The sequence below is a fragment of the Sus scrofa genome, unplaced genomic scaffold (assembly GCF_000003025.6).
Source record: "Sus scrofa isolate TJ Tabasco breed Duroc unplaced genomic scaffold, Sscrofa11.1 Contig2448, whole genome shotgun sequence".
In the NCBI taxonomy this organism is placed as follows: Eukaryota; Metazoa; Chordata; class Mammalia; order Artiodactyla; family Suidae; genus Sus; species Sus scrofa.
In genome coordinates, this window is record NW_018085091.1 from 1 (window position 1) to 50,759 (window position 50,759).

The following is a 50,759-nucleotide window of genomic DNA, read 5'->3' on the forward strand; positions in this document are numbered from 1 at the left end:
TCACCCAAAATAAGACGAAGAATTTGATATCTTCCATTTTGTGGTTCACTGCAACTTTATAGAAAGAATATAACTACTGCAAATAACAAGAATCAGCTCTATCTCAATTTAAAAATGAGAAATATGACAAGTTCCCATCCCAGCTCAGCGAAAACAAATATGACTAGCATCCATGAGGACGCAAGTTCGATCCCTGTCCTCGCTCAGTGGGTTAAGGATGTGGTGTTGCCATGAGCTGTGGTAGGTCACAGATGCAGCTGGATCCCGAGTTGCTGTGGCTTGCGTACGGCCAGCAGCTGACAGCCCGTTCGACCCTAGCCTGGGAACCTCCATATGCCACTGGTAGCGGCCCTAAAATAAAAAGAGAGACAAAAAAAGAGAGAAATGTGAGCCTCAGGAAAATGAAATGACTTGTACAGAGATTTAAACTAGGTCAGTCATATAACCAAGATCAAACCCTGACCAGTTCACTGCTCCTCTGCTATATATTCAGTTCCTAGGATGTAATAAGAAAAAAGAAACACACAAGGGAAAAGAGGAGGAGGAAAAGGCATCAGACAGGTTTTTGCAGACCTTCCAGTTTCAAAACAGTTTGGTCCTAAAGCAGGTCTCCAGTTAGTGACTTGAAAGGATTATCTTCAAAGTGAAAAAAAAAATAGCATATTCATTGTGAATGATAGTTGTCCAGACTTGATGGGACTCTTCTTCTGTCACAAACTCTGTGCTGGGAGAACTTCCTCAAGACCACATTAGTGAACTCAGGAAAATTGCTGCTATCTTTCCTGTGTCTTACCTAACTCTCTTTACACCCACGGAAGAAGGCCTTCCTTAAAGTCTGGAAAAAAAAAAAATTCTGTGCTCAACATCAGCTGACGTGGGCACTGGTTACAATTCCTATTACTAATGGTCATTAGTGACTGAACCGGCCCCTGTGTGGGGACTGACCTTCTTCAGTGGCTGTAGATTGACAAATATGACATTTTAAGGACTTCTAGAACCCAAAGCCTCGGAGCTGACATTTCAGAGAGCAAGAGAGTAAACTTGGCCCCCACCAGCCTGCTCCCTACATCAGGTGGGCAGATGGTCCCTGTACAGAGAACTGCCTGCTCTAGCAGGGCTTTTTTTTTTTTTTTTTTTTTTTTTTGTCTTTTTGCTATTTCTTGGGCCGCTCCTGCGGCATATGGAGGTTCCCAGGCTAGGGGTCGAATCGGAGCTGTAGCCTCCGGCCTATACCAGAGCCACAGCAACGCGGGATCCGAGCCGCATCTGCAACCTACACCACAGCTCATGGCAACGCCGGATCGTTAACCCACTGAACGAGGGCAGGGACGAACCCGCAACGTCATGGTTCCTAGTCGGATTCGTTAACCACTGCGCCACGACGGGAACTCCTGGCAGGGCTTTTTGACCCTAAGGGAACAGTGTGGCTGCTGCGCTCCTGACACCAATCATCTCTGTGAGTCACCTCTATGGGCCTGGGTCTTAGGGACTTCAGTTCCCCAAGGGGAAGAGACTCATACCAACAACATTTCCCTTCCCAGGGCAACCACCTCAGAGCCCAGAGGCTCAAAATCTGAAAAATAAACTGAGGGATGCTTCTGAAGATCCCTTGGTCTCCTAGAGACCCTGACACCCTAGGGAAGATATGCTTCTGAAAAGGAGGGTAAGAAGACATGAGGAGCCCCTCTTCAAAACCATCTTCCTCCATTGGGCTTTCTTATTGTTTTTCCTAAGACAAAAGCTACACCCTTCCTCTTTATCCCACAGTGCCAACTGATGCATCATTCTGGTCCTCTTTCCCATCACTGGTGAGTGCCATCTACTTCTGCCCTGATGCCTAAGGTAATGAGAGTCTTTGATCATGTAAAAAAAGATCAGGAATGGAAAGGTGGAGTGTAATTAATGATAATGAGCCAGACTTGCCCTTTTATAGGTCTGGATTGAGTTGCAGTATCCCTATTTTGAAAAGAAAGAAAAGGTGTGGGGGAAGGGAAGGAAGGGAGGGAGGGAGAGTGGGAGAGATCTAAACTCAGGAAAGTCAGGATAGAATATACCAAAAGTAACCTGAAGCTTCACAAAACAGAAGAATCTCCCCACCCCTCTAGAATCAGAGAATAAATGCCTGGAGTGATGGATGAGGAAAAGAATCTCTATCAGCTGCTGACATAGGGAGAGAAATGGAGAAGGAGGAGTGAGTACCTCGAGCTGTTCATTTCTGAATTATGCTCCACAGCTTCTCAGAGAAAGCTGTCTTTACCTGAAATTTTTAAGGACTGACTCAACTTTGTCCACAACTCCACAAAGGGAAATGACACAATAAATGGCTCTATCTCAGTGATATCTTAAAATTTATTTTCAATAAAATTAAACTTTTGCCTGCTTTAAAACTAAATAATAAATGAAGGTAGAAAATGAAAAGTACTTATACTAGTTTGACATTTTTCAAGAGTCCTTATAGTTAGGATTAGAGATGATTTGTCCAAAGTTTCAGAAGGAAATTTGGCTCAGAAAATTAAGTGAATTCTGTAAAATGAGCAAATGAGAGATGATGAATGTCATTTCTTAATTACTAGCCCAAATTCTAGGCCAAAGTATTGTGATGCAAGCAGCTATAAGCATAGCCTCGTGTTGGAGAATGGACAAAGTGAGAGAAAGGGAACCACTGCTTATTTGACAGCAAGATTTATGGAAGCATAGAGAGTCTAGTTTACTCTCTCTACAGTGTCTCACTCACCTCTATCCTGGAAAACAAAATAAAATGAAGAATATCATGGATTTATACAGGGAAAATAAAAAAAAATATTTCAAACCCCAATTCCAGGGTACAAAAGTAAAATATAAGCATGCCCCCATCAGTTCTGTTGTTCAGAATCCAGCATAGATGAGAAGAGATGAGATTGTTCCTTGCAGAAAAGAGAATGCCAAGAACTTGCTAACCTGAGCTCCTCCAGAAAGCTGTATAAATGCCCTGAAATAGCAACTGGAGGAAATGGGGTTGGAGGCAGATAAAGTTCATGGAACAAAAGCTGGTGGTCAAGAAATGAGAAAGTCGCAGTACAGATTTTCAAGTTTATTATTATCAGCCACCTATACTTTTTTATTTACTCAAAGTGAAAGAGGAATGGACGATATAAATGCTTACAGTTCTACAAGAGCAATGCCACCAACCAGCAGGCTTGTAGACCTGGAAACTAAAAAATAAAGCTTCCCTGTTACCAACACACAACAGCTGCACCCTCCTCCCTGGCGGCTGGCAGTGCACCTCCTGGTAGATGAGGTTACTTGGATAAGAATTTTCAGGTTCAACTGCCATTCTGCTGAACTACGGCTCTCTCAGCAATAGGAACTCAGGACTCAGTTCACCAGTCACTGGACTAGAACATTTGGCTAAGGCTTCATAAATAAAAATGAATATGGTTCTATTTTACGAAACACAGAGGAGGATGCCAGGTGTGAGCAAAGGCATGAGGCAGGAAGGAACCTAGGATTTCAGAGCAAAATAAGGAAAGCGAGTTCCCATCGTGGCTCAGTGGTTAATGAATCCGACTAAGAACAATGAGGTTGCAGGTTCGATCCCTGGCCTTGCTCGGTGGGTTAGGATCCGACGCTGTCGTAAGCTGTGGTGTAGGTCACAGACTGGGCTCGGATCTGGCGTTGCTGTGACTCTGGCATAGGCCGGCAGCACAGCTCTGATTCGACCCTAGCTGGGAACTCCATGTGCTTCGGGTGTAGCCCTAGAAAAGACAAAAAGACAGGGAAAAAAAAAAAAAAAAGGAAAGCTGCCTAAAACAGCCCCCAAACCACCCAGCATAGTCCTCTAAATGTTAAATGTGTATCAGTGACTGATGATATACCTATACATAACACATACATACACAGTTTATGAAGAGTCTTAAAGTATGGATTGCAATGTGCAATGTTTTATTTTATGGTTACTGCTGTAAACTGTACTTGCTCACTCGCCTTTCCGTGGGTAGCCAACCTCCTAATAACTTTGAGTCGGATTCCTTAATTTGTCAGTCATGTTTAGTTTTCAGTGTTCTCTGGTTATTAAGACTGGTTATTTTTCCTTTGCCTCTATTAAGGTAAAGTTTTGCACACAAAGTTCTGTTTATTTTTATTTCAATCACATTTTTATATCAACACTACTTTTTAAAATAACCCCAGCCAACAGCCAGTCCTGCATTTTGTCAAGTAGCTTGGAATAAAAGGGAAAGTCTAGTCTGCCCACAAGACCCCCAATCTCCCCTGCCACTATTTTTTCTGGGATCAGGGAGGTGATGAAAAAGAGGAACAATATGCTGGTAATGTTGCATCCTCTTCTTGGTTGGAAGTAACTTCTGCTCTAGCTCTTTGTGTGATAATTTAAACAGGGGTGAGTAGCCTTGGCCACCCACTCAGCTTCATCTTGCAAGGTGACTCTCAGCTGGTGGCCTCATACTAAATTCCCGATGCCCAAAACTCTTCGCCCAGTGATCCAGTATGACCCCAATCATCTGCCCTGTTCTGGAGCCTGTACCCACATCTTCCTACCACTGAGAAATCACTAATTCAAGCAAGATGGGTCTGTCTCTTCTCTGGTTGAGCCCTCAGCCCAAGCCTCCTTCCCTAACTCTGTGGGTAGCATCTGCTGGTCTGTGAGCATCCAGCTAGGAAATCAGAAGTCAGTCTTCCTTTCTCTACAGGCATCCCTTTTCCTTCAGGGAAGAAGACTATTAGAAGTCAGAGATGGGGATATACCCTGTCTGTCCAAGCAGGCCCCGTCTCCCCTGCTACAGTGACCCAGCCCTTCCTCCTAGCCCTCCCCTTACTGGTGGCTGTAGGGAACTCCTCACAGTTTTCATTTCATACCTCCTGCTCTTTGTGGTTTCAAGTGTGCATTTTTCTGTGTATGTGTGTGTGTGTGTGCATCTGTGTGTATAAATACATGAATGAAAATAAAATAGTCATGCTCGCTTGGGCAGCACGTACACTAAAACTGGAACAAATACAGAAAGGATTAGCATGGCCCTGCACAAGGATGACATGCAAATTCAGAGGCATTCCATATTTTTTGGTAGATGCAAACTATTACATTTAGAATTGATAAGCAATAAAGTCCTTCTGTATAGCACAGGAAACTATATCCAATACTTGTGATAGAACATTATAGAAGATAATGAGAAAAAGAATGTATATATATATATATATATATATATATATATATGCATAACTGGGTCACTTTGCTATACAGCAGAAATTGACATAACATTGTAAATCAACCATAATAAAAAATTAATAAATAAAAATTTCTTAAAAGAAAATAATCTGTGCTGTTTAAAGACAAAACACACACACATACACACACAAAACTTACCATCATGGCGCAGCAGAAATGAATCTAACTAGGAACCATGAGGTTTCGGGTTTGATCCCTGGCCTTGCTCAGTGGGTTAAGGATCTGGCATTGCTGTGAGCTGTGGTGTGGGTCGCAGACACGGCTCAGATGTGGCATTGCTGTGGCTCTGGCGTAAGCCGGCAGCAACAGCTTCGGGATTAGACCCCTAGCCTGGGAATCTCCATATGCCACGGACGCAGCCCTAGAAAAGATAAATACATACATACATACAAAAATAGTTCATAAGTAACACTCCAATATAAATAATGTTTATCACTGAATGGAAAATATACATACGACTTTTATTTTCTAATACCTGTCAATTTTTGCTACTTTTTCTCTACTAACAATGTATTTCTAACATGAAGATAAATATTTTAATAGCAAAACAAGACCACCTCATGACATTAAAATGTATTTATTATAAGAGCTTGGTGACACAAAAGTCAGAGTTTCCGTTGTGGCTCAATGGGTTAAGAACCTGACACAGTGTCTGTGGGGATGCAGGTTTAATCTCTGGCCTTGCTCATTGGTTAAGGATCGAGCGTTGCCCCAAGCTGCAGCATACAGATGTGGCTAGGATCCAGTTTTGCTATGGCTGCAGCCTAGGCCAGCATACTCTGATTCGACCCCTAGACTGGGAACTTCCATGTGCCACAGGTATAGCTGTAAAAAGAAAAAAAACAAAAAATAACAGTCACTGGTGGAGTTCCCTATGGCTCAGCAGGTTAGGGATCAAGGATTGTCACTGCGTGGCTCTGGTTACAGCTGTGGCCCAGGAACTTCCAAGTGCCACGGGTGCAGACAAAAAAAAAAAAAAATCACAGGTAATCTGATATCTTGGGAATATATAGCAGATCATACTGAATATTAGACTTTGCATCATACCTTTATATTGTGTCAAAACAATTTCTCATGTATTTTAATGTATAGTGTATTAACCTTACTCCTAATGATGTCTATATTTGACATTTCTATTTTTAGAGCACTTCAAAGGAAAAGAAACCTACAAGATCTGGAAAAATATGTAAAACTCATGTCTCAATAACATCAATGCCATCACCTTCATCCATCCCAATGTTAACTCTTAACTGTGCAAACCTTACTATCCTCTGAGCCTTGCTTTTGTGATCAGTTTCAGTTTAAGCACATATCATTAACTGTTGTCTCCTTTCAAGGATTCTAACCCATTCCAATTCCCACCTGGGGATCCAAACCTGCATTCACTTTTCACATTAAACTGCATTCCCGGAGTTCCCGTCGTGGCGCAGTGGTTAACGAATCCGACTAGGAACCATGAGGTTGCGGGTTCGGTCCCTGCCCTTGCTCAGTGGGTTAACGATCCGGCGTTGCCGTGAGCTGTGCTGTAGGTTGCAGACGCGGCTCAGATCCCGAGTTGCTGTGGCTCTGGCGTAGGCCGGTGGCTACAGCTCCGATTCAACCCCTAGCCTGGGAACCTCCATATGCCGCGGGAGCGGCCCAAGAAATAGCAACAACAACAACAACAAAAGACAAAAGACAAAAAATAAAATAAAAAAATAAACTGCTTCCCATCCTTACACTCCACTGAGCACGATCTCTCCTACTCTGCCTTTGATACTCAGAATCAAGAAGTCTCCATGGAGTGCCTCTTTCCAGTCTTGGGTTGGAATCTGCATAAAGGGAAACATGTCCGCTACTCCACACCTTCTGAGATCTGATGGCATAAGACAGAGCTACTGTCCAGAACAGAAGGAGAAAAGTAAGATCCCATATCCTCTGCAAACCTGAAGGTTAAGGAATCTTAGGGTCGGAAAGCTCAAGGGTACACAATAACCAATCCTTAGAAATATTAGGTTTTGAATCACTTCACTGAACAGCAGAAATTGACACAGCATTGTAAACTGACTGTACTTCTTTTTTCATAAAAGAAATATTGTTAAATAATATAAAATTGCTATTTGGAGGTCAAAAAAGTTGATATCAACAATAATACAGGGTTCAACCCATACCTGGGGACAGGGTGTGCTACATGTTCACTCTAACTGGAGCCCCTGAAGCTGAGTCCTCTCCTCTACTCAATCTAAAAAGAATTCCTGAGAAATTGTGGCATTTTAGGACCTAACTAAATGAGGAGAAAGAGAGAGAGAGTCTTGAATATTCAGGAAGCCTACTTTTAAAGTAGTCTCTGCTTTGGAGAAGTTGAGAAGCAGCCAAAGAGTGCATTAAAAGGAATACGGGGAGGGTGTGCAAGTCCAAATGGTGGAGTAAAGCTGGAGAGGAAACCACATAACTGAGGACATCTCAAGATCTCCATGTGTCTTCTCCTTGCCTGGCTGATCCCCCAGGCTGAATGGAGAGAGCAACAGCACGTTGGTCACTCAATTTGTCTTCGTGAGATTTTCCAACTCCCCACGTCTCCAGCTGCTCTTTTTCCACCTCTTCCTCCTGGTCTACTCTTATCTCTGGTGGGCAATGCACTCATTGTGCTCATTGTGGCCCTGGATGGGCACCTCCATACTCCCATGTACTTCTTTATCTGCAATCTCTCCTCGGTAGAGCTCTGGTACACCACAGTCACCGTGCCCAAAATGCTGGCCAATTTTCTCAGTTCCCCAGGGGTCATCTCAGTTCCAACTGCATCACCCAGTACTACTACTTCTTCTCTTTGGCTGCCACGGAGCTCTTCATTCTCACCACCATGGCCTTTGACCGCTATGCTGCCATCTGCCGACCACTCCACTACCCACTACTGCTCAGCCCTCAAACTTGTGGTATCCTGGCTGGGGTCTGCTGGTTTATGGATTCCTCTGCCCCATGTTCCCCTCATTCCTCCTTGCAAAAACCTCCTTCTGTACCCCAACCAGATCAACCACTTCTTCTGTGATGCCGATCAGATTTTCCGCCTTTCCTGCACAGACACATATGCTATCCAGGCTGTGGGCTATGCTTTTAGCACTGTCATATCCTAGGGACGCTGGTCTTTACCATGGCTTCCTATGCCCAAATCCTGGCCACAATTCTTGGCATGGCCTCAGCTGCTGCCCGACGCAAGACCTTTTCCACGTGCACAGCCCACCTTTCTGTGGTCACCATCTACTTCGGCACACTCATATTCATGTATGTCCGCCCAGCAGTAAAATATGAGTCAAATATCAACAAGATTGTGGCTATCTTCTACTCAGTCATCACCCCACTTCTCAATCCTCTCATCTATACACTACGTAACAAGGATGTCAAGGAAGCCCTAAAGGTGTTGGTGTCCCGGATGCAAAAATTCTGCTGCCCAAGCAAGGAGACAAAGTGATAGAGCCACATGAGAAGCCAGAGAAAGCAAAGCTGGTGGAATATCCAACAGAAAATAATTCCTAACCACTGATTTTCACCTGTGCAATGTAGCTTTTTTAATCATTAGGTTTATAATTGTGCTTTGGGGAAATCATCTGTGTCACATTTTAAATGAAAAAGCTGCTCTTCCTGCCACCCAGTATGTCCTTTTGCTGCCTTCACTTTTTCAGCTTCTCCAGAGGAATGGATAATCTCATGTAAACATAAGCGCAGGGAAATGGCACAGGCTTTGTAGCCATGCATCTGGGTTATAAATCCAGCTCCTCCATTCACTATCATCACTTAAGCCTAAACTAGTAGGAGTTCTGCATGGGTAACAAAAAAACAAAGAATCAAACCCTTTTACTTCCCTTAGAGAAGTTCTGATGTTCAATTGACCTAGTAACATGTTAAGCAATGAACAAATGTTGGCTTATATAATTATATTGGTCTGTAGTTTTCTTGCCTTGTAGTGCTCTAATGAGCTATACTGTGCACCACCACGCCTAAAAATTCATATGTTGAAGCTTTAGGGTCCAGCGCTTCAGACTGTGACTGTATTTGGAGAAAGGGTCTTTAAAGAGATGATTAAGGTTAAATGAGGCCATTTGGATGGATTCAATCCAACATAATTAGTATCCTTTTAAGATGAGATTACTTAGTGATCACAATCAGTGTCTTAAATTTATAACAAAGTACTTTAAATAATCTTATTTTCCTTTTATTAAATTATAGTTGATGTATGATATAAGTTGCAGGTGTACAATATAATGATTCACAATTTTTTAAGTTTATACTCCATTTATAAAATGGAGTATCATATTATAAAATATTGACTATATTCCCTATGTTGTATAATATGTCCTTGTAGCTTATTTTATACCAAATAGTTTGTACCTCTTACTCCCCTACAACGCTACTGTCCCTCCCTCCTTCCCTCTCCCCACTGATGACCGACCACTAGTTTGTTCTCTATATCTGTGAGTCTGTTTCTTCTTTGTTATATTCACTAGTTTGTTAATTTTTTTTAGATTCCACATATAAGTGATATACAGTACTTGTCTTTCTCTGTCTGACTTATTTCAATTATTATAATGCCCTCCAAGTCCATCCATATTGACGAAAAGGGCAAAATTTCATTCTTATTATGACTGAGTAGTATTCCATTGTGTATATACGCCACATCTCCTTTATCCATTCATCTCTTGATGGTCACTTACATTGCTTCCATACCTTGACAATTGTAAATAATGCTGCTATGAACACTGGGGAATGTGTATCTTATCAAATTAGTGTTTTGAGGTGTTAGGGAACATAGACCCAGAAGCGGAACTGCTCTTAGTTTTATTTTTAGTTTTTTGAGAAACAAGCATGACTATTCTTCACGCTGTCTACACCAATTTACATTCCTACCAATAGTGTACAAGGGTTCCTTTTTCTCCAAATCCATACCAATATTTGTTATTTGTGTTTTTTTTAATGATAGCCATTCTGACAGGTATGAAGTGATAGGTCATTCTGACAGGTATGAAGTGATAGGTCCCCAAAAATAAGTCCAGGACAAGTAGGTTCACAGGAGAATCCTACCAAAAACTTAAAGAAGAATCACTACTAATCTTTCTCAAACTCCAAAAAATTAGAAGAGGAGAAAACACTTTCAAACTCATTTTATGAGGCCAGCATTACTCTAATACCAAAACTGGATAAGAACACCACAAGAAAAGAAAATTATAAGCCAGTATCTTTGATAAAGAGAGATGCAAAAATCCTGAAGAAAATATTAGCAAACTGAATTCAACAATTAATTTAAAGGATCATACACTATGATCTCGTGGGATTCATTGCAGGGATACAAGAATCATTCGACATCCACAAATCAAACAATGTAATATACCACATTAACCAAAAGAAGGATAAAAAACATATGACCATCTCAATAGACACATGAAAAACACTGGACAAAATTCAATATCCACTTATGATAAAAACTCTCAATGAAGTGGGCAGAGATGGAACATACCTGAACATAATGTTAACATACATATGACAAGCCCACAGCTAACATCACACTCAACTATGATAAAAGCTTTTCCTCTAAGATTAGTAAAAAAAAAAAACATAGATGCCCATCCTTGCCACTTTATTCAACATAGTATTGGAAGTCGTAAATAGAGCATAAGGCAAGAAAGAAAAGCAAAAGACATCCAAATGGAAAGGAAGAAATAAAACTGTCACTATTTGGGAGTTCCCATTGTGATGCAGAGGAAATTAATCCGACTAGTATCCCTGAGGATGTGAGTTCGATCCCTGGCCTCGCTCAGTGGGTCGGGGATCCAGTGTTGCCATGAGCTGTGGTGTATGTTACATACATGCCTGGGATCTCGCATTGAAGTGGCTGTGGCATAGGCCGGCAGCTGTAGCTCCAATTCAACCCCTAGCCTGGGAACTTCCATATGCCATGGTGTGGCCCTAAAAATCAAAAACCAAAAGAAAAAAAAACTGTAGGTATTTGCAGATGACATACTATATATAGAAAACCCAAAGACTGCACCAAAAAAGATGTTAGAATGAATAAATGAATTCTGAAAAGTCACAGGATACAAAGTTAATATACAAAAAGTTGTATTTTTATGCACTACTAATGAACTATCAGAAAGAAAAATTAAGAAAGCAATCCCATTTACGATTGCCTCACAAAAAAATAAGATTCATAGGAATTAAATTTAACTAAAGAAGTAAAAGACCTGTACATTGGAAATTATGACCTTGATGAATGAAGCTGAAGAAGACACAACTGAAAGATATTCTATGCTTATCTTGTAATTATTTACACATGCTAGGAAAACATCTGATACACAAGCTTTATCATATCTAGGAAACTGTACAAGAACATAATAAAAACAAAACAAAACAAAATCCAAATGATAATAGTGCAGAGAAACTTCTCAAGAAATAAATGAAGGAGTTCCCATCGTGGCGCAGTGGTTAACGAATCCGACTAGGAACCATGAGGTTGCAGGTTCGATCCCTGCCCTTGCTCAGTGGATTAACGATCCGGCGTTGCTGTGAGCTGTGGTGTAGGTTGCAGATGCGGCTTGGATCCCGCGTTGCTGTGGCTCTGGTGTAGGCCGGTGGCTACAGCTCCAATTAGACCCCTAGCCTGGGAACCTCCATATGCTGCGGGAGCGGCCCAAGAAATGGCAAAAAGACAAAAAAAAAAAAAAAAAAAAAAAGAAAAAAAAAGAAAAGAAGAAAAAGAAAGAAATGAAAAGATCAAAGCATGAGAAATTATGGACAAGTTTTCCAAGAAAATGACATTTACCTGAATGACATTTACCTGCTCATCAAGATCAAGAATATGTTTATTTCTGTTTTATATCACACTTCTCTGTAGAATAACTGATACATATAAAGGACTCTATGAATGGTTATCAAATAAGTTGATTACTGAATGAAGTCAACAGCAATTAGATAAATAAAAATTGCATTATTACCTTCATAAGAATATTAGAACATCTACAGTAATAGAAAGAAGAAATTCATGAGAAAGGAGAAGAAAATTAAAATGGCTGAACCAGAGATATTACAGGAGAGCTAAGAGAAGCAATTGCTCTGGACGTTTTCTCTGACATGTTTTTGAAAGGTCACCCCAGACTTTTTGCAACCTTAGAAACAGAGTTCAAAACAACAGATTGATTACTTATGTGAAAAGCTCTCTCCACTGGAAAGCCAAATTTGCTTGGAGACTCAAGTCCTCAGAGACATTAAAGAGACACCAAATCAAAGAGCACCTTCCTCAGGAGGGATACACCATGTAGAGAAAGGAGAAAATAAGTCATCAAAGACCATCTGCCTTTATCACTGGTTATTGCTCCAAATAAAAAGACATTATTCAGATAACATCTCTAGGAAACATTGAAAGAACCACTAAGGTGGAACTAACCAAGGACTCTACAGCTGCAAAAGAATTCCAGTGTGTGAGCTTGTATTTAGAAGAGGGATTATTGAATATGATTATATTTTTGACAGAATTTGGATTTTTTATATACTGGGTGTATTTATATTTTTATGTTCAATGTGTTTTCACATTCTAGTTTGGTTTTTTAATTTTTTAAGGTATAGTTGATTTACAATATTTCTTCAATTTCTGCTGTATAGTGAAGTGACCCAGCCATACATATACACACACATATATATACATACATTCTTTTCATACTATCTTCAATGTTTCAAGAGACTGTACCCAATTCCCTGTGCTGTACAGTAGGACCTGATTACTTATCCATTCTAAATGTAACAGTTTGCATCTACCAACCCCAATCTCCCCATCTCTCCCACTGCCCCCTGGCAAACACAAGCCTGCTCTCCATGACATCATCTGCTTCTGTTTTGTAGATAAAATCATTTGTGCCATATTTTAGATTCCACATATAAGTGATATCGTATTGTATTTGTCTTTCTGACTTATGTCACTTAGGATGAGAATCTCTCGCTCCATCTCTGTTGCTGCAAGTGGCATTATTTTGTCCTTTCTATGGGTGAGTAGCATTCCATTGTGTGTATATATACATCTTTTTAACCCATTCATCTGCCAATGGACATTTGGGTTGTTTCCAGGTCTTGGCTATTGCGAATAGTGCTTCAATAGTATTTTTCGAATGAAAGTTTTGTCCAGATATATGCCCAGGAGTTGGTTTGCTGGATCATATGGTAGTTTTATATTTAGTATTCTGAGGAACCTCCATACTATTTTCCATAGTGGTTGTACCAATTTACATTCCCACTAATGGTGAAGGAGGGTTCCCTTTTCTCCACATCCTCTCCAGCACTTGGTATTTGTTGACTTGCTAATGATACCCATTCTGACCAGTGTAAGGTGGTACCTCACTGTAGTTTTGATTTGCATTTCTCTAATAATTAGTGATGTTGAGTATTTTTTCATGTGCCTACTGGCCATATCTATATCTTCTTTGGAGAATGTCTATTTTTCACCTGGGTTTCTTTGTTTTTTTTAACTGTTGTTGAGTTGTATGAGTTGTTTGTATATTTTGGAGATTAAGCCCTTGTTGGTTACACAGGTTTGCAAAGATTTCCTCCCATTCTGTAGCCTATCTTTCATCTTTTTAATAGTTTCCTTTACTATGCAAAAGCTTTAGAGTTTATATATGTCCTGTTATTTTTGTCTTTATTGTCATTATTCTAGGAGGTGAATCAGACAAGATGTTGCTGTGATTTATGTCAAAGAGTGTTCTGCTTATGTTTTCCTCTAGGAGTTTTATAGTATCTGGCCTTACATTTATGTCTTTAATCCATTTTGAGTTTCTTTTTGTGTATGGTATTAGAGAAGGTCTAATTTCATTCTTTTACATGCAGCTGTCCATTTCCAGCACCACTTATTGAAGAGACTGTCTTTCCCCCACTGTATGCTCTTGCCTTCTTTGTCATAGATTAGTTGACCATAGTTTCTTGGGTTTATTTCTGTGCTTTCTATCCTGTTTCATTGATCTATGTTTCTGGTTTTGTGCCAGTACCATACTGTCTTGATGACTGTAGCTTTGTAGTATAGCGTAGCATAGTAATTCCCTTTGAATTCAGGGAGCCCCATTCCTCCAGTTCCATTTTTTCTTTTCAATGTTGCTTTGGCTATTCGGGGTCTTTTGTGTTTCCATACAAATTTTAAAATATTTTGTTCTAGTTCTGTGAAGAATATAATTGGTAATTTGAAGGGGTGTATACTGAATCTGTAGATTGCCTTGGGTAGTATAGTCATTTTGTGATTCTTCTAATCCAAGAGCATGGTATATCTTTCCATCTGTTTGTGCCGTCTTTGATTTCTTTTATCAGCATCCTATAGTTTTCAGAGTACAGGTCTTTTGTCTCTTTAGGTAGGTTAATTCCTTGGTATTTTATTCTTTTTGATGTGATGCTAAATAGGATGGTTTCCCTAATTTCTCTTTCTGTACTTTCATTGTTAGTATATAGAAATGCAATTGATTTCTGTGTATCAATTTTATATCTTGAAACTTTATCAAAGTCATTGATGAGCTCTAACAGTTTTCTTATAGTGTTTTCAAGATTTTCTAGGTATAGTATCATGTCATCACATTCATTGTTATCTGTAATGATATTCGTATGTGTATAAATACATGATTTATTTGTGACCTTAGATGAATCTAGAATCTGAGGATATTGGCCTATTTTTCTGCGCTTCTGATTAGAAATGCAATATGTTAGTGTGTGGCTTTGTAGAGTTTATGTATGTGGTTTGGGGTTTTGCAGATGTGTTATGGTAAAAGGGGATAAAGTTTGTGAGGCTGTAAAATGCAGAAATGAGCAACCAAGAAAGATCTTATCTCCTTTCTGATTACCTTTACAAACTAGAGAGAGCCTCACTCCTTTGGATAATTAAACTGCTTAACTCCCTACAGGAGGTTGAAAGAGATGATCTTTCCAATTTTTTCACTCCCCTTTGAAAACCATGAAAATGATCTAATGGCAAAATGATAGGAAAAAAATAAGAAAGGTTGAGTGGATTTGGTAACCAAAGAAAGCTCTGGGAAAGGGGGAAAGGGGTAAAAATTGTGTCACAGAGGAGAAAAGTTGAGAGAAAAGGAAAGAGAACATATGTGAAAGAAGGAAAGAAAGAAGTAGAAGGCCTCAAGAGGGAAAACAACAGGACAGAAAATTCCCTCAAATAGGAATAGGATTTTTCATGCCCTGGACATGGAACATATCTGCCTTGAGCAGGAAAACATCTCCTGGGAGAGAAAATTCGGTCCCCAGCCCTGTGGGAAGGATGTAAAAGGGAGAAAAGAGTGAAAATCAGGCTAGAATGATCCAACTCTCATCCCTGGAGAAACGGAAAACAACATTCAATGTGTTCTTATGAAAGGCAGGACTATCAGGTGAGGAAATTAGGCTCAGAGAGCAATATTCACCCAAGAGTGAGCCAGGGTCTAATATGGACTCAAGGCTGTGCTGCCTCAAAGGCCATGAGATTCTAAAAGAAAGCAAGTTCCAAGTCTTGAATAGATGCCATAAGAGGTCACCTTTGCCCCCTTCACATTTCCACAGTTGCAACTGTCCCTAGCTATTGCTTTTTTTTAATTTTGTATTTTCTTTTTATGGCCAAACCCATGGCATATGGAAGTTCCCAGGCCAGGGGTGAAATGAGAGCTGCCAGCTGTAGGCATACACCACAGCCACAGCAACTCGGATCTGAGCTGCATCTGCAACCTGCACTGCAGATTTTGGTGACGCTGGATCTTTAACTCACTGAGTGAGGCCAGAAGATTGGACTCACATCTTCATGGATACTAGTCAAGTTCTTAACCCACTGAGCCACAGAAGGAACTCCCTTTGCCATTTCTCTTATCCTTCAGTCAGAAGGGATGTGAGCAGGATGACCACAAACACCTCCAAGATGCCTGAATTCATCCTCATCAGTCTCTCCCACCTGGCCAACCTCCAGGGCTTGCTTTTTTCTCTCTTTCTCACCATTTACCTGCTCACTATGGCCAGCAACCTCCTCATCATGGTACTGTTCTCAGCTGACACCACCCTCCAGTCCCCCATGTACTTCTTCCTTCCAGTCCTGTCAGCCCTGGGGATTGGCTACACATCTATCACAGTGTCCCTACTGTTTCACTATCCTCAATGGTCAGAACCACATCGCTCGCTCTGGCTGTGCTCTCCAGATGTTCTTCTTTCTCTTCTTTGGTGCCACAGAGGTTACCTCCTGGCAGCCATGGCCTATGACCACTATACCACCATATGCTCAGCCACCAGATGTGCCAGTGTCCAGCTGGGTCGGCCTGGGCCTGTGGAGCAATGGAAGGAAGGCTGAAGAAAAGCATAAGGGCGGGGGGAGAAACAGAAATGAGGGAGTTCTTATTGTGGCTCAGCAATAAGAAACCTGACTAGTAGCCATGAGGATGCAGGTTCAATCCCTGGCCTCATTCAGCGGGTTAAGGATCCAGCCTTGCTGTGAGCTGTGGTACAGGTAACAGACGTGGCTTAGATCTGGCATTGCCGGCAGCTACGGCTGTGATTTGACCCCTGCTCTGGGAACTTCCATATACCAAAGGTACAGCCCTAAAAAGAAAAAAAACAGAAATTATATGAATAATGGACATTTAAAAAGTGTGAGGAGATATTGCCTTACAAAGGCCCAAAAGAAGCCTGGGAAAGAGGATGAAGAGGATGGATAGTTCTGAAGCCAATAAAAGACAACAAGGCTGACTACGAAGGTTACATGTTTTCCTTATAGATTAGTAAAGTACTTTAGAGAAGGAGTGTACAGATGACTTTGGTTTCTTTTTACTATAAAAAAAAACTGACAACTGTGTGCTCTGCTTTGTTTTTTATGAGCCCAAGTCCCTGCGAAATAGTCTTCTCATAGCTCCTTTCACATCTTTATTCCTCAGTGTGTAGATGAGAGGGTTGAGGGTTGGAGTCAGCACCGTGTAGATGAGGGAGATGAATTTCCCAGAAGTATGGGCGTAAGAGCTGTTGGGCTGGATGTACACAGCGGTGATGGTCCCATAGAAGAGGGACACTACCATCACGTGGGATCCACATGTCCCCAGGGCTTTGCGCCAGGCCTGGACTGACTTGATCCTAGTAACTGCCTTGACGATGTGTCCATAGGACGTCAGTATCAGTGCTAAGGGCAAGAGGAGCAAGACCAGGGATGCAATGAATAGCTGGACCTCATTGGTGTGGATGTCCACACATGCAAGCTTAATCATGGAAGGCACCTCACAGAAGAAATGATGGAGCCGCCGGTGTCCACAGCGAGGCAGCCAGAGGGTGACAGTGCTCTGGATGAGAGCGTTTCCTACTCCACTCAGCCATGCAACCCCTGCCAGGGCCTGGCACAGCCGTGGGTTCATCACAGCTGCATAGTGGAGAGGTTTGCAAATGGCAGCATGGCGGTCAAAAGCCATGACAGCCAGGAGAACACACTCAGTGGAGCCCAAAGCCAGGGAGACATAGAGCTGGACAGCACAGCCCAGGGCGGTTATGGTCTTGGCTGGTCCCCTGAGGTTCCACAGCAGCTGGGGGACAATACTGGTGGTAAAGCAGATATCAACTAGGGAGAGGTGGGTGAGGAAAAAGTACATGGGTGTTTTGAGATTAGGGTCAATGGAAGCGATCAGAATGATGACTGTGTTTCCCACCAGAGTCAGGAGATACGTTACCAAAACAACCACTAAGAGTATCCCACACACGTATACACACAATACTTCAACAGAAATGTGAAAGATCAATTCTCAGTCATGAGCTGGTTCCTTATTTATAAGATAATTATAAGAATATGTTCACTTTAGGCTTTCAGAACGACTCTATTCCACTATGATGCAAAATTTATCATCATATATGTACCACATGAACTCTTCTCACCCAGATGAACATCATTTAAAGCCAGAATCTCAATTTACTTCTAAAAGTTAAGAGTCATAGGCATGGTGCCGATATAAAATCAAGGCATCAATAGAAGTGAATAAGTTAAAAGAGAGGAAGTTTTCCAGTTTTGCAGACTGAGATTTTCATGGTAGTATGAAAAAGAACGTTAAGCCATAGAGTTCAAATTATTATTACCTTGAAATACCAACTCGATGCCTAAGGCCCTCGTACTGGTTGTAGGGACTGTTATATCTGAAGATCAGTAAGGCAGGAGAGGCTAGGAGAGGACCCAAGACAATGAATCTGGAAAGATCCCAAGGACACAGATCTCCCAGTATGGCAATGAATATCAGGCTCTGTAGTATCCAGAGAAGAACTGTCCCAGGAGATGATTCCGAAAGATACTTTCATCCGTGATTGTTTACTTTTGTTTCAATCTAGGTCAAACAACATCACCAACCAGCACTGAGTTGTTTTCTCATTTCTGTCATATTCATGCTTTTTCCGATCATATAATCTATACATGTAAGTGTATATATATATTTAATATGTCCTATTGGCTCATTTCTTCATATTTTCTGTCTTTTTAATTTTTGCCAGTTTAGTGGTATATATCATGATTTCAATTTGTACTCCCCTGATAACTGATGAAGTTAACTAGATTACTTCACATTTCCAATTGCCTAATAATTACCTAAAAATACATAAATGTGAGAAACTGAAGAAAGCAGTCTTTGGCTACAGAGTCAAGTAAACTTTACTGACCAAATTCTCCTTTTCTCTCTGCAGTTTAACCCTGGCAGGTCCAGAAACTGTACTTATCAAGCTAGAGGCACAGAGGAAGATGCAAAAGATGGAAAGTAGAGACTCTTACAACACTCAGATTCCCAGACCACTGCAGGGTCTTAGACAGGTACAGGCTCAAGCTGGGGGAACAGAATCTTTAAATGTAAATTGTGTTGGCTGACAGTGGGTATTTTAATTACTTATATGAGAATACTTTATTAATAAAGGTGGACATTTTTTACCATTTGAAAATGACCCAAAATATTATGACACACTCTAAAGACATAATCCAGAAGCAGGGAAAGAACTGCTACATGGTATGGTAAGAATGAATAAAGGGATAAAATTATTGTTCTTCTGTCTTAGTCATGCCCCATGAGAAGTCTCATTTTATCAGTAGGTAAATATGAACTGAGTTTTACTAGGTGCCAGACAGTTTGCCAAGCATGCTGCTGGCATTACTTACTGCTCGCCACCCTGTGAGGTTGGGAATGTCATAGGTTTGGAAATGCTACCTTCTAGAAGTTAATTTGCCCTGGGAATTAGAACCTAGGTTGCCCCAACTCTAAAGTCCATGCCTTTATATAATGCAAAATATTCTCCCAAAGATCATAGGTACAACCTATGTCCAACCTCCTTAGCATAATATGTATGTCCCTTTGTGACCTGGTCCTTTTTTAGTCTTCCAACTGTATCTCCTTTCATTTCCTAATATATTCTCTCTCCTCTGGCTATAATAGACTCCTTAAATTCCTCAAAAGATCCTTTTTTTCTTTATGTTTATATTAGTACACAAAAGATGACCTGGCAACACAGAGGAAGAGAATACAACCGGGCAACTAAGACACATTTGTGAAAGATGAGATTTAAGCTGGACTTTGAGAAAGAGATATGGTATAAATTGCGTAACTTTAAAAAAAGGAAAAATATTCAGAAACTGTTAGGTGTTTAAGAGGTTCTTTGGTGTTTTGTTTTGTCTTGTTTTGCTTTTAAGGGCTGACATAGTGGTCAGTAAAGTGCAAACGATTATATACAGCTAATGAGTACAAAAGCAAAATTTCAGAGTAAGGCAGTCTGGCTTCAGAGTCCATGTGTAAATCACAAAGACACCAGGGGAAGAAATACGGCATCAAATAAGTTGGAATATAAGATTTTGCCTAATAGACCCTGGGTCCATATGAAACTAGATTATATGACCTTCAGGTATTTCATTAAATTATTAAGTAATTCTGTATAAAATATATGTAAAAACCAACAGTTTTCTTTTTTCAATTTTAATTAGATTCATAGATCTGTTCCTTTACTATTTTTTCCTTTTTTAAATTAATATTTATTTTATTACAGTATAGTTGATTTACAATGTTGTGCCAATTTTTGCTAATCAACAAAGTAACACAGTTTTATATGTGTGTACACACACACACACACACACACACACTTTGGTATTATTTTCCATCATGGTCTATCCCAGGAAATTGGCTATAGTCCCCTGTGCTATACAGTAGGACCTTGCTGTCTATCCATTCTAAATGTAAGTTTGCATCTACTGATCTCAAACTCATTTTACTATTTTAAAAAAAAGCCCACATTTTTAAGCTTTGATGTATTTATTTCTTGAAATAATTGGAATACTGTGTACAAAATGTTTTAAATAATATCATAGCAGGGCTCCTTAACAAAGAAAATACTACTGTAATTTCCTCACACTAGCATATACTTCTCAATTTTCTATTTATATATCAAACACTATTTAATTCCCTAGTCGGACATGTAAGCACATATATGTTGGGTAGATTACAGAATCTCCCGATCTGAACCTGTACTGCAGCCCTTCAAAGACGTTTAATAAAAGGAAGCGTGAGTATGTGTATACCACACATGCACTCATACACACATGAGGTTCCATGAGCTGTTCAAGTTGAATCTAAACGCGCTGCTTTTTTCTAAACCGTGTTAGCCACGTTACACTTAAATACAGACAGAGAAGTAAGCAACACACATACTTTCTACTTGGGAGGAGTGATTTAATCTTAGGTCTCTTTAATTACTTTCCTTAACAGAAAGTCACTATTTCCCTGATTTTTCCTTAGGAACTTTGTCCTCATCTCAGCAGTCTTCCCAGGGCTCCCTTCACATCCTTGTTCCGCAGAGTATATATCAGGGGGTTGAGTGTGGGGGTGACAACAGTATAAAAGAGTGTAAGGAACTTGCCCTGACTTCGGCCGTAGGATCTCTTTGGTTGAATGTATATGGCCGAGCTGGGCCCAAAGAAGAGGAACACCACCAGTAGATGGGAACCACAGGTCCCGAGAGCCTTGCGCCAAGCTTGGACGGACTTAATTTTCATCACGGCTTGGACAATGAATCCGTAGGAGACCAATATCAATGCCACAGGAAGAAGAAGGAGGACTAACGTGGCCACAAAAAGCTGGACTTCATTTGCTTGGATGTCCACACAGGCCAACTTGATCATGGCGGGCACTTCACAGAAGAAGTGGTGCAGGTGGCGATGTCCACATCGAGGAAGCCGAAGGGTGATGGTTCCTTGGATGAGAGTGTTTCCTACTCCACTGAGCCATGCTACTCCTGCTAAGGCCTTGCAAAATGATGGGTGCATGATGCTAGTGTAATTAAGAGGTCTGCAGACTGCCACGTAGCGGTCAAATGCCATGATGGTAAGGAGAACACACTCAGTGGAGCCCAGGGAGAGGGACACATAGAGTTGTATGGCACAGCCTGTTGGCGTGATGGTCTTGGCTGGTCCCTTCCGGTTCCAGAGGAGCTGGGGGACGATGCTGGTGGTGAAGCAAAGGTCAAGAGAGGAGAGATTTGTGAGGAAGAAATACATAGGTGTGTGAAGTCTGCAGTCCAGGCAGGAGACCAGGATGATGGCTGTGTTGCCCAGGAGGGTCAAAAGATAGGATATCAACACCACCACGAAAAGAAGGACCTCCAATTGAGGCTGGTCTGAGAATCCAAGCAAAATAAAATCTCCCCCAGAGGTTTCATTGTTTTATTCCATTAGTCTGTTCTTGTAAAAGAGAAAAATGAACTTGGAATTCAGCTGAGGGAAATAGCACTATTACTATTTACTTATAATATTTCAAGTGCTTAGATTTTTTTTTTTTACTGGTGAATTTTTCCAAAGGAAAAAAGTCAATGATTAAAAAGGTATTTTTTATTTTTTATCTTTTAAAGGTATTTTTTAAAATAAAGGCATTCTTTTGTGTCATGATTCTTGACTCAATAAATATTTGACCTTTTTTTCATGTAACCACCCTTTTTGCCACTTTTTTGATAGTTATTATTAAAGGTAATTTTCTTAAAGAAGAAAAGAAGCTTTCAGTTTGGGTGGCTATATAATTCTGTGAGTAGAAGTGGGAGGGGGAAAGGGTAGGAAAATAAACACCTGGTATGAAATGAATAATGAGTGATCGTTTCTACAGAAATTATAAGGCAAAAATAATGGGCAACAGTGAGATAGTGGATCAGAAAAACAAATGGAATATATTTTGCATCTTTTGTTACTCACAAAGCAGGTTATGATAATATTTCTTACAACTGATTATCTGATTAGAGTGTGACATAGGGTCAGCTACAGGTGAATTTCAATATACAAGGACACTAAATAATTTTATAAGTTATTTAGCAACTGACATGATTTGTTGCAAGTTTCTATATCTCAAAGTTGATGGGAAAAAAGATATTTGTGATACATGCACATAAAAACAAAGATGCACAAACTCAGATAGGCACACATTTGTCTGGTTTTTTATTTTAAAAATTTAGATAAAAAAGGTAAAAACTCACCCACACACACCCATTTAAAGACAAGGTACTGGCATTTGGCAAATTAATGAAAAGGCAAAATATGTCTTTGTCACCCATTTTATGCTCTGCAGGACAAAACCAATCTGAATTATTAATATATTCCACCAAACCTCTTCACTTACCATTATTCTACAAGATCACCATTTGAGTCCCCAAATTTTATGCTCTAATGACAGTATCTTATTGAGTCATTTACTTTTAGGAATAATAAAAGCTAAATTTGTCAGTTTATTCAGCTATACTTTAAAAAGTAAAATTTTGTCTTAAATGGGATATATAGGAGTTCCCATTGTGGCTCAGTGGGTTAAGAACCCAATTTAGTGTCTGTGAGGATGCATGTTCGATCCCTGGCCTCAGTGGATTAACGATCCAGTGTTGCTGCAAGTCGTGGGGTAGTTCACAGATGCAGCTCGGATCCTTCGTTGTTGGGCCTATGGAATTAACAGCTACAGCTCAGATTTGACCCCAGCCCAGGAACTTCCATATGCCACAGATGCAGCCTTAAAAAGAAAAAGAAAAAAAAACCTAAATAGGATGTATACAATATTGAGATTTTATTTTTTAATTTTACTGAAGAATAACTGACAAAATTATACGTACTTAAAGTGTACAACATGATAACTTGATATTTATATATTGCAGAAATTAGAAAGATCAGGAAAATTAACATACTCCTCCCCTCACATAATTAACATAGTTAACTCTTTTCTCTCTGTGAGGTGAGAATGCTTCTGATCTACTTTCAGCAACTTCCAAGTATACCACACCACATTACTAACTAAAGTTACCATGCCCTAAGTTAGCTCCTCAGAACTCCTTCTTTTAACTGAAAATATGTACTCTTTGACCTACATTCCCCATTTACTCCTTCCCCACAACCTCCAGAACTCAGTTATATCCTCTATTCTCTATTTCTTTGAAACTGTTTTTTTTAATTCACCACATAAGTGATATCATATAGTATTTTCATACACGTTGTAGCAAATGGCAGGATATCCTTCTTTCTCATGGCTAAATACTAGACAGATAGATAGATAGATAGATAGACAGACACACAGACAGACAGATAGATCAAACTCATTTTCTTTATCCATCCCGCCAGTGAAGAACATTAAGGTTATTTCCATATCCTAGCTATTGTGAATAATGATGCAATAGATATGATGCAATAGATATGACATGCAGATGTCCCTTTTTATATATATATATATATCAGTCTCTGAAATACTGATTTCAATATTGTCAAATATATCCAGGATTGGGATTGCTGGATCATACGGTAGTACAATTTTTAATTTTTTGAGGAACTGTCATACTGCTTTCCAGAATGGCGGTACCATTCTACATTCCCACCTGTAGTGTATAAAGGTCAGCTAAATTTGAATATTTTAAATTCCAGAGCTAATGTTTTTTTTCATTTAGAGCTAAACATTTAAATTTGCATAGTTTATAAAGAGTTCTACTAGGAAAATTTTAAATTCATGCTATAAATATTCCTACATTCTGCATATTCCTGATTCTATATAACATAAAATACTAATCTATTCCACACTGATGAGTTGTAGCTTTAGTCATTAAGAGTCATATTTCAGTAGTTTCAACAAATACTCAGATCAAATCCAAGCATAAGAGGTTATTCCCATCACCTCTGAAATAACATACTTTACATTCTTTTTAAAAATTTAGAATTCATCTCAAGAGTGACCACTTTCAGAATATAATATCTTTCCAAGTAAATTTACATGTTTCCCAACATACATAAAGGGAAGTTCAGGAATTAGCAATTTTTAGCTTAGTATCAAAATTCAAAATCAAACACTTTAGTGGGATGTTAGACTCAAAGGCAACTAGAAACAAATTCTTGGTATTTAAGTTTTACAAAAAAGAATAACATGAATGTAGGTGCTTATGAGTGTACTATTTATTATGACAGTCATAAATGATGTCAAAATCATCTAATTATTTCTCTCATATCTTTCTATTACAATACTCTGACATATTTTTAAAACATTTGGATTACAAGGAATTTTCAAGTGGATCCTTCTATTCCCAGTCATTACTTTATACTAACTTCCATTATGTTGAAAAATACTCTCTCCCGTCCACTGAGAACCAGCTTATAAACTGAAGGTGAGATGTGTAGGCATTTCCCTTCTCCAATTCAAGTCTAAGACATATAGCTTGAAAAGAGTTTTTTAACAGGATCTGAGAGAGTGGTCGAAGATTAAGGATTGAATATATATATATATGCATATATGTGTGTGTGTGTATGTGTGTGTGTAGCTTGAAAAGAGTTTCTGAATAGAATCTGGGGAGAATAGTCAGAGATTAGTGAATGTATGTGACTATACATATAAAATTTCAACCCACAAAATAGGATTGAAAACAGCTATCACTCCAAATCTGAAACATGAAAAAAGGCTACCAAGTGCTATTTGGAAAAAAGAAACATCTAGAAGAAAATCTTTTTTTTCTTTGGGCAAAAAGTTCCAGACCTTTCTTTCCCTCATGCAGGTTTCTGATCATTTCCATGGTGAGAACACTGGTTCTATTTGACACAGATGCATAGAGGTCAGACCTCAGAAAGGACTCCTGAAAGGGAATCTCCAGGAGAGACAGAGTGAGTCATTCGAGCACCATGCTGACTAATGTACCAGGAAGCCACTCAAGAGGGAGACAGATGCGGTGGCCTGAGAAACCAAGACAGGTTACTCACATCTGCTAGGTCACCCCTGCCCTGGCTTTGGCTTGGTCAGCACGCAGAAGAGAAGAGTGGTGACAAGACTTCAGCGTGTTACAATTGCTCCCCTGAAGCAGCTAGCACAGACCAATGCCTACGAGCTAGATGAAAGTAAATGTTGCTTGAGCTGTAGTCCTCGGAGAAAATCAAATGAGAAAAAAATCAGAAGCACATAGGATATAGATGCTTAAGACCTGGGGGATCTATATCTCCAAGTTGCTAATTAACCTGGCATTGTAGAGTGTCCAGAACAGGGCTGTCTCAGGAGAGAAGCATGAAGAAAGGCGTTTCCCAACTGGACATCTGTTTAATCACCAGAATATCACAAATTCTGTCACTCACACCCCAGCCCCTCCAATTTATGTGTTCTTATAATAGTCTTTCCTGGGGATTAAGAAAAGAAAAAACCTATGGCATTGCTATTAGAATTTAGCTACATAATTGGATGAGTGAGACTTGTTTCTCTTTTGTAGCCAGTGGTTTTCATTAACAAGTATAAATAGTCTTCAATGTCAATTGATATTATCCAGGGCACCAATGCCTGAGGAATACTTTACTACAAGAATACACCAAGTTATCTGAATAAACTCCATATTATTGGCCATTAAACATGTTTATAATTTTACCTTAAGTTAAACTGGTATGATGAACATTTTTATAAATAAATATAAGCTTTCAAATTAAGTTTTCATATATTACTTTATAGATATAACTTTGTTTCCTTATTTATTTATTTATTTTTAGGGCCACACCCACAGCTTATGGAAGTTCCCAGGATAGGGGTCAAATCGGAGCTGTAGCTGCTGGCTGATGCCACAGCCACAGCAACACCAGATCTGAGCCATGTCTGCAACCTACACCACAGCTCACGGCAATGCCTTATCCTTAACCCACTAAGCCAGTTCAGGATCGAACCTGCGTCCTCACGGATTCTAGTCAGATTTGTTTCCGCTGAGCCGCAAGGGGAACCCCTGACATTGCTATATTTAAAGGAGCTGAAAACATACATATTTCTTTTTTTTGTCTTTTTTTTTTTTTTTTGCCATTTCTTGGGCCGCTCCCGCGGCATATGGAGGTTCCCAGGCTAGGGGTCGAATCGGAGCTGTAGCCACCGGCCTACGCCAGAGCCACAGCAACGCAGGATCCGAGCCGCGTCTGCAACCTACACCACAGCTCACGGCAACGCCGGATCCTTAACCCACTGAGCAAGGCCAGGGACCGAACCCGCAACCTCATGGTTCCTAGTCGGATTCGTTAACCACTGCGCCACGACGGGAACTCCTAAACATCCATATTTCTAATGTCAGTGCATAAGAGTGCCCCCACTCATTCCAATTCAGCAATTAATTCTGCCTTACAATCTGCTAGGTTAAAAAAAAGTACGTATCACGATGGCTTTTGATTCACCTTACATAAACCTTCCAAATACTAAGTTTGTACAAGTATTCATCTGTATTTTCTCCAATTATGAAAGCAAGAGCCATATTTTGCAGTAAAGTCTTTACCTAGTTAATTCTTTTATGTATATTCATTAAATTGGTTAGCCAGAGATCTAATATTACCATTATTTTAGTGGATCATAATTTGACCCATTAAATAATATATTAATTCCTCACTGATTTGTAGGACTAAATGTTTTCTGGTGATCATTATTGTTGTTGAACATTAATGATTAAGCACAAGTAAATATATTTAATTGAAAGATAGTATTGAAGCGAGTTATCCAGTAGCACTTTCTGAGAGTTGAAATACTACATATTAGAATGATATGTTGCTTTCCAGGTAGTCAGAGTTTAGTGCTAGATAAGCAATCTCTAGATTTGTTGCCATTGTGGCCTTTTAATTTAATACTGATCAGTTATTCTCAGCACATAAAGGAATCTTAAAACCAGTCTATAATTTTCCAAAGGCATCTGTGGTGTTGTGTAAGATTAGGTTGTGATGATGAATGTCGGAGTAATCTAAAATATCACACAAATCAGTAATTGAGTTCTTCATCCTGATTCAAAAGGAAGGCCAATATTTTCCATATTCAGAATAAGTGTTTCTCAAGTAGCCTTTCAAGGGAGAAAGAACTGTTACTGGTGCCAGTAATGCCAACTATTTTAATGCTATATAAATGAACTTGAAAATTTATTGCTTTGGATTAAGGCTTTGTCTTCCATGGAAATTTGTAAAATTATGTAATAGAAAATAAATTTTTTTTTTGGTTTGTTTGTTTGTTTGTTTGTTTTTGGTTTTTAGGGCTGCACCCAAGGCTCATGGAGCTTCCCAGGCCAGGGATCAAATCAAAGCTACAGCTGCCAGCCCACATCACAGCCACAGAAATGCCAGATGCAAGCTGTGTCTGCAACCTACACCACAGCTTATGGCAAGGCCAGATCCTTAACCCAGGGAGTGAGGCCAGGGATCAAACCTGCATCCTCCTGGATTCTAGTCGGGTTCGTTAACTGTTGAACCACAACGGGAACTCCAGAAAATAGATTTTTTATCAACAGAATATGATTTGAATTGGACTAAGTATTTCATAAGAAGTATACTTTTTGGAAAGGAAGAGAGTAAACGTCCAGAGGGAGGGACCGGCTACTAATTATTAAATGGAATCCTTTGCAACAGGGAGACTCTAATGCATAAATGGGTTACACAAGTGATGGCTGAAAACCCAAACAGTGGAATGTGAGTTGACCTGGAAATTAGAAACAGCTGGCAGCCACTACCACTGCTGGACTTAAAGAAGCAAAAGTAGCAAAAGGACCGGGATCCCCTGAGGGAAGCAGGGACAAGAGTAAGCCTGCCAGGGAAGCTGGAACCAAAAAAGGGATCGCCACCCCAGCTAGGAAAGCCTCCCACAGCCCAGTGGAAGGAAGAAATACCCTGGCTTCTCTTTTCATTTTAGTCTCAAGCCAGGGTCTCCCAGGTGAGAACTGGTTGATACCGGAGCCTGGGCAAAGCAGCCTTTGGGCACCAGCCCTCCTATGATACAGAACAGTGTTGGAAAAGGAGAAGGAATGACCCTGCTGAGGGCAAAAAACCCAGGACTGGCACACCTCGCAAATATTTCTATCTCCTTTTGGTGGTGAGAAAGGTTACAGAAGGAAGAACATGACAGAGTCTGTACGTCCGTTGTTTCTAATGTTTACAACCACGTCCCTCATCAGAAACATTTTTGGTCAGGCAAACCCAATACATGAACACTTTTATTTCCAAATTACACACATGTACTATTCTATAATATATTTATATCCTTTGTAAAATATAAACTACGCCCCAATGGGTCATCACTTCATGGGATGTACCCCATCTACTTTAGAGACAGCTACAGAAAAACCTCTTCTATTCTTCTAAAAGTGGTAACAATACTGTGTGTAGATCGTAATTTCTTTCTGATATGAAGGTGTTATTATTAACCACTTCTTAAAAGAGCTTGCGAATTTGCAATACTTTCTCCTTTTATACTAGAGGGCAGAGTCCACTTCGTCCCCATCATTTCCTATTTCCCTGAAGTCTATAGGTCATTACTTAGATCCTCAGTAACTGCATATTAACCTGATGCAGGTATATACAGATGTCGGCACACCATGCACAAAACTGAGTTTGGCAAACAAAAAAAAAGTTTAGCGAGTTACCATTGTGGCTCAACAGAATCGAACCCGATTAGTATCCATGAGGATTTGGGTTCAATCCCTGGCCTTGCTCAGTAGGTTAAGGTCTGGCGTTTCCACAAGCTGCTGTAGGTTGTAAACGCGGCTTGGATTTGGTGTTGCTGTGTCCATGGTATAGGCTGGCAGCTGCAGCTCCAGTTCAACCCCTAGCCCAAGAACTTCCATATGCCACCAGTTCGACCCTAAACAAACAAACAAACAAACAAACAAAAGTTAAATGAATTAATTTTTTAGAACAAGTATTTCAAGGGAGTTCCATTGTGGCGCAGTAGGTTAAGGATCTGGCATTGTCACTGCAGCTGCTTGGGTTGCTGATGTGGCACAAGTTCAGTTCCTGACCTGGGAATTTCCACATACTATAGGAGTGGTCAAAAAATAAATAAAATAAGTATCTTAAGATACTATCTAAATAATACTGGCACTTTTAGTAGCATATATGATAGAAAGTAGGTGAAGTGACCTTAATGGGCTTTGCAAATGAGCAGAATGTAAGGATGTTCTCATAGTCTGGAACTATAATTGTCCTTTCTGTTATCCCATATAGATGCCATCTCCTGTAACAACACGAAGGTATCTGACTTGGATATCTTTACAACAAAATGCATGTGTACATAAAGGTGTATGTCACTGACTGTCTTCCAGGGGAAACAGAAGCACAAGCCTCCGTGGTGCCTCTCTCTCCAGAGACCTAGCTCCCTCTCTAAAACAGAGACGGGAAGGTACTTGGGAAGGAGAACTCCAGAGGTGTGTGCTGAGGAAGCGAGCTAATACCATCCATCTGCAGAGAGCCTGAGCCGCGAGATCCCAGGAGAGAGTGAGCTGACAAACTGCCTACCTGTGATTCCTCCACTGCCTGTCCTGGATCTGTGACCATGATGGAACTTTTCATCAAAGCCACCAACAGCCTCTATAGCTGGATTGCCATTCTTTCTATAAGGTAGGTCTTTCTTTAGCATGTTATGGGGGAAAGGGGAATTTATTTTAAAAATTGAGGAAATCCAGAGCTAATTCCCTTTAGAAGTGAACAAAAGCAGTTTTTCAATATATACACCAACATTGACCATATTTTTAATTACGGAAATTGTCTACCTTCTTCTTTTCACAGACATGAGCCCCACTTTCTTCATCTTGATTAACAACAGGAATGTGAAAGGGGGAGAAAGTAGTTTCAGTGCAGTGTCTGCTTGGAAAATATTGTTATTCTTGCAACATAAATACCCAAGGAAACACTTGTGAAAATATAGAATTATATCAAGCAAAATGAAGCCATTCATGTGCTGTCTTTTTTCTAGGAGACACTGAATCTTTCAACAGTTCCCTTACTCTTTACTGAATAGTAGAAGGTAAGGTCAATGTCAGGTTTGGTGTACCATAACATCCAGGGCTTTTATTTTACCAGCAAAATACATGGCCAGATAGACAAATGTTAACAACCAAAGTGACTACCAGTATCAGTTTCCTCCTCTCAGTGTAATTCCGGAATAAATATTATCTTCTACTCAAAACACATAATAGTTTCATCTTGGCAAAAAATCAAAATGCAACCTATTATTACCATTGATACCAAAGAAAATAAGCCATTATTCCCTTTAACTGGACTATGTAATAGTTGCCAGAGACCAGGTATAATCGCTGTGGGTTCTTAGAATTAAATTTTTATTTTCTAGTTGAGATATTTAAAGGACAATGAGAAATTTTCATTGGAGGTTTTCTTTGGTCATTCATGCCTGCAGTATGTAGAAGTTGCTGGGCCAGGGATCAAATCTGTGCCACAGCAGGGACCCAAGCATAACCTGTTTCACCACAAGAGAACTCCAATGGAGGGTTTTGGGCGGGGGGTGGTTTGGAGTTGTTTGTTTTTAAGGAATCTACTAAGATTTGATTCCATGGGTAAATTACTATAGTCATTTTGGAGAGATCAGAATTGACTATTCAGAATTACAAATTTTCATAACTACATTCCTTGATCTTTGCAAGTTAATAGTTTAAAACACACTTCTAAATTCTACACAATTTATTTTATGAAAGGTCAACAGATTATTTTAGGTGGCTGAATTCATGTACTCCTGTAAGTAAAGCATATTAAAGCATAAGGACTATAGATGCCACCAGGGAGAAGAGCTTGCTTGCTGGAGGCTCTGAATTAGATTTTTCTAAAGAGCAATATTTATAAAATTGGAAGACTAATGACTCAAATAGGGAGATCACAAAAGTTTTCCTTTATCATCAGGTCACTATAATTATTCACTTCACAGAAAAACAATGAATATTAAATAACCCTATCTGATGGTCGCTGTTTGAAAATTCTAACTGTTCTTATTTAGTCTCTGTGTCTCCAATTCTATACACTTCTCTTTCAGATTCTTGATCATGTGATGTATCTTTCAGATTATCTGGTGTATTTATTGTCTATCATATCTATATATGCAATGATCAACTTATTTTCAACATCTTGCTTTTTCACAGTCTGCACACTATGGCCTGTGTATTTTATCTTCAGAGAGTTTGGGATATATCTCAAGTCTGTTTTGTATGTGATCTAATGTCAACCCTATGCTTATATATTTCCTTTCAATGAATTTGATGCTTTCAAGACTGTATTTGTCTCCTTCTTTGTAACAGGCCCAGCTACTACATTTTTTAATTTCACATAATTTTCTTTTGTCTGTTCTCTCTATATATAAAAATCAAGTGTCCAAATGCTCACTTTACTCAGTTTGTCATTTTTGCATTGGTTATGACCTCTGATCGCCTTCCCACAGGAAGAAAATCGGAATGCCCAAGATTTTCTGTGAAAGGTGATTCACCGTTAAGCAATGAAAGGGACAAATTTTAGCACTCCCGCAGGTTTCATCTTACTGGGCTTTTCTGACCAGCCCCGGCTGGAGATGGTTCTCCTTCTGGTCGTCTCTGTCACGTACACTCTGACACTGACGGGGAACACGGTGATCATACTGGCCTCATACTTGTGCCCCAAACTCCACACACCCATGTATTTCTTCCTCTCCAATCTCTCCTTCCTGGACCTCTGTTTCACTACCAGTATTGTCCCACAAATGCTTTGGAATCTCAGGGGGCCTGCGAAGACCATCAGCTACACTGGTTGTGTGCTCCAGCTCTACGTTGCTTTGGGGCTGGGCTCCACGGAGTGCGTCCTCCTGGCCGTTATGGCCTATGACCGCTTCAGTGCCATCTGTCAGCCCCTCCACTATGACGTTATCATGCACCCCAAGCTTCTCCAGCAGCTAGCAGCTCTGGCCTGGATCAGTGGTTTCGTGGAGGCCACAGTTCAGACCATCCTGGTTTTCCAGTTGTCTCTCTGCAGCCACCACAGGGTGGATGATTTCATGTGTGAGGTGCCGGCCCTGATTAAAAGCGCCTGTGTGAACACAAGCTTCCTGGAAAATGAGCTCGCCGTAGCCAGTGTCCTCTATGTTGTTGTACCTCTGGGGCTTATTCTGGTCTCTTATGGCGGGATTGTTAGGAGCGTGCTGAGGATAAAATCTGCCCAAGGCAGGAGGAAAGCATGTGGGACCTGTGGGTCCCACCTGCTTGTTGTGGTTTTGTTCTTTGGAAGTATCATTTCCGTCTACATCCAACCCAAGAGCAAATACACACAGAATCACAGTAAATTCCTCACCCTCTTCTACACTGTAGTGACACCCGCACTTAATCCTTTGATCTACACCTTGAGAAACAAAGAGGTTAAGTGGGCGCTAAGAGGATTACTAAGAAGAGTTCCTCGTTAGGGAGAAATGTGAATTATACTCACATAATTCCTCAGATATTGGAGAATTCCTCCAATTATGGGTTCCCCTTTCATGGACAAGAATCACAGTTACATCTCCTAAATAAAATGGCCTGAAATTTTCTTTCAATGACATCCCGAAGTTACTTATCCTAAATCCTTAAATCCTTACCCTGAGCCCTTCTACTTGCTCTCTCCAGAATTGCTATCTATCTCCCTCTCCCCACCGCCAGCTGTTTTGTAAAGATTCTATGAACAAATAAACCAACATATAAGGTATGTGCTTGTGTACACATATTACATTTTCGTAAATCCTGAAGTTACTGCTCTAGTGGTTAACTGATGAACGATACGGTCACGACAGATCTATTTTCTCATCACGGAAGTGACTCTTCTGCCTCTTGGAGGAAAGCTGGAATTATAGCTGCAGAAGTTGGGGCTCACGTGAGAACTTCCTACTGCTCTCCAGGTCTCACATTTGGTAGTTCGACAGACAGTGGGTGTCTATTCATAATTACACACAAGTGTAAAGGGTCCACTGGAAAACACACAATTATCTAATAGTTTTTTCTTATTTGGGGAATTGTTGATTCCTGCTCATTCAGCAGAGGCATCTGGGACTAAATAAATGCCGGGATTTTTCTGATCTCTCCCACCTACAGAGGAAGCCTCCAAGAGATATGAGCCATGGGACTGAATATTTCTCTTATATCCATGTCGTGTCAGTGCAGAACTGCTCTCACTATCTTTTGATCAATCATTTATTTAGCTCTATACCTGGAATCTAAGCAACGATGCAAACACTATTTTAAATATTGTTGTTTAATCTGAATATTTAAATTTGACAAGCGAAACAGATTTCTTTACCAAAAAAAAAAGTCTTTGTCATTTATATATTATTCACTGTTGTGGATATTATCACTTTATAGTATTTATAAAATTGTTTTTCTTCACACTGAACATAATTTTTTAAAATCTATTCTAATAACATACTTTAAAATCTTGGTAATATTTTCAATTTAAAAATATTGGGAGGAGTTCCCGTCATGGTTCAGTGGTTAACAAACCCGACCAGCATTCATGAGGACACAGATTCCATCCCTGGCCTCACTCAGTAGGTCAAGGATCCCATGCTGCCATGAGCTGAGGCACAGATTGCAGATGTGGCTCAGATGCTGCATCGCTGTGGTGTAGGCCGCCAGCTGTAGCTGCAATTGGACCCCTAGCTTGGGAGCCTCTATGTGCCATGGGTACAGCCCTAAAAATACAAAATATATATATTGGGTTAAGAATCTGACGCAGCAGCTCCAGTCCCCTGTGGAGATGCAGGTTCAAGCCCTGGTCCAACACCGTGTGTTAAAGATCCGACATGGATTCAGTCCCTGGCCTGGAAACTTCCATATGCCATGGGTATGGCCAAAGATTAGATAGATAGATAGATAGATTCAACTAGATATTCAGATTGTTTCATCACACACATATATCACATTTTGTTTAGTTAAGGATATCTGTATTGTTCTAAATTTTTTAATATTTCAAACAATGCTACAACAAACAACCTTTTGTTTAGATCCTAGTTTTTATGTGAGGGTGATTTTATGTAATAGATAACTACAAGTGTAATTGCTCTTTTAAAGGATATGCTCGTTAAACACAAAAAATTAATCGATACTACAAAATTTTTCTACAGGGTAACACTATTCATTTACACTCCCACCAAGATTGTATGAGAAAACTCATTGCCTACCCTCCATTTGACAAGTGAGGTAGTTAGAATTTAACATTTAGAAATTTTGCCAAACTAAAATCTGGAAGACCCTCATTGTCTCCACTTGTAACACTGAAATGATTCCACTGTTTTCCTCCTACAACCTGTTATATAGTTACTGTGTTAAAAGATTTTCTGACTTGAAATAATATCTGTATTCCTGAAATAAGCTTTATTTGTCTGTGATGTACTCTTTTCAGAATATTACTTTTATATGGACCAGTCTTTTAAGAGCTATGTAAAATTGTTATATTTATATTTAGAGGTGAGATTGGCCAATAATTTCATTTTCTTATGTCATCCATGGTCTGTTTATGCATCAAGGTTACACTACTCTCATAAACTGTAGAGCAACTTCTTATTTCTTTTTTTTTTTTTTGAAAGAATGTTTTATTTATTTATTTATTTATTGTCTTTTTGCCATTTCTTGGGCCGCTCCCGTGGCATATGGAGGTTCCCAGGCTAGGGGTCAAATCGGAGCTGTAGCCGCAGGCCTACGCCAGAGCCACAGCAAGTGAGATACCTTCATGTTGTTACAGGAGATGGCATCTATATGGGATAACAGAAAGGATACCTAAATTTCGGGCTGTGAGAACATCCTTACATTCTGGTCATTTGCAAAGCCAATTAAGGTCATTCACCTACTTTCTGTCACACATGCTACTGAAAGTGTCAGTATTATTTAGATAGTATCTTATAATACTTACTTTATTTTATTTGACCACTCCCATGGCATATGGAAATTCCCGGGCCAGGAGTTGAACCCAAGATGCTCCAATGACAATGCCAGGTCCTTACCCTGCTGGGCCACAAGGGAACTCCCTTGAAATACTTATTTTTAAAAATGAATTCATTAAACTTTTCTGTTGTTGTTGTTAGCAAAACTCAGTTTTTTGTATGGTGAGCCGATATCTGCAATTCATATGCAGTTACTGAAGATCTAAGTAATGACGATAGACCTCTGGGAAATAGGAAATGATGGGGACGAAGTGGACTCTGCCCTCTAGTGTAAAAGGAAAGAGTATTGCAAATTCAAGAACTCTTTTCAGAAGTGGTTAAAAAGACCGCCTTCATATCAGAAAGGAATTATGATCTACACACAGCATTGTTATCACTTTTAGAAGAATAGACGAGGTTTTTCTGTAGCTGTCTCTAAAGTAGGTGGAGTACATCCCCTGAAGTGATGATCCATGGGGGCGTAGTTTATGTTTTACTAATGATATAAACATACGTGTGGAATAATACATGCACCCACATTGAAAATGACAGTGTCCAAAATGTCCAAAAATGTTTCTGATGAGGGACGTGGTTGTAAACATTAGAAACAACGGACGTACAGACTCTGACATGTTCTTCCTTCTATAACTTTTCTCTCAACTATAGCACCACCAAAAGGGGACAGAAATATTTGCGAGGAAGTTCCCTTCATGGCGCAGTGGTTAACGTAATCCGACTAGGAACCATGAGGTTGCGGGTTCAATCTCTGCCCTTGCTCAGTGGGTTAAGGATCTGGCGTTGCCGTAAGCTGTGGTGTAGGTTGCAGACGCGGCTCGGATCCTGCATTGCTGTGGCTCTGGTGTAGGCCGGTGGCTACAGCTCTGATTCGACCCCTAGCCTGGGAACCTCCATATGCGGTGGGAGCGGCCCAAGAAATAGCAAAAAGACAAAAAAAAAAAAAAAGAAAGAAAGAAAGAAATGTGCCGGTCCTGGTTTTTTTGCCCTCAGATTCGTTCCTTCTCCCTTTCCAACACTGTTCTTCTGTATCATAGGAGGGCTGGTGCCCAAAGGCTGCTTTGCCCAGGCTCCGGTATCAACCGGTTCTCCCCTGGGAGACCCTGGCTTGAGACTAAAATGTAGAGAAAAGAGAAGCCAGGTCTTTCTTCCTTCCACTGGGCTGTGGGAGGCTTTCCTAGCTGGGGTGCTGATCCCCTTTTTTGGTCCCAGCTTCCCTGGCAGGCTTACTCTTGTCCCCAGGGGATCCCGGTCCTTTTGCTACTTTGCTTGTTTTAAGTCCAGCAGTGGTAGTGGCTGCCAGCTGTTTCTAATTTCCAGGTCAACTCACATTCCACTGTTTGGGTTTTCAGCCATCACTTGTGTAACCCATTTATGCATTAGAGTCTCCCTGTTGCAAAGGATTCCATTTAATAATTAGTAGCCGGTCCCTCCCTCTGGACGTTTACTCTCTTCCCTTCCAAAAAGTATACTTCTTAGGAAATACGTAGTCCGATTCAAATCATGATCTGTTGACTTCAAAAAGCTGTTTTCTATCAAACATGTTTATGAATTTCCACGGAAGACAAACCCTTAATCCAAAGCAATGGATTTTTAAGTTGGATTTAGATAGCATCAAAATGGTTGGCGGTCCTGGCACCAGGATCAGCTCTTTCTCCCTTGAAAGGCTACTTGAGAAGCACTTGTTCTGAACATGGAAAATATTGGCCTTCCTTTTGAATCAGGATCAAGAGCTCAGTGACTGTTGTATGACATTATAGATTACTCCGACATTCATTATCATAACCTGATCTTACCCAGTGCCGCAAATGCCTTTGGAAAATTATTGACCGGTGTTAAGATTCCTTTATGTGCTGCCAATAACGGATCAGTATTAAATTAAAAGGCCACAAGGACAACAAATCTACAGATTGCTTTTCTAGCCCTAAGCTCTGTCTGCCTGAAAGTCAATGTATCATTCTAATACGTAGTGTTTCAACTCTCAAAAAGTACTTCTGGATAACTGACTTCACTGCTGTCTCTCAATTAAATATATTTCCTTGTGCTTAATCATTCATGTTCAGCAGCAATAACAATCCCCAGAAAATATCGGGTCTCCCAAATCAGTGAGGAATTAATGTATTATTTAATGGGTCAAATTATGATCCACTAAAATAGTGATAACGTTAGATCTCTGGCTAACCAATTTAATGAGAATATACATAAAAGGATTAAGTAGGTAAAGATTGGACTGCAAAATATGACTCTTACTCTCACAATAGGAGAAAATACAGGTGAACACTTGCACAACCTTAGTATTTGGAAGGTTTCCATAAGGCACATCAGAAGCCATCGTGGTAGGTACTTTTTTACCTAGCAGATCTTACGACAGAAAGAATCACCGAATTGGGATGAGTGGGGGCTCTCTTATGCACCGACATTATTAGGCATATGGACGTTTTCAACTCCTTTCTATTTAGCAGCGTTCTATCTGTACAGAACTGTATGAGAAGATCATTGTAAAGCCTGCAGTTTGTTATAAAAATGTTCATCATAGCAGTTTAACTTATGGGGTAAAATTAGAAACATGTTTAATGGCCAATACTATGGAGTTTATTCAGATAACTTGGTGTATTCTTGTAGTAAAGTGTTCCTCAGGCACTGGTGCCCTGGTTAATATCAACTGACATTGAAAATTATTTATTCTTGTTCATGAAAACCACTGGTTGCAAAAGAGAAGCAAGTCTCACTTATCCAATTATGTAGCTAAATTCTGAGAGCAATGCCATAGGTTTTTTTTTTCTTTTCTTCACCTCCAGGAAAGACTATTATAAGAACACATAAATTGGGGGGGCTGGGGTGTGAGTGACAGAATTTGTGATATTCTGGTGATTAAACAGATGTCCAGTTGGGAAACGCCTGTCCCTTGAGACAGCCCTGTTCTGGACACTCTACAATGCCAGGTTAATTAGCAACTTGGAGATACAGATCCCCCAGGTCTTAAGCATCTATATCCTATGTGCTTCTGATTTTTTTCTCATTTGATTTTCTCTGAGGACTACAGCTCAAGAAACATGTACTTTCATCTAGCTCATAGGCATTGGTCTGTGCTAGCTGCTTCAGGGGAGCAATTGTAACACGCTGAAGTCTTGTCACCACTCTTCTCTTCTGCGTGCTGACCAAGCCAAAGCCAGGGCAGGGGTGACCTAGCGGATGTGAGTAACCTGTCTTGGTTTCTCAGGCCACCGCATCTGTCTCCCTCTTGAGTGGCCTCCGGGTACATTAGTCAGCCTGGTGCTCGAATGACTCACTCTGTCTCTCCTGGAGATTCCCTTTCAGGAGTCCTTTCTGAGGTCTGACCTCTATGCATCTGTGTCAAATAGAACCAGTGTTCTCACCATGGAAATGGTCAGAAACCTGCATGAGGGAAAGAAAGGTCTGGGACTTTTTGCCCAAAGGAGAAAGATTTTCCTCTAGGTATTTCTTTTGTCCAAATAGCACTTGGTAGCCTTTTTTCATGTTTCAGATTTGGAGTGATAGCTGTCTTCAATCCTATGTTGTGGGTTGAAATTTTATGTGTATAGTCACATACATCCACTAACCTCTGATCATTCTCCTCAGATGCTGTTCAGAAACCCCTTTCAAGGAACATACACTCAAAATATGCACACATGTATCTACAGTTATATAGATAGACAATAGGTGTATAGTCAAACCTTAATCTTCAGCCACTCTCTCAGATCCCGTTAAGAGGCTCTTTTCAAGCTGTGTTTCCCTTTGAACTGAAGAAGGGAAATGTCTGCACATCTCACCTTCGATTTATAAGCTGGTTCTCAGTGGGCGGGAGGGAGTGAAGTTATTCTTCAACATAATCAGGGTAGAAAGTTAGTAAAAGAAATGAGTGGGAATATGAGAATCCCCTTGAAGAATTCCTTGAGACCCAAATGTTTCAAAAACATGTTCGAATATTGTGATAGAAAGGTATGGGAGGAATATTTAGATGATTTTTGACTCTGACACACTAAGTAGGACACTCATAAGCACCTACATTCATGTTATGCTTCTTTGTAAACCTTAAAAATCAAGAATTTGTTTCTCAAGTTGCTTTTGAATCTAACTTTCCATTAAATGATGTGATTCTGAATTTTGATACTGAGTTACAAATTGGTAATTCCTACACATCTCTTTATCTGTGTTGGGAAGCATGTACATTCATTCTTAGAAAGATATCATATCCTGAAAGGGGTCAATCATGAGATGAATTCTAAATTTTTTTTTTTTTTGTCTTTTTGCTATTTCTTTGGGCCGCTCCCGCGGCATATGGAAGTTCCCAGGCTGGGGGTCGAATCGGAACTGTAGCCGCCAGCCTAAGCCAGAGCCACAGCAACGCGGGATCCAAGCCACGTCTGCAACCTACATCACAGCTCACGGCAACACAGGATCGTTAACCCACTGAGCAAGGGCAGGGACCGAACCCTCAACCTCATGGTTCCTAGTCGGATTTGTTAACCACTGCGCCACGACGGGAACTCCTGAATTCTAAATTTTTAAAAAAGAATGTAAAGTATGTTATTTCCTGAGGTGATGGGAATAACTTCTTCTTTTTTTCCTTCTTCTTCTTGTCGTCCTCCTTCCTCTTCCTCTTCTTCTTCCTCTTCTTCCTCTCCCTCTCCTTCTTTTTCTTTTTAGGGCTTCATCCTTGATATGGAAGTTCCCAGGCTAGGAGCCAAATTGGAGCTGCATATCCACAGCAATGTGGGCCCTAGCTGTGTCCATGACCTACACAACAGATCATGGCAATGCTGGATTCTTAAGCCACTGATTGAGGCCAGGGATTGAATCTACATCCTCATGGATGCTAGTTGGGTTTGTAACCACTGAAGCACAATGGGAATTCCTGGAATAACTTTTTATGCTTGCATTTGATCTGAGAATTTGATCTGAAATCTGACTTTTAATGACTAAAGCTACAACTCCTTACTGTGGGATAAATTAGTATTTTCCATTAAATAGCATTAATGTAATAGAATGTGCAGAATGTGGGAATCTATACAGCATGATTTTCAAGTTGTCTTAGAATTCTTTATGAACTATGCAAATTTAAACATTTAGCTTTAAATGAAAAAAAAAGCATTTATCTCTAGATTTTAAAATATTAAAATTTACTTGACCTTTGTATACTATGGGTGGGGATGAAAAATGGTACAGCCATTCTGGAAAACAGTATGGCAATTCCTCAAAAAATTAAAAATGAACTACCCTATGATCCAGCAATCCCATTCCTGGATACATTTGACAATATTGAAATCAGTATCTCGACGAGACAGCTGCACACCATGGCAATTGCACCATTATTCACAATAGTTAGGAGATGGAAATAACCCACCTGTTCTTCACTGGAAGGACGGCTAAAGAAAATGAGATCTATCCATCTATCTTACATCTCTCATCTGTCTACCTAGTATTCAGCCATGAGAAAGAAGGAAATCCTGCCATTTGCTGCAACAAGTATGAAAACACTATATGATATCACTGATCTAGTGAATTTAAAACAATAAGTACATAGACAAGGAGAATAGAGAATAGAACTGTGGGTTCTGGAGGCGATGGGGGGGGATAAATGGGGGACGTAGGTCAAAAGGTACAAATTTTTAGTTACAAGAATAAGTGCTAAAGATCTCACAGTGGCTCAGTGGGTTAAGAACTTGACAGTGTCTGTGGCATAGGCCACAGATGCAGCCTTAAAAAAATCGTTAACAAACTGTTACGAATAAGTTCTGAGGGAGTTCCCATCGTGGCTCAGTGGAAACCAATCTGACCAACATCCATGAGGATGCAGTTTCAATCCCTGGCCTTGCTCAGTGGGTTAAGGATCCGGAGTTGCCATGAGCTGTGGTGTAGGTTGCAGACTAGGCTTGGATCTGGCATTGCTGTGGCTGTGGACTAAGCCAGTGGCTACAGCTCCAATTGGACCCCTAGCCTGGGAACCTCCATATGCTGCGGGTGTGGCCCTAAAAAGACAGAAAAGAAAAAGAAAAGAAGAAGTTCTGAGGAGCTAATGTACAGCATGGCGACTTTAGCTATTAACATGGCATGGCATACTCGAAAGTGGCTGGAAGTAGATCCTAAGCATGCTCACCACACCCAGAGAAAAGAGGTAACTATTTCCCTAAGTTAATGTTCCTGATCGTGGTCATCATGCTGCAGTATATACATACAACAAGTTAACACGTTGTACACTTTAAGTACATATAATTTTATTTGTCAATTATTCCTCAATAAAGTTAAAAAACTAAAATCTTAACATTGTCTACATCCCATTTAAGATACACTTTTACTTTTTAAAGGTATAGCTATACCCAAATAAACTGACAAATTTAGCTTTTCTTATTCCTAAAGCTAAATGAGTCAATAAAATATTGTCGATAAAGCATAAAATGTGTGGGTACAGATGGCAGTATTGTAGAAAAACAGTAAGTGAAGGTCTGGTGGCATATCTTATTATCCAGGTTGGCTTCGTTCTGCAGAAGATAAAATGGGTGGTAAAGACATATTTTGCCTTTTGGGGAATTTATGAAATACCAGTACCTTGTCTGAATGGGTATGCATGGTGAGTTTTTACCTTTTTAAGTCTAAATGTTAACATTGTATCAAAAATTGAACAAATGTGTGCACATCTGAGCTTGTGCATCTGTGTTTCATGTGCATGTATCACAAATATCTTTTTTTCCCATCGACTTTGAGATATCAAAACTTGTGGTAAGGAATCATGTCAGCTGCTAAATAACTTACAAAATTATTTATTTAGCTTCTCTGTATCTTGAAATTCACCTGCAGCTGACCCTATATCACACTCTACTCAGAGAAGTGGTTGTAAGAAACAGTATCATAACCTGCTTTGTCTGTGAGTAACAAAAGATGCAAAATATCTTCCACTTGTTTTTCTGATCCACTACCTCACCGTAATCCATTACTTTTGCCTTGTAATTTCTGCAGAAACTGTGATCACTCATAATCCATTTCATATTGGGTGTTTAAATAAGCTTTAGCATTCCTCCCCCTTTTCTCTCCTACTTCTACTAACAGAACTGTATAGCCACCCAAACTGAAAGTTTCTCTTTTTTTCTCTGAAAATAATACCTTTAATAATAATTATCCAAAAATGGGAAAAAGAGGAGGGTCACATGAAAAAAAATGAGGATAGGTCAAATATTTATTGAGTCAAGAATGATGACTCAAAAGAATGCCTTTGTATGTTTGTTTGTTTTGGGGGGTTGTTTTGTTTTGTTGTTTTTTTGGGTTTTGTGTGTGTGTGTGTGTCTTTTTAGTGCCACGCCCATGGCATATGGAGGTTCCCAGGCTAGGGGTAGAATCAGAGCTGCAGCTGCCAGCCTACACCAGTCACAACAATGCTAGATCTGAGCCACAACTGTGCCCAACACCTCAGCTCACAGCAATGCTGAATCCTTATCCCACTGAGAGAGGCCAGGGATCAAACCTTCATTCTCATGGATATTAGTCAGGTTTGTTTCCAATGAGCCATGATGGGAACTCCAAAAACATTTACCTTTTTAATAATTGCCTTTTTTTTCTTTCTCTGTGAAAATTCACCAGGAAAAAAAAATTTAAGCACTTACTAGAAATATTATAAGTGAATAGTAATAGTGCTATTTCCCTCAACTGAATTCCATATCCATTTTTCTCTTTTACAAGAACAGACTAATGGAACAAAACAATGAAACCTCTGGGGGAGATTTTATTTTGCTTGGATTCTCAGACCAGCCTCAATTGGAGGTCCTCCTTTTCGTGGTGGTGTTGATATCCTATCTTTTGACCCTCCTGGGCAACACAGCCATCATCCTGGTCTCCTGCCTGGACTGCAGACTTCACACACCTATGTATTTCTTCCTCACAAATCTCTCCTCTCTTGACCTTTGCTTCACCACCAGCATCGTCCCCCAGCTCCTCTGGAACCTGAAGGGACCAGCCAAGACCATCACGCCAGTGGGCTGTGCCATACAACTCTATGTGTCCCTCTCCCTGGGCTCCACTGAGTGTGTTCTCCTTACCATCATGGCATTTGACCGCTATGTGGCAGTCTGCAGACCTCTTAATTACACTAGCATCATGCACCCATCATTTTGCAAGGCCTTAGCAGGAGTAGCATGGCTCAGTGGAGTAGGAAACACTCTCATCCAAGGAACCATCACCCTTCGGCTTCCTCGATGTGGACATCGCCACCTGCACCACTTCTTCTGTGAAGTGCCCGCCATGGTCAAGTTGGCCTGCGTGGACATCCAAGCAAATGAAGTCCAGCTTTTTGTGGCCACGTTAGTCCTCCTTCTTCTTCCTGTGGCATTGATATTGGTCTCCTACGGATTCATTGTCCAAGCCGTGATGAAAATTAAGTCCGTCCAAGCTTGGCGCAAGGCTCTCGGGACCTGTGGTTCCCATCTACTGGTGGTGTTCCTCTTCTTTGGGCCCAGCTCGGCCATATACATTCAACCAAAGAGATCCTACGGCCGAAGTCAGGGCAAGTTCCTTACACTCTTTTATACTGTTGTCACCCCCACACTCAACCCCCTGATATATACTCTGCGGAACAAGGATGTGAAGGGAGCCCTGAGAAGACTGCTGAGAAGAGGACAAAGTTCCTAAGGAAAAATCAGGGAAATAGCGACTTTGTGTTGTGGAAAGTAATTAAAGAGACCTAAGGTTAAATCACTCCTCCCAAGTAGAAAGTGTGTGTGTTGCTTACTTCTCTGTCTGTATTTAAGTGTAACGTGGCTAACATGGTTTAGAAAAAAGAAGCACATTTAGATTCAACTTGAACAGCTCATGGAACCTCATGTGTGTATGAGTGCATGTGTGGTATACACATACTCACGCTTCCTTTTATTAAACGTCTTTGAAGGGCTGCAGTACAGGTTCAGATCGGGAGATTCTGTAAGCTACCCAATATATATGTGCTTACATGTCTGACTAGGGAATTAAATAGTGTTCAATATGCAAATAGAAAATTGAGACGTATATGCTCGTGTCAGGAAATTACTGTAGTATTTTCTTCTTCTTCTTTTTTTTTTTTTTTTCTTTTTGTCTTTTTTGGGCCACTCCTGTGGCATATGGAAGTTCCCAGGCCAGGGGACAAATTGGAGCTGTAGCTGCTGGCTGATGCCACAGTCACAGCAACCAGATCCAAGCTGTGTCTGTAACCTACACCACAACTCACAGCATTGCCGGATCCTTAACCCACTGATAGAGGCCAGGGATCATACCTTTGTCCTCATGGATACTAGGCAGGGTTGTTACCACTGAGCCACTATGGGAAACTCCTACTGTAGTATTTTCTTTGTAAAAGAGCCCTGGTACAATATTATTTAAAATATTTTATACATGGTATCACAATTCAAGAAATGTATACAACAAAACTTAAAAATGTGGGCTTTTTTAAAATAGTAAAGGGAGTTTGTGGTCAGTAGATGCAAACTATTACATTTAGAGTGACTAGCAAGGTCCTACTACATAGCACAGGGAACTATATCCACTCTCCTGGGATAGACCATGATAGAAAATAATACAGGAGTTCCTGTCGTGGCACAGTGGTTAACAAATCCGACTAGGAACCATGAGGTTGAGGGTTCGGTCCCTGCCCTTGCTCAGTGGGTTAACGATCCGGCGTTGCCGTGAGCTGTGGTGTGGGTTGCAGACGCGGCTCGGATCCCGCGTTGCTGTGGCTCTGGTGTAGGCCGCAGCTACAGCTCCGATTCGACCCCTACCCTGGGAATCTCCATATGCCACGGGAGCGGCCCAAGAAATAGCAAAAAAAAAGACAAAAAAAAAAAAAAAAGAAAAGAAAATAATACAAAAACTATATATATATATATATAATACACATAAACATACATTATGACTCAGTCACTTTGCAGTACAGCAGTATAGTAGACATTGGCACAACATTCTAAATCAACTATACTTTAATAAAATAAATAAATATTAATTTTAAAAAAGGAAAAAGGAACAAAAATAGTAAAGGACCAGATCTGTGAATCTACCTAAAATTATGAAAAAGAAAAATATTTGTTTTTACAAATATTTTATATAGAATTACCTAATGTAATGAGATACCTAAAACTTTTATAATTTCAGATGGACCCAGGGTCTACTAGGCAAAATCTTGCATTCAGTCCTATTCGATGCAGTAACTCTTCCCCTGGTGTCTTTGTGATTGTAAAATTCATGGGCTCTGAAGCCAGACTGCCTTGCTTTGCAATTTGGCTTTTGTACTCACTAGCTACATACAATCCTCTGCTCTTTACTGACCTCTTTGTGCCTCAGTTGAATTACCCGACGGGTTTGCAGTAAGACTTCAAGAAATTCACTCGTGCAGAGTTCTTTAAAAACTACTCATGGCGGCACTAGTCATTGCCGGGTAAGTCTCAGAGGTTGTGAACACACTTTCGGAAACAGTGTGATGATCCACAGCCTCCAGACTCTTCACACTCTTCCTCCATCATCCTTAACCTGTGCTTGGTTGGTTGGTTTGTGACCGTCTTTTACTTTGCATCCTCCTGTACACTGTACCTCTTTTTCAGTTTGCTGGAAGTGCTAAGACCAACCCAAATCTCTCTTTACTTCACATCTCTTTGTGTGATATGCTCTCTGCCATGCCATAGCTCCTCACCCCAGCCCAGGGAGCTCATGGAGTTCCCCTTCTAGCTCCCAGGCACGGAAAGTGTTGCTATCTATGACCGAATTTCTAAAATCTGCAAACGGTTTTCTTCATACTTTCGTTTTCTTCCATGACAAGTTTAATTACTCTATCAAATTATTTTCCATGTATTGCTCTACGTTGCTCATTTACATGGCTTCAAATGATTAGCAGGTTTAAATAATAAGAATTCAACCTGACAAATCTGATAGTTTAATTGGCTTTATTGAATGAATCATAAATTGGGCACCTACCTAATAGAAAGGAGAACTGTACAAAATCAGAGGCTTTTATGGGCAAAGGGGAAAAGAGTGGATTGCTTCAGGTTTAGGTAAACTCCTGTGGGGGTGAAGGAGACTCTGGTTACATTACCTCATTGGTGCTAAGCTGAAAATGCCACCTTCCTGGAGGGGGTCGTAACTGCAATTAGATTAGGAAGTAAGTCTTGGTTTGCTTTTGAGGGCTTAGCACAGTGACTCCATTCGGACCTGCCGTTTCTTTTTTAAAATTAAGTCTGCAGAGCACAAAATTCCAGGTCTCCATCATCTTAATCTAATGCATTGCGTATCTTCCCCAACATGCTACCGTTCATCTTAAGTTCAATTAATACTTACACACTCAGCAGTTTCTAACAGTGTTTCCTTTTATTACTTAAACAATTTATACCATATGCAAGTTATGCCATATCTATTTCTCAAAGTCCAACTTAAGTCTCATCTTTCACAAATGTGTCCTGGTTGCCCAATTGTACTCTCTTGCTCTGCATTGCCAAGTCATCTTTCATGCACTAATCAATAAACATGTGAGAATGAAAGGATCTTTCAAGGAATTCAAGTACTCCTATAGCCAGGGGAGAGAGAATATATTAGAGAATGATGGGAGATACACATGGAAGACTAAAAAAGGACCAAATCACAAAGGGATTTATGTATTATACTAAGGAGGTTGGACTTATATAAAGTCATGGACTCTAGAGTTGGGGCAACCGTGATTCTCATTTGCATAGCAAGTTATTTAACGTCTGGAAGGTAAAGTTTCCAAATCTGTAGTGAGTGGACTAACAAACAGTACCAGCTTCATAGGGTGGTGGGCAGTAAATGAGTAATGCCTGCAGCATGCTTGGCAGAGTGTCTGGCACCTAGTAAAACTCAGTTCATATTTGCCTACTGATATGTTATTATCAGTAGGGGTATAATACTGACTACCCATGGGGCATGATTAAAACAGAAGAACAATAACTGCTCTTTCCCTGCTCCCGGATTATAAGAGAGTGCCATAGTATTCTGGGTCATTTTCAAATGTTAAAAAAGTTCACTTTTAGTGGTAATAAGGCATTCTTGTGTAAATAATTAAAATGTCCACGCCAGGCTACACTTAACTTACATTTAAAGCTTGTAAATCTTTCAGAGTTCCTGTTGTGGCACAGTGGTTAAGGAATCTGACTAGGAACCATGAGGTTGCTGGTTCGATCCCTAGCTTCGCTCAGTGGGTTGAGGATCTGGCGTTGCCTGAACTGTGGTATAGGTCACAGACCAGCTCGGATCCTGTGTTGCTGTGGCTCTAGCCAGCGGCTACATTTCTGATTGGACCCCTAGCCTGGGAATCTCCATATGCCAGGGAGCACCCCAAGAAATGGCCCCAAAAATATAAAAAATAAAAATAAATAAAAAAATAAAGCTTGTAAATCTTTAAAGCTTGAGCCTATTCCTGTCTGAGACCCTGGAGTGGGGGCTGGAGTGTTCTAAGAGCCTCTACTGTCCATCCTGTGCATCTTCCTCCGTGTGTCTAGCTTGAAAAGGATAGTGTCTGGATTTGCCAGGGTGAAACTCCGCAGAGAGGAAAGCAGAAGTTAGGCAGTGACGTTTATTTGACTCTGTAGCCAAAGACTGCTTTCTTTAGTTTCTCACATTCACGTGATTTTAGGCAATTATTAGGCAATTAGAAAATGTGAGGTAATCTAGTTAACGTCATCAGTTATCAGGGGAGGACAAATTGAAATCATGATATATATACCGCCAAACTGGCTAAAAGTAAAAAGATACAAAATATGAAGATATGAGCTAACAGGATAGATTTGTAAATATATATGCACCTACATGCATAGATTATATATGATCAGAAAAACCATGAATATGACAGAAATGAGAGAACAACTCAGTGATGGGTGGGGATGGGGACAGAACTTATATATCTTTGTGGTTTGACCTAGAGAGAAACCAAAAACATCAGAGGGGTGAAAGTATCTTTCAGAAGCATCTCCTGGGACAGCTCTTCTCTGGATACTACAGAGCCTGATATTCATTGCCACATTGGGAGATCTGTGTCCTTGGGATCTTCCCAGATTCATTGTCCTGTGACCTCTCTTAGCTTCTCCTGCCTTGCTGATCTTCAGGGTGCTCCATCTCAACTAACAGTCCCTCCAACCAGTACGTGGGCCTTAGGCATCGAGTTGGCATTTTCAAAGGTAATAATAATTTGAACTCTATGACTTCTTTTTCCCACCACCGTGGGAGTCTCAGTGTACAAAAATCTGGAAGACTTCCTCTCTTTTAACTTGTTCACTTCCATTGATGCCCTGATTTCTATCGACACCATGCCTATGACTCTTAACTTGTAAGAGTAAATTGGGATTATGGCTTAAAGTGAGAGGAGATCACATGGTGCATGGACGATGGTAAATTTTGCATCATAGTGGAATAGAATCCTTCCACAAGCCTAATGGGAACATATTCTTACAATTATCCATGTAAATATGGAACCAGTTCACGACTGTGAATTGATCTTTCATGGCGTTTCTGTTGAAGTACTGTTGTGTGGGGGGGGGGAGGTAGGGAGAGGGTTAAACAGGAGGAATTCTTATTTGACGGAGAGGGTAAGGTAGCAAACCTGCAGCCTGGATTGAAGAGTATTGAACCAAGTCTCTTGATCCAGACCTCCCCCCACCGCTGGGTAGTTAAACAGATGGGAATTGACCCCGAATTAAGAGGACGGAAGAAATTATGGTGTATGTGCATAGTTGTGGTTTTGTGCATGGATAGCTGTGCATGTCACTGTGAGTGTGTCTATAAGCAAAATACGTCTGTATAATGTGAATGAGCTTGTTCCTTAGTAGTTCTTTTGTAGTCTCATTTTACTGTGATTTTCGTTCGCCGTTTTGAGTGATCACTCAGTGACTTCATGCTGCTGTTGCACGTCCAGACCGCCCACCTGACTCGTCCTTTGACTTCATTTTCTTTTCCCCTGGGTTCTGCTAAATATCTGTTTACATGATAAGTTATTGATCACTGAGAATCTATTTCAATTCCACAATTCATGTTCACAACAAGTAATATCACAATTTTAGGGTATGCAGTTATTACTAGGGAAGAATTTGGAAACCTGAGTGATTTCGATTGATGACAAGTAGAGGTGCCTATTTGTCTTAACGTGAAAACAGTAATCTTGGAGTTTGCATCAGGAATTATAAACCTTTGCATTAGCTGTTGACTTTTAACAAACCATTAACTGTGGTCTTTAGTCTTCAGAAGGTAAAATTTGTGCTGAGTCATTGAGCATTTCTTTCCACAAGAGCTTTCCTTTCCAGGCTATTCCATTCGCTTCAACACCTTTTTCAACATGTGAGACAAGAAAGCGATTTTCACAACTCACCAAAGAAGCAGGATGTCCCACACACAGCATGATTTAACATAATCAGCGGTGGTCGAGTGGTTAATCCTTAAAGAAATATGTTTTTGAATTATGTGCCTATAATGACCACATTTAGACTAAATGTTAATATATATTTCAATAGCTATGTTGCCATTTTACAGGAAATTTTCCAGAAGTTATGCAAAAATACCTCTCCAAAAAGATGCTGTCTAGAAGTTGACGGTCATGCATTAATCAAATCCTGGAAAAGCTCACTTCAAATCAATTGAAAAGTTAAATGTTATTGACAGTTTTGTCATTATACACATCTATCCTGAGTTTTCCTCATTTGTGTGAATGTTTTGACTCTATTATCAATGCATTTTATTCTTCTGAATTCTCTCTTTTCCTTTATTTTTTCCTTGTTATATTTTTTCTTCTTTCCTATGAGTTATCTCCAAAGACTCCTTCTTCTAATGACCTTCTGCTTTCTTTCTGTCATGCTGGCCTTCATGTCCTTTGGCCGCAGCTTCTGAAGGAGACTGCCGAGATTTATTCTCTCCGGCACGGTATTTCTCCCAGAGTTAGTGCTTCAAAGAGTAATTTTAAGAGGTTGATATTGTGGCCAGAGGCCAAAGCTACATCCTTCCTCTAAATTCCTACAATGTTTTCCTCCTTATTCTGAGCAGGGTGATGGGCACGAACAGTAGCACTGTTGAAGACAACATCATCCTGGTGGGCTTCTCGGATCAGCCCAGCCTGGAAAAGATACTCTTCGGGGTTGTTTTGGCATCATACCTCCTGACTCTGGTGGGAAACACAATCATCATTCTGATCGCTTCCATTGACCCTAATCTCAAAACACCCATGTACTTTTTCCTCACCCACCTCTCCCTAGTTGATATCTGCCTTACCACCAGTATTGTCCCCCAGCTGCTGTGGAACCTCAGGGGACCAGCCAAGACCATAACCGCCCTGGGCTGTGCTGTCCAGCTCTATGTCTCCCTGGCTTTGGGCTCCACTGAGTGTGTTCTCCTGGCTGTCATGGCTTTTGACCGCCATGCTGCCGTTTGCAAACCTCTCCACT

The 50,759-nt window shown here is 40.2% G+C and overlaps 4 protein-coding genes across 4 annotated transcripts; 2 read left to right on the forward strand and 2 right to left on the reverse strand.

Annotated features, from left to right (window-relative positions):
- Positions 1 to 17,046: 17,046 nt before the first annotated feature.
- On the reverse strand, positions 17,047 to 18,588 carry LOC102166582 (olfactory receptor 2G3-like). The gene is made up of 2 exons (XM_021081832.1): positions 18,552 to 18,588; positions 17,047 to 17,930 (listed from the first exon to the last, which is right to left on the reverse strand). Exons 1-2 carry the CDS (start codon positions 18,586 to 18,588, stop codon positions 17,047 to 17,049), a joined length of 921 nt encoding a protein of 306 aa, XP_020937491.1.
- Positions 18,589 to 20,489: 1,901 nt separating this feature from the next.
- Positions 20,490 to 21,936, reverse strand: LOC110258580 (olfactory receptor 2G6-like). Its single transcript, XM_021081831.1, has one exon. It carries the CDS (start codon positions 21,723 to 21,725, stop codon positions 20,979 to 20,981), a length of 747 nt encoding a protein of 248 aa, XP_020937490.1. The 5' UTR covers positions 21,726 to 21,936; the 3' UTR covers positions 20,490 to 20,978.
- A 9,990-nt stretch (positions 21,937 to 31,926) lies between these two features.
- LOC110258581 (olfactory receptor 2H1-like) lies at positions 31,927 to 32,859 on the forward strand. The gene has a single exon (XM_021081833.1). The coding sequence runs from the start codon at positions 31,927 to 31,929 to the stop codon at positions 32,857 to 32,859; it is 933 nt and encodes a 310-aa protein (XP_020937492.1).
- Positions 32,860 to 39,008: 6,149 nt separating this feature from the next.
- On the forward strand, positions 39,009 to 43,995 carry LOC100155724 (olfactory receptor 2G6-like). Its single transcript, XM_001928313.2, has 2 exons — positions 39,009 to 39,019; positions 43,056 to 43,995. Exons 1-2 carry the CDS (start codon positions 39,009 to 39,011, stop codon positions 43,993 to 43,995), a joined length of 951 nt encoding a protein of 316 aa, XP_001928348.2.
- Positions 43,996 to 50,759: the final 6,764 nt, after the last annotated feature.

What these genes read in the sequence shown, in the direction of transcription:
- LOC102166582 (XM_021081832.1), bottom strand. Translation starts at nt 18,588, where the DNA reads ATGAATATGACAGAAATGAGAAAACAACTCAGTGCTG. An exon ending in GAGAAAACAACTCAGTGCTG is followed by an intron (nt 17,931 to 18,551) that starts GTTGGTGATGTT and finishes TTTCTGTTGAAG; the next exon opens with TATTGTGTGTATACGTGTGT.
- LOC110258580 (XM_021081831.1), bottom strand. Translation starts at nt 21,725, where the DNA reads ATGTATTTCTTCCTCACAAATCTCTCCTCTCTTGACCTTTGCTTCACC.
- LOC110258581 (XM_021081833.1), top strand. Translation starts at nt 31,927, where the DNA reads ATGAAAGGGACAAATTTTAGCACTCCCGCAGGTTTCATCTTACTGGGC.